Source organism: Ruditapes philippinarum, unplaced genomic scaffold, assembly GCF_026571515.1.
Source record: "Ruditapes philippinarum isolate M1 unplaced genomic scaffold, ASM2657151v2 ctg3164_1_1_1_1, whole genome shotgun sequence".
In the NCBI taxonomy this organism is placed as follows: Eukaryota; Metazoa; Mollusca; class Bivalvia; order Venerida; family Veneridae; genus Ruditapes; species Ruditapes philippinarum.
In genome coordinates this window covers 16,064-85,339 of record NW_026860755.1, presented here as the reverse complement: position 1 = coordinate 85,339, position 69,276 = coordinate 16,064, and the positions used below count along the sequence as shown (strand labels likewise).

Below are 69,276 nucleotides of genomic sequence, written 5' to 3'. Positions count from 1 at the left end.
TTATTTCCATTGTGGTCCTTTGTATTGGCGGCATGACAAAGAGAGGCAAACCTTAATATAATCATGTTTAAAAATACTAATAAATCATAAAAATGTATATCACAGTCAAATCTTGAGTTAATGATACTCCTGTTTACAGCTAGGATTTAAAACACATTACTAAAATTGTAATAAGATAAATGGCAGACAACTGTTCAGGAACAATAGATATTTTATTAAATAACAAGAATTTGTAACAGAAGTACCAACGCCCCCCGCCTCCTGGAAGTTTTATATGATGCATAAAATTGTGCTGTTTCAAAAGTTTGAGGTATGGGTCTTAGGTCTTTCAGTCCAAAATTATGATCAATGCTAGATCTGCGAATGCAACAATAAATTTATTAAAGAAATAAAATGAATGTTAAGCTTTGACCTCTAAGTGTGACCTTGACCTTGGAGTTAGGGATGCAGGTGTTGTGCATGACATATCGTCTTATTATTGTAACCATTTGTACCAAGTATTTTCAAAATCCCTTGAACTATGAAAAAGTTATAGATGGGACACAAAATGTACCCCTTACCAGACTATGCTAATCTTTGACCTCCAAGTGTGACCTTGGAGGTAGTGACCCATGTTTTGGGCCTGACATACCGTCTTATTATTGTGATTATTTGTGCAAAGTATTTTTAAAATCCCTTGATCTGTGAAAAAGTTATGGACTGGACACAAAATATACCCTAAAATAGACTATGTTAAAATTTGATCTCCAAGTGTGACCTTGACCTTGGAGGTAGGTGACCGGTTGTTACGCATGACACATCTTCTTATTATTGTGAGCAATTGTGGCAAGTATTTACAAAATCCCTTCAAAGATAAAAAAGTTATGGACCAGACACCTCAAATAGACAATGTTGACATTGAATGAGCAAGTGCGACCTTGACCCTGGAGGTAGGGGTCTGGTTGTTGCGCATGACACATCGTATTATGATAGCAAACATGTGTGTCAAGTTATTTCAGATTCATTTAATAAATGACAAAGTTATGGACCGGCCACGAAAGTGTGACAGACGGCGGTAAGACGAATGGAACCTATTTTTATATCCCCCTTTTTTTCTTCGAAAAAAGCGGGGGACAAAAATTATGTATCAATGTAATCATGTTCGCGGGATAATAATCCACCATGGTTTTTCAGTGCTCTGCCTGGATCTACTTAGGCTCTGCCTGGGTAAGTTGGTAATTACTGTAGTGCTGCCGTGATTAATGTGACCGCAAGAATAATTTCACCCCGTTTTTCCGTATCATCCCAATAACTTATTGCGGTGGTCCTGGGCTCTGCTGGGAGTAAGCGAGACTGCAGCTTAAAACTCACTGGTGAGGCGTTAATTAAAGGGCTTCTCCCCCTCATACAAAAAGGTCAAAGTAAGAAGTTGTATTGTTACAATGTCCTATCAAAAATAAATTTACATAGACAATAATTAAATATTTAACAATATTGACTTAAAACATTATAAATCATTAATATAATTCTGCAGGTAATATTTATTAATATCACAACTAGAATGAGGAAAAAATGCAGCCTAACTTAGACTCAATCCAGGGACCTTCAGAATTCATGTACCATACCTCAGCACTACCAAAAAACCCAGAACCCTTGGAATACCATACTGCAGGTCTACAGCTTAAACATTTTCTCTCATCTTTACATTGACATAACGCCCATTATGTTGAAATTTGTCTTTTTTCTTTGGAACACTTAAGTGACTAAGTGAATTGACCATCATAAGCTTGAAGCCATATTGGACCCTTAAGGTAACAGGGAGAAAAAGTGCAACCTGACTGGAGCTCAAACCCGTCATGCATTGAAAACCATTCCACAGCTCTACTAAATGAGATATAAGGTTTCTTAATTACATATCTTCTCCCCTTAATTATTATTGAACAGCTTAATATACTGTGACTTCTCTACCATATTGAAATTTTAGCACAATTCATTTCTTGAATAACAAAGTGTTCTTCTTATAAGATATACATGTATATCACATTTTGCTCCAAATATCACAGGGTAAGAAAAATGTGCCGTTTGACCGGGATCCTCAAACGGCAACAGTTCATGGCAATTTCTTTTGGTTTTCAGGTTTTTCTTCTTTTTAAGGGATGTAACTCATGTTTACTAATTTGTTTGTTCTTATCTGTCTATCTAAGTCATTATGTATATTTCATAACAAAAATATATCTTTTATATTTATAAAATAAATAGAATATGATGGAAAATTTACCAGTTTAAGAAGGTCATCAAATAGATGGAGGTCCAGGACTGATGAATATGCATAGAAATATTATTTTTAGACTGGTTTTATAAACCTTATAAACTTGTTTTTTCTATTTGTTGCAGCTAGTAATTTTATATTTATTCATTTAAACCTGGGTTATCAGTTAAGATTTCATCATAAAATTTTCAGGACTCAATAAAAAAAAATTTGTGGTTTCAGGGAAAATAAAATACTATTTATGCCAAATTAAAGCCATGATGCTGCCCATTGCTAAATGATTCAAAAATATAAATTGAATTAACCATTCATGGGACATTAAATCAGAAAAAAACTCAACGATGAATGAGTAAATGTATTTATTTAAATTTATTATTTGAAATTTTAACATAGCTTGGTAAATTTCAAAACAAAAATATGTTAAGAGAGAACTGTTTAAAATGATATTTTAATTCCAGTGTAATTATTAATTTTAATGACTTTGATTTGTTAAAAAATCTGAGTTTTGTTAATTAAATATATTTCATAACAGTCACAACTTTCTGGAAAAATATTTCGGTGTATGATAATAGAGTAAAACACATTATTTGGCACTTATATCATTATTCTAAGAAAAAAGATCTAGATTAAGTGTAAGAGTGACATATAGCATGAATACAGGGAACATTGATATACAGTAGTTGCCTAATTTCAGATGCAACCTTGGTCCTAGCAGTTTGTTCCCATCTGTAAGATTGTTGACAAATTTTATCATGGTGAAGATGTCTGATTTTAGCTGTCTCTCATGATCCAAGTAAATGGATCACAAAATAAAAATGTTACAACTCAACAACAGATCACCTCCCTAATGGATAAGATTTCCATTTACTTAATTTACATTTATTCATAATGATAACAAAACTTTTCTTGAAGGTTTTGAATACATAGTATTTGTATTTAATTGGTAGGATTATGTCATGGTTCATAACTGTTCACTGTTAAAGACAGAAAATGTGTAAGTGGCCATATAGCTCAGTCAGTCAAGTTATGGTATGGTACTTTGAGGGTCTCGGGTTCAAATCCCGGTCAGGCTTCAATTTTTTTCTCAGCCGGTTACAATTGGCGCCCACCTTGTTGCCTTGACTGCATAATAGCTAAGAGTTAATTCATATAGCTCTGTATTACCGACAAACTTCAATATAGCTGAGAAGTTATTATATTGATTCAAATATGTTCACTATAATTTAAAGAAGTTGATGTGTAAGCAGCTTAATAGCTCAGACGGTAGAGCTGTATTAAGGTATTCTGAGTGTCCCGGGTTTGAGTCCTGTTCAGGATGCAAATTTTTCTCACCGTGTTACAAAATTACCAATTGGTAGGACTTTAATTAAGAATCTTGTGATAATCCTAAATATAATATATTGAATCAAACTGGAATAAAATTATTAAGTTTCTATATGCATTAAACATTTTTAATTTTGTTGCATGTAATTATACAAATTGATTGACTTGTATGAGTGATATTGGTGGAGTGACAATGAAAATACCATATGTTCATGTATATATAGAAAACAACTGTTGAATCATAGAAATTAAAAGGTAAATTTATTTACAGAATGATGTTTTTCCTGCAGGATTTTCACCAGAAGTCCGGTTTGTAAAATTTCAACAAAGGGTAAAATACATATTTCAGGGGGCATCCGTGGCCGAGTGGTTAAGGTCGTTGGCTTCAAATCACTTGCCCCTACCCTGCGGGTTTGAATCCCGAAGGGGCTTTGGTTCGTTCTGTAAGGAAGTTTCCAGCTAGCTTACGGGAAAGTGGTGGTTCTATCAGGGGGCCCGTTCGTGCTTGAATTAGAAAGGAAAGGGCACCTAAAAGGTTTTAAATTTCCCCTTCCCCCATAGACCCTGGAACTTTCCCCCAAATACGCCCATACTGTTCGATGTACAAAAAAACCAAACAAATAAAAAACATATCTCTTTGTGAAACATTTTTTTTTTTTACGTTGGCCAAAGTGGTTAAAGGGGCCCTCCCTTTAGGTTGTGAGGTTTTTAAAGTTAAACCCCCGATTTGTACCATGGCCCCTATCGATTTTAGCTTCGGGGCCCCCCTTACACTCTTTCCCCGTTAAATAGTGAACGTTCTAAACCCCATAAACATATCCCCTGCTATATTTAAGTTTCACAGAGTTACAGAGAAATGTTAATTAAACTCTGAGCTATATTCAGTCACTATAAGTGTTACATGGTGCGAAAAATGTGCAGCCTGACCGGAACTAAAACCCGGAACCCCCGAAATACTGTACAGTATCTCTACCACCTGAGTTATCAAGCAGCTTACACATCATCTGCCCTAAATAGTGAACAGTTTTGAACAATGACAATAAAAAATCATTTTGTTGCCCAATATATAGCGTACAAACACCTTAAATTTGGCGTTTAATCATACTGTCACCTGTGCGTGACCCATCGACGACTTTCTATTTTTTTCATTATTTTGTTCTGTTGCAGTCAAGGGGGCGAAGAAAGTGAAGTGAAGAAAGCAACAAAACAAAAACAAAATTGTGCAGCCTGATCGGAACTCGAACCTAGGTCCCTCGAAAACAATACCACGGCTCTATCCGGCCTCTTAGACATAATTTCTCCCTAAAAGCTATTGAGATACTTTCCTCCTATATTTAAATTCATCCTCAAATTTCTCAGGTTACAAAGAAATGTGAATTTAACTCTTGGCTATATTCAATCACAGCTTCAAATTGGGGATCAAATGTCACAGGGTGAGAAGAATGTGCAGCCCGACCGGGACTCAACCCTTGGACCCTTGGAATACCGTACCAAGCTTTTGACAACTAAGCTATCCAGGGGCTTACACATTTTCTTCTCTGAACCGTGACACAATAAATATAGTATTACATCAAGGACTTGCCCTTTTTGTAAACAAGTTAAATACCAAATAAAAGGTAATGGGGAGAGGTCTTGTCTATTATAGTGTCACCATTACTGTAAGGGCCAGCCATTTTTGACTTATGAGACACCTATAAATTGCTTGCATACATGCACTTCCCAACCCCTATCACTATGCCAGGCGCAAGGCGGATAGAAATTGGTATCCATTCATTTTAACTACCTAGCAGCTGAAGAAGCGACTTTTTAGGAACGAGTCCCACGATAAACATTCATACTTCAATAACCTTCCCTGTCGGGGCTTGAACTTTCAACCTCACAAACTAAAGGCAGACGCATTAACCACTAGGCCAACGATACCAAATAAATGTACACAATGAAATGTGTTTGTTCATTTGTTTTGGGTTTTATGTCACATCGACACAGTATGGTTGTATCGCGACGTTCCAGCTTTACTGATGGAGGAATTAAACCTCAGGTGCCCTTCCGTGCATAATTCAGTCACAAACCGGCACCTGAGTAGAACCATCGACATTCCGTAAGCTAGCTGGATAGCTTTCTCACATGAAAGAATCCAAAGTCCCTGTCGGGATTCGAACCCACATCGCTGAGGGGCAAGTGATTTGAAGTCAACGACCTTAACCACTCGGCCACGGACGCCCCCTGATATATGTATTTTACCCTTTGTTGACATTTTACAAACCGGACCTCTGGTGAAAATCCCGCAGGAAAAACATCATTCTGTAAATAAATTTACCTTTTAATTTCTATAATATAACAGTTGTTTTCTATACATACATGAACATATGGTATTTTCATTGTGACTCCACCAATATCACTCATACAAGTCAATCAATTTGTATAATTACATTCAACAAAATTAAAAATGTTTAATGCATATAAAAACTTAATAATTTTAGCCCGATTTGATTCAATATATTATATTTAGGATTATCACAAGATTCTTAATTAAAGTCCTACCAATTGGTAATTTTGTAACACGGTGAGAAAAATGTGCAGCCTGAACAGGACTTAAACCCGGGACACTCAGGAAACCTTATTACAGCTCAACCGTGTAAGCTATTAAGCTGCTTACACATCAACTCCTCTAAATTATAGTGAACAGTTTTGAACCATTATAATTACTTCTCAGCTATGTTGAAGTGTGTCGGTAATATAGAGCTATGTGAATTAACTCTTAGCTATTATGGAGTCAAGGCAACAAGGTGGGCGCCAATTGTAACCGGCTGAGAAAAAATTTGAAGCCTGACCGGGATTTGAACCCGAGACCCTCAAAGTACCATACCATAACTTGACTGACTGAGCTATATGGCCACTTGCACATTTTCTGCCTTTAACAGTGAACAGTTATGAACCATGACATAATCCTACCAATTAAATACAAATACTATGTATTCAAAACCTTCAAGAAAAGTTTTGTTATCATTATGAATAAATGCAAATTAAGTAAATGGAAATCTTATCCATTAGGGAGGTGATCTGTTGTTGAGTTGTTACATCTTGATCTTGTGATCCAAGGATCATCAGAGATAGCAAAGATTAGACATCTTCACCATGATAAAATTTGTCAACAATCTTACAGATGGGACCAAACTGCTAGGACCAAGGTTGCATCTGAAACTAGGCAATCTAGGCAACTACTGTATATCAATGTTCCTGTATTCATGCTATATCTCACTCTTACACTTAATCTAGATCTTTTTTCTTAGAATAATGATATAAGTGCCAAATAATGTGTTTTACTATATTATCATACACCACAATATTTTCCCAGAAAGTTGTGACTGTTATGAAATATATTTAATTAACAAAACTCAGATTTTTTAACAAATCAAAGTCATTAAAATTAATAATTACACTGGAATTAAAATATCATTTTAAACAGTTCTCTCTTAACATATTTTTGTTGATTTACCAAATTTACCAAGTTATGTTAAAATTTCAAATGATAAAAATTTAAATAAATACATTTACTCATTCATCGTTGAGTTTTTTTCTGATGTAATGTCCCATGAATGGTTAATTCAATTTATATTTTTGAATCATTTAGCCATGGGCAGCATCATGGCTTTGACTTGGCATAAATAGTATTTTATTTTCCCCTGAAACCACAAAAAAAAAATGTTTATTGAGTCCTGAAAATTTTATGATGAAATCTTAACTGATAACCCAGGTTTAAATGAATAAATATAAAATTACTAGCTGCAACAAATAGAAAAACCAAAGTTATAAGGTTTCTAAAGCCAGTCTTAAAATAATATTTTTATGCATATTCATCATTCCTGGACCTCCATCTATTTGATGAACTTCTTAAACTGGTAAATTTTCCATCTTAATCTATTCTTTTTATAAATATAAAAGATATATTTTTGTTATTAAGTATACATAATGACTAAGATAGACAGATAAGAACAAAAAAATTAGTAAACATGAGTTACATCCCTTAGAAAGAAGAAAAACCTGAAACCCAAAAGAAATTGTTATGAACTATTGCCGTTTGAGGATCCCGGTCAAACGGCACATTTTTCTTACCCTGTGATATTTGGAGCAAAATGTGATATACATGTATAGCTTATAAGAAGTATACTTTGTTATTCAAGATTCTGAAGAGATGTCTCAGTATATAAAACTGTTCAATTATAATTAAGGGGAGAAGATATGTAATTAAGAAACCTTATATTTCAGTTGGTAGAGCTGTGGAATGGCTTTCAATGCATGACAGGTTTGAGCTCCAGTCAGGTTGCACTTTTTCTCCCTGTTACCTTAAGTGTCCAATATGGCTTCAAGCTTATGGTTGTCAATTCACTTAGTCACTTAAGTGTTCCAAAGAAAAAAGACAAATTTCAATATAATGGGCGTTATGTCAATGTAAAGATGAGAGAAAATGTTTAAGCTGTAGACCTGCAGTATGGTTTTCCAAGGGTTCTGGGTTTTTTGGTAGTGCTGAGGTATGGAACATGTATTCTGTGGGTCTCTGGATTGAGACTTAGTCTGGCTACATTTTTTCCTCATCCTAGTTGTGATATAAATAAATTCAATGTTAAATATATAATAATTGACTATGTAAATTTTATTTTTGATAAGACATTGTAACAATACAACTTCTTAATTTGACCTTTTTTGTATGAGGGGGGGGGGGGGCAGCCCTTAATTTATTCCTCACCAGTAAGTTTTAAGTCGCGGTCTCCCTTACTTCAAGCAGAGCCCAGGACCACCGCAATAAGTTATTGGGATGATACGGAAAAACGGGGTGAAATTATTCTTGCGAAAAAAAGGGGATATAGAAATAGTCTCCATTCGTCTTACCGTCCGTCTGTCACACTTTCGTGTCCGGTCCATAACTTTGTCATTTATTAAACGAATCTGAAATAACTTGACAAAAATGTGTGCTATCATAAGACGATGTGTCATGCGCAACAACCAGACCCCTACCTTTAGGGCCAAGGTTGCACTTGCTCATACAAGGTCAACATTGTCTATTTGAGGTGTCTGGTCCATAACTTTTTTTATCTTTGAAGGGATTTTGTAAATATTTGCCACAATTGCTCACATTAATGAGAAGATGTGTCATGCCTAACAACCAGTCACCTACCTCCAAGGTCAATGTCACACTTGGAGGTCAAATATTAACATAGTTTATTTCAGGGTTTATTTTGTGTCCAGTCCATAACTTTTTCACGGATCAAGGGATTTTAAAAATACTTTGCACAAATAATCACAATAATAAGACGGTATGTCAGGCCCAAAACATGGGTCATTACCTCCAAGGTCACACTTGGAGGTCAAAGATTAACATAGTCTGGTAGAGGGTTTATTTTGTGTCCCATCTATAATTTCTTCATAGAAATACTTGGTACAAATGTTACAATAATAAGAAGATGTGTCATGCACAACACATGCACCCCCAACTCCAAGGTCAAGGTCACACTTAGAGGTCAAAGCTTAACATTCATTTTATTTCTTTAATAAATTTATTGTTGCATTTGCAGATCTAGCATTGATCTAGCATACCTCAAACTTTTGAAACAGCACAATTTTATGCATCATATAAAACTTCCAGGAGGCGGGGGGGAGCGTTGGTACTTCTGTTACAAAATCTTGTTACATGTATTTAATAAAATATCTAATGGTCCTGAACAGTTATTTATGATGATTTTCTGAAAAATCCTTATGCAAGACTGGATGCCGTAATCATCGGTTATGTCAAGCAAATGTATACCTCAGTGCTTGCAGTGCTTTGATTTAGAATATAATCTTGATCACTTTATCAAACTGCACTAAATCAAATATCTTTTAACGTCTGGTGGCTTTTTTTATTTATAAACTATACACCAGAAAAAATAAAACACAATTATAGGTATTCACATGAAAATGACGACTCATATGAAGATTCCAGTAAAATGAGCTATTTTTAATACATTCCCGCGTTTTGGGCAAACATAGCATTCGTGCAAAAGTTATACCATTAGATGCGGAATTTTTTTTTTAATAAAATGGTTGAATAATATAAAATTGTTTCGTGTTATCTGGAGTGTATATAAGACCGTACGTGTGATTATCACGGCACTACTCCCAACCTTGTGATTATGACGAAGCGGGTTAATACAAATAGTAGAATTCTTAAAAAAAGAATAACCATTAAACGCAGACCTGGTTTTAGAATAAAATAATCATCATTTGTCATTCGGATAAAACTGATTATTATAAAGTCATATGTGTGATTATCACGGCACTACCCATAACCGTGCCCTTATTACACCGCCGCACAATAATCACACACTGGTCACAGAATCGAACCATTATATAAATTGTTAAAACTATTGAACACAGTTGAAAATTCAAATTGTAATATTTGTGTCAACGTTGCTTGAATAGTCGGTAGAACCCCGTGACCTTAAATATCTATTAATAACCTCATTGAACTCTCTTCCCTTTTACGTATGTATTAATATGTTCCAAGCACTAACAAGAAAAGCATTGATGCAAAGCATCAAAGGGCGTCCAAGCAAGAAATGCAGAAAGTGAAGATGAACTAGTAGACATATGATGACAAGATATTCTTATAAACTTTTCAATGGTTAATTGGTTTTTCCCAAAATGAACAGACGGAAAACATTGTTCATTATGAATTTTCATTGGCATGCTAGAGATTAGAATATTACTTGTTATTTCTTTATGATCGTGATTATTAATAGCAACGGATATACATGTATACAATCATTTATAATCCATATGTGTAACGCATGATCAACACCACACTTGTGGAATTGTCCCTTATTATGTAATCGCTATTAGCGAAGACCCCCTCTTAAGGTATCTGTCCACACTTAGTAAAAATATGACACTGGTTATATTACCATGTCATGTTGAGCATTTTGGTTTTTTATACAATAACTGTAATATCTATTTTAATAACAAAAATACAGATTTTATGAATATTGTTTTCCTCTCTTTTTTGTGTTTTTATGTGCTATTTTAATACTGAGTTTTTTACGTTTACTACTCTTTCAATTGTCATATTGACCGACGATTATAAGTCAAAACTTAACTGGAAAAAGTCAGTAAATCATGGTTAATCTTTCAATATAATTATAATATTTTTTATTCTTAAACCATGTACTTGTACATTTGTATTTTTCTTTATCATTTTTTAAATTATCAATCAATTTAATAATTAATAAAATCTAATTTGTATTTTTGAATAATTCCTCGGCATCTTTACTAAACACGAATGAAAAAATAAATAAAATGGTTCAATATTCAAAACCATAAAAATGCACCTTTTTTTACAATTGTTGTACATATTTATTGTTTTTTTATCTCATATAGATACAATGAAACATGCCATTCTTGTTGTTGTTGTTGTTGGGTTTTTTTACGAATTGTATGTTTATGTATAATAATAATCAATAAATTTGAGAGTTGATCTATGTTTATTAATTATTGTAACCAAACTAAGTGACAAACATTCATTTTGGAAAAAAGCTTATTTATCTGTAAAATATTTGTTCTGTTCTGTATTGATATCAAACATCTACTCCAAAACCGGGAGAGACCGGACAATAAACGTGTGATACTATTTGCCGGTCACTAGTATCCCGGTCAAAATAGACCGGGGGAGACCGGAATTACCGATAGGAGTAGATACCTCTATAAATAGATTTTCGGAAGAGTTAGGTCATCAACTCATCATTCTATTTTAACATACCATGATAACCCACTGTGTACTATAAAAAGATAAATAAAAAAAACCCGAAGAGACGCATTTGAAAATGTTTGCATTGCGAAATCCTCCAGTTCGCTATTCATTGTACATATCGCGACATTTCATTTTAAATAAATAATAATCAAGCACCCTCATACCGATCGGATTGATCGGCTTTTATTATGACCGACTAAAAGGCTCGAGAAGTTGCTGTCGCCCTTTCACAAATTCTGATTTCATTCCATAAAGGGGCGCCACGCTTCGGCGCGGACGCCAAATATATAAAAAAAAAAACTTAAATATGTATACAGTCTAAATAAAAAGTACACTCGTGAGCAGTTATTTAATAAGGTATTTTATAAAGGAGACGTAACTTTGTCAATAATCAATTATATTCAGTTTGAACCTCTGAAATTAAACAATTTCGGCTCATTTGTACATACTGTATATTTTTACCGTTGCCCATTTATCATCCCAATCACAACTGTGTTTTGTCTTATATTTAATTAACATGTTGGATGCGAATATGTGTATACAATGTTATCAAATGGAATACACGGATTGTTGTAAAAAAATAAAAACACAAAGTTTGCCTTTTCCAGTATCTATACACCCACAGAGCGCGACGCTATTATGCTAACAAAAGATTTGTCAGGTGGTAAAAGATTTAGGCGATAAATAATGTGCTTGTTTACAAGAATTATCTATACCCATATTTGTCAATAAACTGATATAAGGAATGGCAAACACTTCAAACAGTATGTTTCGTGTTTTAGTGCATAATGTTAACTTTCACGCCTAGCGATTTTAAGAGAATTGACACCTCCATGCATCAATACGTATTATGCATATTAGCAACCGGATAAGACACTGATAAGTTCAATCTAGGTAAAAAATACTTCTTTATCATAATATTTTTCGACAAAAATTATGAACAGACGCTTTTTTCCAATACCCTGTAATTATTTTTTTTCAAGATGCGCCTGTGTGTTGGATAACAAACATATATGTAAACAAGAAGGACAATTATTTGACACAAATATTTTAGTAAACAATATTTTTTAGTATGTCTGGTTAAAAACAAAACAATGCTGCGATTATTACGGCTTATCGCGGCTTTACTGTCGCAGGCGATTTATACATTTTTTTCAGAGATCAAGTTTGTTTAACATCAAAACATTATAAAAGTGTGCATAAACCTTTAGCTGAAGACACATGTAGACACGAAATTGATTTCGAAGAAAATAGTATTATACTTTACATAATTCAAAAATGTTTGATTAAATTTAATATAATTTCGTACGCATGACCGTTCTAACTTCGGCGCGATATAATCGAACACGTGCACTATTCTAATTAATAATACAAATTGTACATTTCGGCAATATAAGTACCTCTATCTGATTGCAGTTTTATTGATAACCATTATATAAATGTAATAACTCACGTTCAAACGCTTCGATTTGTTAAGATAATGTTATTCGTATTTAGAAAAATGACACGTCAATGATTGTCTATTCACATCCCTAGCAAAATATAACAAACACACATAGCTATAATCAATATTTAAAATCACAACTGTCTTGAACACTAAGTGAAAACACGATAAATATAACACATTCTAAAAGAAGAACTAAAACTGTTAACAAAATATTTATCAGAACATAATTAAAATTATTCATAACGAAAGTTGTCATAATTATTTAAAAATCGCTGCAATACATTCTTTTTAAAACACTCCTGTGTGTTAGAAAATTAATTAATTCCCACAAAAATTATACTATTAGATGCGGAATTCATTTTAAAATAAAATTGTGTATGATTTAACTATTTTGGAGTAAATCTAAGACCGTACGTGTGATTCTTACGGCACTACCGCTAACCGTGTGATTATTACGCCGCCGCGTAATTATCACACGCGCGGTAATATTAAAGCTGTAGCGTAATCACACTGGTGGAAATCACTAACACAATGATATAGGGTCATCATTACTATGTGGAGCTGCATGGCGACAACCAATTTCATCATTGCCATTGTCATTGAAAGATATTTCCTTTGTAATTAATTAAAAACTTTAAAATATTTATTACGATTGGACGTCTTGTTGTCATAAAAAAGAAATCCTTAAAATGCCGTAGTATTGAAAAGAAATTATATTGCGGAAAACCTTTTGGAAAAAAAGCGTATAACCAGTATGTCTGATTAAGTATTAGACCGTACGTGTGATCATCACGGTATTACCACACACCATTAGAGCGAAATACATCACCAACACAATGACTAGCTTTTGTTACTAAGAGGGCTATCGTTATATAGTAGCATTGAAACAACAATAGCCTTATTATATGGCTTACATGTTTTCCCCTTCATTTCGGACTATTTAGCCATCGTCAACCTGCACCAATTTATCTTACCTTAAGATTAGAAGATGTGTTATCAAATTCTTAAGGTACGCTGATGAATAATAAGAGCTAGTTTACATCTTCTACTTTAACAAATACTGAATTTAACTTACTTTTATATCATATTATAGTATGTTATTAGCGCGAATCCTGAATTGTGCCTTTTTTGCATTTCACGTGAAAACTGTTGTATTTGAGACAATTTCATATTCATTATATGAAATACGAAAGCAATCTTTTTTATTTTTCATAAACTACTGAAATAGTGTTGATGTCTTATTTGTTGAAATAATGATATATATGTAATGCATATTCCTGAAATAATTGACATTTTTTTCGCAAACATATCCTGACATATTTCTTAGTTACATTGCTATTCTATTCTTTATTCCACTCAGATCATGCAAACATGACAACACGAGGTATAAAAACATTTGCAGGAGCATAATAAACGAGGCTAAGAACCACATATAAATATCACACAATATATAAACTATAGCGGGAAAGTTCATAATCAACAAATATTACATTGAAGTTATACATATCAACACTTTTTCCAGGTTCATGAGTCAATTGACAGCATATACATTCTTTAGTTATCAAAACGGAACGAGGTGTTTATATAAGTTTAATATTATGAAAATGTCATGCCATTTAAGAATTCACACCTTCATGGACTACTGCTTTCCGTATTCACACCATTACCATAACAAGACCTTTGTCATTTCGAGTCTTCCTTTTATTTATTTATTTTCAATTTTTTAATTAATTTATTTCTTTGTTTTTTCATTCAATCATTTATTCATTTATCTATTTGTCTATTTATCTATTTATTTATTTATCTATCTATTTATTTATTCTTTTCATTTAATTGTGGATTTTACTATTATCTTGAATTGCATGCAAACACACAAAGTGCAACGAATCAGACTTAACATATTTCAGCTAAAAGGGGGACTAATATAAATTAAAAAAAAACGGAGGAAAATCCATGAAACAGACTTTTTTAAACTTTTTTGAGACAGAGAAACCTAAACTGAAAAAAAAATTCAATTATATCAGGCATTATTTATATTACTGTCTGTATCGAAAGATTACACGCTGATATTTAGGAAAGAACGTTTTCAGTCTTAAGTTTACTCTTTAAGATACCCCTATGCGGTATAGCTTTTTAATAAAATTTACACCATTAGACGCGGAAATCATTTAGGAAAAAAATGATAAATAATTCAAGAATATTAAGTGTAAATATAATACCGTCCGTGGGATTATCACGGCACTACCCCAAACCGTGTGATAATTACGACCCTGCGTGTGGTAATCACATGTTTTTTTCAATGTTAATACAGTTTAAGTACTTTTGAAATCTAAAATCTGCAAATAATACATACGTACGAGCTCTTGTTGAGTCATTTATTTCTGAAAACCAGTTTTGGACAAAAACATCATTTACTCTTTGTTTTACTTAACTAATAAATACATCTACATTGCCTAGAGCTTGAGATAATCATACATCATTAAAAGAAAGTGACTGTAATAAAACTCATTTCTAATTTATATTTCTAACCCATGTTATTTTGTTAGGTCTTACATGTTACTCTCTGTACAATGAATCACATGTATCTTATTACACTTACAGTTCTTTGTTTTTCTTAGTTCTCCATAAATAAAATTGTTCTAAGTTTAATCTGACTCCTAACAATCTTTTCAAAAATTCAAATGCACTTTTTCTAATTAACAACAATCATATTTACCGCTTACCTATGGAGCATAGTTCAAAGTTGATGAGATTATTTTACCAAATATATACCAAATACCTGCTATAAATAAACAAATGTAAAAGAAGCAGAATAAGTATAAAATTGGAAGTTCAGCACAGGCATATCATATAATATAGCAGTATTCTAATTTGAAAGATATTAAGATCTCAAACTACTAGTAACGAAATCAGATAACAAAAACATTTTGGGTATGTGACTAGTATTTTCACGTTAAAATAATCGCTTTAAATTCTAAATCATTCTTTTAATGATTTATCCCTATGTCAGAAATAACTTTATTTTAGTAAGTGAATATTTACAAACATAAATCAACATCAAACTTCATACAATTCAATAAGCTTCTCTTGTAGCAGCTTTACAGTCTAGAAGTCTAGAAACATAAGTAAAGAATTTTTGCATTTTAATTTGACTAAAATTGTGTTCCGTTTTGTTTCAAGCTTAAAATCTTGCAAAATAATTGAAGTTATTTACCGTTTAAAAACAGAAAAAAAGAGATTAAAAAGGAGGATATGAATGTAGAAAGTCTTATCATTTATTTCTTTGTTAGTCCATCTAAATAAACAAAATCTCTTGACACACTTTTAGATCTATCAAACAATTCAGCAGGTCGGTCATCGTATCCAAACAATAAACAGTCTTCTAGAACAAACTGCCTTAATCTTTCCATATCCTTTATTGATACCTGTCTGTACGCCTGAATCAGGGCCTCTTCCCTTTGAAGTTTTACTTCTTTGCTGTTGACTGGAATTTTTAGTGCAATCTTAATAGCTTCAATGTATTTATTTTTTGTTACTGTTTTAGCATCAGTTTCTTTAAATGGAAATGGAATATGTTTAGAAAGATAACCTCGTATCTGCAAATCTCTCCATGTCCTTAGCATAAGTTTAATAAATGGAAACTTGATTTCATCCAGAACTTTCTTTGTACTGAAGAGAAAATTTACATGCACTCTAGCAGTGTCAATGACTGTTTCTTTTTCGAAATCCTCAAAGCGTAGGTTTACATCATCAAAGTCATTTCTCCATTTAGTTATAAGGAAACGAGCATCATCGGAGAGTGTTTCTAATTTTATAAAATACTGAAAGTATATTGAGCATGGATCACATAAGCTAAGCATTGGCCGGAAATGTTTATTTATACCTAATCCGGATTCATGCAGGTAAAGAATATATTTTATGAATTCAGGAAATGTTACATCAAATCCATAATTGTATTCGTCGGTTTTGTCTTTTCTTTTTCTTTTTTTTCATTTATTTTAAATTTCAAAAACATATAAACACAATCATTCACATTTACATAGAAACTCCACAAAGAAAAAAAGTAAAAACAAAACTTTCAAAAAATAAAGAAAGAAAAAGAATGAATCTACTTAAAAAAATTATAATTCTTACAGTAAACACACACACACACGCACGCACGCACGCACGCACGCACGCACACACACACACACACAAGACAGGGGGGAAACAGACAAGTGAATCAGTTTCATTTAATTTTTTACGTTTTATGGTTTAATTTACATAATATTATTGTTTTAGTCATCAGTATTGTTTGTTAAAGTGTTAGATAATTTACTCCATTTTTGTTTGTACGATTCAATTTTATCATTTGACAGTGCAATTTCTTCTTCAATCTGTATCCTTAACAGCACAAAGTTTTTGAAAATATCAAAAGTGGGCTTTCTTCCTTGATATTTTTTACTTTTAAAATGTAATATTTCATTAGAATAATGATATAATTTACTACATTACTATTTATATTGGTTGTAAGCTCTCCAAAAAATACTGTTTCTTTACTGTATGAAAAATGAAGATTAATGGATAAGAGAAAGGAGTGCAAGTTTGACCATAAATTTTGAACAATATTACATTCCCAAAATAGATGATGAAGTGTTTCTAAACTACTGCAGCAAAAATCACACAAATTTGAATGCATAGATTATATTTGAAAAGCATAGTGTTTTTTGCAGTAAGTCTATGGATAAACTTATACTGAAAATTTCTTAATGTCACATCTATAGTACATTGTAGTGGTATAGTATATATCTTCTTCCAATTCAATTCTATATCTATTTCTTTTTCCCATTGCTTTTCATTTTTATTTTTTACCTTCTCATCATTTTCAAGTTGGATATTATATAAAAGTTTATTTATTGTTTTGGATTTTTGAATTTAATTGAGAAGCGTATCTTGTTCTTCCATATAATGTGTTATTTTTTAGTTTCTCAAGGTATTGTTTTGGTATATTGTTTATTAGCATAAAGTATCTTAAATAATCAGAATTTTCTAATCCGTAAATTTCTTTAAAATCATCATATTTATAAAAGGCTTTTCTCCTATAATCATAAAGATGTTCTATATAAAGTATGCCTTTATCATGCCATGTTTTATAATAAACCAGTTTGTTGTCAATTTTAATGCTAGAATTATTCCATACTATGTCTTTAACATTATTTTTGTTTTTATTGTGCTCATGCTGAATGTGAAACCAAGACGAAAGAACATTATTCATGAACGAATTATGTGGATATAGATTATTGATATCATTTTTTGAAAGATTACATTGGAAGATAAAATCATTTCCATATTGCTTTATCTTGCGTTTTACAAAAAGTTTTCATGAACTCTCATTATCTTTGTTTATATACCTTTTTACCCAGCTTGCTTTTACTGCATTAAGATAATATGTAATGTCTGTCATTTTTAGTCCACCATTTTTTATATTTAGTTTTAAAGTTTTGCGTTTTATTTTTTCTGGTTTTCCTGCCCATAGAAAATGAAACATCGCTTTAGTTATTTCTTTCATCTTATCATTGGATGGGTTTGCTAAAACTGAAAAAGGATATATTAATTTTGGCAATGCAAAAGTTTTTATCACAATTACTTTTCCCATTAACGTAAGCTTTCTGTGTTGCCACTGCTTTAAGCAATTGAAAAAATCTTGAAGTTTAGGTTCTAAATTTATGTTTGTATTTTTCTTGTAATCCGACGAAAATAAAAAGCCTAATGTTTTTGCTGAATCAGATGTCCACTTAAATTTTCTATTTCTACAATATTCTATGTAAGTATCTTTAAATGACCCGACTCGTAATATTGTTGATTTCTTTGAATTAAGGTTTAAACCGGAAATTTTACTAAATTCTGTTATCACATAGACAAGTTTTTCTAAAGACTTAACTGAACCATCGTTTACGAAAGTTGCATCATCTGCAAAGAAGGATTGTTTTATTTCTTTGTCCTCAACTTTTATTCCTTTTATTTCACTACCTTTTTCTATGTAATTGGATAAAATTTCTAAACAGACGATGAATAATGATGATGATAAAGGACATCCTTGTCGAACACCCCTTTCTATGGTAAAAGGTTCTGAGAAATGACCATTATTTACAATTATACTTGAAATATCAGTGTAAAAAAGTTTGACCCATTGTATAAAATCTTTACCAAAATTGAACTTTTGAAGAGTATTAAAGATAAACTGATGATTTAAACTATCAAATGCTTTTTCATAATCGGCAAAGAATAATAAACCTGGTTTGCTTTCTTTTTGAAGATATTCAATTATTTCAAAAATCATCCTTACGTTTTCACCAATGTAACGGGTTTTCATGAAACCTGTTTGATTGAAACTAATTATAGTTGGCAAAACATTTTTGATACGATTAGAAATAGTTTTTGTTGCTAATTTATAATCCACGTTAAGCAAACTTATTGGTCTCCAGTTTGATATATCTGTAAGATCTTTTTCTGGCTTTGGTATAAGGGATATAATTCCTTGTCTTTGAAGAGTTGTTAGTTTTGATATTTGAAAAGAGTTATTAATCGAATTAAGAAAATATTTTTTGATGCTATTCCAAAATGTCTTATAAAACTCGACGGTTAAGCCATCAGATCCTGGACTTTTGTTGTTTTTCATTTCTGATAAAGCTATTTTACATTCATATTCATTTAATATTCCTTCACATATGCACTTTTCTTCTTCATTTAATGATTTAATGTCTGTATTAAACAAATTTAGATTTGATTTTTGTGGGGCTCTGTATTTGTATAAATTTTCAAAAAATGATTTTTCTTCTTTTAATTTTTGTTTTGCGTCTGAAATTTCATTATTTTGTATTTTTAACTTGTGTACAATTTTTTTCTCCGCATGCTTCTTTTCTAAGTTTGAAAAGTATTTACTATTTGTTTCATTTTGTTCTATGTGAATAGCACGTGCTCTCAAAATCGAGCCATTTACACGGTATTCATAAATTTGTTCAAGTTCTTGCTTTTTAGATATCATTTCTTTATGTAATTTATTTTCATTGTTTTGTTCATTCGTCTTACTCAGTAGTCTCAGTCGATCATTTCTCTCTACATTCTTTACTATATTCTATCCATCAAATATTGAGAGATTCATTTTCTCATCTTCTTCTCCTTCGTGTTCTGCTAATTTGACTTGAAACATATATTCGTTTCATCTGTCTTACCTTGCTCCTCCCGTGCTGCTCATACTCTCAGCTTACCCCCTACGATCACACTGCATTGTCCGTATCGTCGTCCCATGCCCCTATGTATCCCTTCCAATTATCTTATGAGCTCCACGTCGTCCTTGTAGATTATAGTTGCTTTCATTTGACTTTGGGTACTTTTATCTAGTAATAAAAGAAATTGCTTCCAATTTTAAAATAGCCAAGACCCTTTTTGTCATTGCATTATCTTTATTGTTAAAGTTACTAAAGAGTGATTTGTTTTATATCCGTGTGAAATATTACTTCTTGAAATGACGTTACATAGCACGTCAGATACCAAAAAATAATCTAATCGGCAATAATGAACTGGTTTTCCATTTGAATGCCATGTAAATTGTCTCTTTTCAGGGTGTTTTATGCGCCAAATATCACATAAGCTACATGTTTCTAACATACTTTTTATTTTATGTCGACATTTTCTACTTGTTTGAGGTTTTCTATTTTTTTTATCGATATTTGTATTTATCACTGTATTAAAGTCGCCACCGATTATAAAATTATTTTCATCGTTTTCAAGAATAAAATCTTCTAGCATTTGAAAAATGCTCATGTTAGCATCATTTGGGCCATAAATGTTCAACATTGTAAAAGCTTTTTCATTTATTGTTACTTCAAGTACTATTAATCTTCCTATTATTAGTTCTTTTTTATTCAGAATTTTAACATTACAATTATTTTTTATAAGAAATGCAACACCTTCTTTGTCTGATTTATTTCCACTGAAGAAAGACATACCTTTCCATTCATTTTTCCATGATTCTGATTGATTTGTTGAATGGGTTTCTTGTAACATATAAACAGAATAAGGTTGTAAATCAAGCCATTCAAAGATTTGTTTTCGTTTCCTATTATTTCCTAACCCTCTAACATTTAATGTAGCTATTGTAGTTTCCATATTGAAGAAAAAGGTATTACAAGTATGAGTATACAACCATAAAACCTTAAAATTAAAACTGACTCACTTACGACATTCACATAAATAGAAAAGAAAAGAAAATGACAACTATGTTTCATTTAACAAGAGGAGTGTAGATTGATCCATGTATTTGTATATTTGTATAATTCCGTATGATTTACGTTTCCTGTAGACTTTATATAACAGATAACAAATTTTTATGTTAAGTATGATTAGATTTCAGAGTGATTTATGATGTTTGATCTTTTGCCTATTTTTTTCCTTTAATAATAAATTTCATATACATATGCATGCATGCACACACGTACGCACGCACACACGCACACACACACACTATAACAAAACTATAACTACATACACACATGCATGCATAATGCAAATATACATACATACATACAAATATTTATTACAAATCATATAAAAAAATGTGCTTAAGTATTTGACTTAAACCTCTTTAAAAATTTTATAAAAAATAACTTGTTTAATTATTTTGAATTCAGTATATGTTGTTTATCTTATTCAATTTTCAATGACAAATAAAATCAAGAATTCTTATACTTTAAAATCTTACGTAGATTTTTCTCTTTTATCTGTGTTATTTATATTTTATCAGTGATATGGGACTAAAAAGTAATAAGAAACAACACTTATTGGAAGTCTAATAATCCTTAGTTTTAAATAATCTGTAAGATTTAGATAAAAACCACAAACAGAAAAAGTATCAGTCTCCTTCTTAAGTGTGTCTTTTAAGGATAAAAAAGTTCGAAAACCTCAAAGACATACAAAAGGAAAAAATCATTTTGTCATAGACAAAACATATGGTATGTCTAAAACAAAAAAGGGAAAGAAAAACAACATAAAAAACAAATAAAAAAACAGTTACTGACATGCTAAACAACTTTTGAAAAAGTTTCTATTGATGGCAAAGACTTATCAACTTCCATATGTTTGGAAATAGGATGAAAAGGAAAATTAATCTACTTAATACACTAAGTAAGCATGATAACTTTGAGACAAAGTTTGTTCTCTTTGAAAAACATAACACCATTACTTTAATTCATACAAAGACAATACATATATATAAACTATTGAAACAAATTAAAATTTATATTTTTCTGAAAATTTTTCAACATTGTGAAAAAAGGTATCACAATACAGGATGTTTATCTTTCTAATATACTTTATAAGTGTACTATGTATATAGAATCAGTAGTTACTTGTAATAAACAAAACATGCCTAAACATACTAAACACAAATGACATTTAACTTTTCATTTATTGCAAACTGTGTATAAACAAAATTTGCAAACAAAACTATATTATTCTATACATATACATACATACACACATATACACAGATATATACATATATATTAACATATATATACATAAATATATATATATATATATATATATATATATATATATATATATATATATATATATATATATATACACACACATATATATAAACATACATATACACATACACATACATATAGAAGTTTAAAGATGGCAGTATAACAATTGGTTTAGTTCTTATATATTCGTATTCTTTTTATGATTCTAGCAAACATGTTTAATGACTTTTATTTAACAATCTATTTAACAGTATAACTCCAAAAACTATAGTAACTTAAAAAAGTTTCATGTATATGAGAAAAAAAAAATCTAAATAGTAGGCTAAAGATTATATAAAATCACGTAAAACATGTGAGAAAAGGTCCCAGTTTTAACTCATGTAATTCTTCTAACATAAAAAATGAAAAAACAAAAAAACAAAATACAAAATTAACAAAAACAATCAAAAAATGTACAAAATTCATGAAATTGTGTATTTACTATATTTAACTTACAATAAAAAGTGTCTTTATAAAAAGGATATTTCTCACACTTTTTTACACACCAAAAATCATGAAGTTGTGTATTAACTGTTAGAAGTGGCCTGTAAATGATTTTTCCACAGGGACTTGATTTTTCTGATAATGTATTATATATATATAATGAAACTTTATATGTTTCTCTTTTATTTATATTGTTTTCATCTATTAGACATTATTCCACAAAATATTAAGCCACTTATGATATTCTTGATAGGGCACAAAGATCACATTTCCACTGCTGCTTTTATAGAAAATCTTTCCATTTTTTGACCAGGCATTTATAACCTTTGTTGGATCAATCTTTTTGATTACCATCAAAACATGCATATTAACACGCGTTAAATCTTCACTTACAAATATATTGCTTCCTTTTAAATACTACCTATTTCTCAGTAGTTTATCTCTTTTCATTCTTGATACAAATCTCACAATAATTTGTCTATGACTAATAACTTCTTCATTTTCCGTTTTCTTCATTTTTTCGGCCATAGTTTCACTGCTTTCCTTTTTCTTTTTTGTTTCATCTTTTTTCATATCATTCATTTTGCTTCCAATGCCTTCATTTATACGTGTATGATTTTCATGTACAGTCCTTTCTATACTTTTCCCAGCATAATTTATTGATTGACTTTCATCATCTACTGAAATTATTCTATGCCTATTTTGATTGGTTGTTTTCCCAATTTTGTCTTTTCTTATAACATGCACTATATGTCTGCCAAACTCTTTCCAAAACATCGCATTAGAGTGATAAATTTTATTTTCATATGCAGAGAATAGTCGAGCGTACGGGTTTCTTGCGACTATAAACGACGTCCCTTTCGTGTTCAGACTATTCAACTTGCGCTTTGAGATATCATTTATTTTAGCCAAACTTACATCGTCTAAAGTAATATCAAATGGTGAATTGAGTTTACCCTTGCTAGCCATAACAGTAAGCACTCGTTTCCAAAACGTTGAACTAACTTTTGAATTGGACAATAATAGATGGAATGAATTTTGTCGATTATCAGTCCTGTAGTTCTACTTGATATTTCCGTCCTGTCCAGTTAAGTGCGGTTAATTTTCTTACATCCTTCATTTATCGCGTGTCGGCGTTCTTCATAAAGATGTTCTCTATCATTCTCTGAATCTTTTTGGGTGGTTAATGTAGAAGTGATGACAAATGCTTTATTGTTTTGATGATTTTCTAGTCCGTTGAACATTTGTAATGGAAGTATCTGGTTGTTTTTAATTTGATCTGGAAAGAAAAGTTGAAATTTGATATTCATATTTTATTTAACACCTTATAAAATATAATCAATGAACTTTCAGCGTTTGAACAACGTTTGTTCCAATAGAAATCATTGTCAGATACTATCTTATCAACTTAGCCTCGTTTCCACTTCTAGAGTTCAAAACATCCATATCAAGTGCATATCACACCCAATATAGCCTCGTTTTCAATTTTCAAGGTAAAAAACTTATATCAATTCGATGTTGTATTACCATAATGTCAAACATAAAATGTGAAAAAAAGATTTTAGTAAACATTGTTGAGAACAAAACTGATTCTTTGGACTCATAAAAGCTGCTAAACCTATATCAGGATAGGCCAGCACCTCGTCCATTATAGATATGGCTGTTGTGTACTCTTTCTATAGAATTCAGGGTTGAAATCAACAATGTATAACAACCTCATAATACTGCATGTTGACAATTCTGATGAGTTCTTTTCGTTTACTTTATCAGTATGAGTGTGCATTTCTAACTTGTAGATAAACAGTCATAGAATTTCAACGTGGCCCTTAATCAAAATTAATGTATTTATCTTTTAAAATCATTTTAATGTTAAAAGACATAACTCGTCGATCCATATTTTCATTTGCTATGAAAGAGTCAATAGAGCATTTTTTATCCTTTAAGAAATATAAATTTATAATTGAATTTGGAACCAAATGTGCTGTGCCCATGCCGATGAATATTACAATAAGATTACAACAGATTGGAATTACAAATACCATCATAATAATAATATAGTTTAATGACTTTTGCAAACTTGATCACTTTAAAACTACTGTATTCCTAGTAAATTTAAATTTGCGAATATTCTTGACAGTATGATTATAAACGTATATATGTATTATGTTATTTAGGTAATATACTATTTACCTATATACGAACGTTGATACTGTGTATCTGTTCTTAAATGAATTGCATTATTTTTCCAGCAACGTGATGTATTGATTTGCTGAAAATACGTAGAACTAGATTGCACATTTACGATTGAATTATAGGAGGCAGTAAATTTTACAGCCAGTTTCTAATGTTTTAATTTTATACTAAACTTTCAAGTATACACTACATTTTAGACACTACATACTATGAGTTCAAGTACAAGTTAACATGTTAAAATAGCCATGCGTTAAGATATTAACCGTCTTAATATCCAACAAAATGTATCAAACCACGTTCATATTTCCAAATATATTTAATACTTTAATGCATTTTTCATGTATTCAATATTATGAATGGAAATGTATTTATCTTTTATCTTGTCTATATATCTTGTAGAAATATAAATGACATTTGGAAATATATTTTTTCTCAGGGTATGTACATAGAGGATCAGTTGTAAACTTAGAATTAGCACTCCGATTTTTGAACACTTAGTACTCCGAATTCATATGTGTATATATTAAAATAAAACTTACAATTGTATAAGGTACACATAGTCAAATTACCTTTGTATTTATATATGAACCAATCATTCGTTAAAAACAACAAATCATTAAGCTTATGCGAACTTCACTTGTTACAATTTCCATATAAATTTTCAGTACAAATGTGTTTTTTATTATCTATTATCATCATCAGTATCATCGTCATTATTATTTATTTATTCATTTATCTACTTCAAAATCTTAAAATACACGATTATCAGTTTATTTAAAGTTACAAAATGACAATTAAATATTTGTAAGGAAATTAATATAAACAATCGGAATACTTAGCACTTTTGTTAGTATATATGTTTGGGTTTATTTCTGAAATAAATCATTTTCAGATTGAATTCCTCATCAAATAGATTTTACTACGTGCATGTATAACATAATTTGAAACTTGAAAGTAACTTAATTTCATTATTGAAATATATTTGAAGAATATATTCCAAACTCTTTTATTCAAAACATTCCAAATGATTAAAATAAGAAATACATGTATAATACTTTTTAAAACTATGATAGATATCACTATAATTACAACACAGACAAAACTCTTAACGCTTTTTATTACTTGGGGACCATACGCCGCTTTTCATGGAATGGCACGGAAGTGTCACATTGAAGGTTCCATGATAACCGCCGTATGAACACATCTGCCGATGTTTCTAAATTCGAAATTTTACTATTTCATGTTTAAATGTTGAATTCTGCTTAAGCCGGTGCTAGGGGGCGTGGACGGTAACTTGCACTTTCCATTACCGTCCATGAACAGGCTCAATCAAACCGAGCCTGCAACATTTACAGTTTTGTCGTATTGGACTTTCTTTAGGGATTCTGTATTTATCTATCTTAAAACGTTTGACCATTGTGAATGTTTTAACTGCACATTGTTATTTACTATGTTTTATCTTAAATGTGTTAGATAAATCATTCACTAATGCCAGTGACTGTAGAGAAACGACATTTCTGAACGCTTGTATCAGGTTTGTATGTCTACATTGGATTCATTTTCTTTATGTATGATCACCGTATATTTTCTAAATAAAAGAATTAAACTTTATTAAAATCATTATTTCAAATACATGTAATTCCATTGTAGCAGATTTATCCTGATTGATTATTATTAACAATCATATGTGTCGCCTCATTATAGCCAATGCATGTTGCAGCTATTGTGTAGCAGGAGACACACAACTCATTAACAAGGCAATACGCAATTTACATATAAGGGCCATAACTTAGCTAAACATCATTAAACTGGAATACCAGTGTCATATGTGCAAGTACTTAAGCTATTTATCAATCCTATAAAGTTTTATTAAAATTGCATTAGTGGTATGAGCGTAGTATTTCGGAAAATATTCAAAAATAAAAATTATTAAAGGGCCATTACTCAACAAAAACTCATGAACAAAATAAATGCTGATGATATGCAAAACTTTTCTTATTCAAGGGCCATATCTTGGCCAAAAATCATTCAAGCAGAAAAGATGTCTAATATCACAAGTACTTCAGCCACCAATCAATCCTTAAAGTTTCACTGAAATAGTATTAGTGGCATAAGAGATGCTAACAACACCGTGTTATTCAAGGGCCATCCATAGCTCAACCCTAATGATTCAATCGGAAAACACGTGTAACATGCGCAAAAACTTGAGCTACAGATCAATCCTGTAAAATTTCATTGAAATTGCTTTAGTATATAATAGTAGTCTGGATAAATTTTAAAAATAAAAACCATTGAAGGGCCATTTCTCTGACAAAAATCGTTGAACCGGAAAATGCAGATGATATGCACAGCTAGACTTGATGAAATGTTTGACTGAAACTACACTAGAAGTTTTTGTGGAGTAGTCTGGACAAGAAGTTTTCTGACGGACGGACAGATAGACAGACAGACGACAGAGAAGTGATCCGTTTAGGTCGCCATTACTTGAAAGAATAAAATTGGTTTACACTTCATTGGTTTTATGTCGCACCGACACTGTTAAGGACATATGGCGACTTTCAAGCTTTAATGGCGGAGTAGGGCCTTAGATTAAGCATGGAAATATATGTGTGGATGCAATGCTTTTCTCATCAACAATGGACAATGCTAACAATGGACAGCTTAAAAACGACATGTAAAGAAAATTGCAAAATTATGTAATTATTTATATATTATGCGTTTACTTAAATATGTCAAAACAATATGCAGCCACTGTAAAAAGTAAAGGCCTTGTTTAATATGGTGTCATTCCTACTGAAAGGGCCAGCAATTTCTGACTTATGAGACACCGTTTGCTTGCATAACATTAACCTCCCAACTCTTATCACTATGCCAGGCGCCAGTTGGATAAAAATCGGTAACTATTCATTTTAACTACCACGTTGCTCACGTAGCGCAATTTCGGAACGAGTCCCACGTGAAAAATTCATCCTTAAATTAACGCTCCATGTGAGGCTCGAACTTTCGACCTGTTGATCCGAAGGCGGACGTCTTCACCACTAGGCCAACGGTAACAATATTTATAATAAAATGGTGACTCAATTGTTTACCTTGACACAAATGTAAAAACTAAACTGGAAACAGCACAGATACAATACAAAACTTTATTGCATACAATTTTTTCCTGTAAATCTGATTGGTCTAGTCATTGTTAAATCTTTTTCCAAATAAATCTAATGTACAGTTAATAGAATATTACTGTAACAAATATATATTTGACGAGTATTTCACATGACGATCAATTGCCACGTATTTTGTATCAAGCACAATTTTAACTTAGGACAAAATATGTTGACCTATATACTTGATTTCATGACAATATATACAACAAAGGATAACCCTTAAAAGTTCAATATTAAATAGAGAACTTATTTCCAATGGGGTCCTTTGATGGAAACAAATATATTTTCTTGAGAACTGGCATTAAAGTCCATTCTTAAATATGATATACTGGACAGATTTTTTTTTCTGAGATCAAATAATATTAATTTCTATTTCACATTATGTTACGTACATTTATCACATATTATAAGAATAAAATTATGATCACAACAATTAATTATATATTATTTATTGTTGTGATAAATAGGCATATTCATACTATTATTTCTTTAGAGTATACCTATATTAATGTCATCTACACATGGGATTTCGTTGGCTACAATTGCGCAATGTATCCTCAACCGAATAACAGCCCAAGAAATAGTACATGAATTTGATCCTATGAAACTCCCATACTTCGTCGGGATATCTTAAAAACTTCCATATTTAGCCTTTTTAATTTCAAATTAAGTTATCCAAGCTAAAATATAAACGTATTTGATTGATAAAAACGCTGTAGCCCCGCAGTATTATTGCGCAATTATGCAAATAACTGCTGAAACGATTTACCGCTGTCGAAAAAGTAGGACAGCAAATTATGCTATAATTAAGGAGTAAGCTCAATAATTCATAGAAATTATAAGCAGGAAATAAATATATTCCCATTAAACAAAACATTTTTATTAACATCAAAAGTTTTTCGTGACTTTAGAATAACTCGCGCATTATTAAAATAAGAACTCTTTTAGTGACTCATACCGCGGGTTTAGCTTAATATCCAGCAGTTATTAATAAACTAGACTACAGTTCACTGGTTAGTATTATAAATATCTATTTTTGAAAATGCATTTAACAAGGGAGTTTTTCAACACTTTACCCCCATGTAGTCTTTCATGGTAATGTTTATTGAGGGAAGTCAGTTTTACTTCCGATTCTTGTGTTTTGTTTACATAGTTTTCTAGGTCACGATATGAGTTAACCTGCTATGAGATTGTAATAGCCTTCGACCAGAAGATAACATTATGCTAAAAATAGATTCTGCATCATCTGTGCTGACTTTCAGACCAGTACACATTATACATGTAATACCAGCGGATACATACTTTGTTTACATGCAATACTTTAAGAAATTCTATACAATTGTAAGAAGCAAACAAGTTGAAAATGGAATTTAGTGTGAAATTGAAAGAGACAACTAAACACTGTAGTGCTTACGTGACGTAAATGAAAAATGCATTTTCTTATTTGACAGGGTTAGTCAAATAAGATTTATATTTTGTCGGGAAGCCCTTCGATTATTTCCGTAAATGTTCGGATCTGAGTCACGTGATATGATTTACCAAACCAAAATAATGGCGGACAATGGGTTTGCCTAAAATACGAAAGTGAGATTTTTGACGAAAGTGAGCGAAAGTGAGCGAAAGTGACTTTTAAAATATTAATTGTAACCTTTTTATAGACTTTTACAATAAAATTGCAGTTTGTAGACGTATATTATTAGAAATTACTTATATTTATTATAAAAAATAATCATAATGATGATTTATTCGGTTTTTATTTGCATAATTTATATACACAAATTTTTATATCTTCCTTTCGCTTACATTGAAAAATACGAAAGTGACTTATAAAATATAAAATATACCGTTTAAATTGAAATTATTTTTACTCATATTGCACAAAGTGGATGTATAATATCAGAAAATGATAATATTTACTTTCAAAGATGATCATTATTATGATTTAATTGCCATTTATTTTGCATAATCTCTATACACAAGTTATATACAGAGATCTTCATTTCGCTCGCATTGAAAAATACGAAAGTGGCTTACAAAATATCAAATATACTGTTAAAATTGAATTTATTACTAAAATTGCAATTACTTTGTAGATGTACAATATCAGAAGTCAATTATATTTATTTTTAAAAATAATCATTATGATGATTTAACCGCCCTTTATTTGCATAAAATTGCAGTTTGTAGACGTATATTATTAGAAATTACTTATATTTATTATAAAAAATAATCATAATGATGATTTATTCGGTTTTTATTTGCATAATTTATATACACAAATTGTTATATCTTCCTTTGGTTTTCATCTAAAAATACGAAAGTGACTTATAAAATATACTGTTTAAATTGAAATTATTTTTACTAATATTGCACAAAGTGGACGTATAATATCAGAAAATGATAATATTTACATTATGATGATTAAATCGCCATTTATTTTGCATAATCTCTATACACAAGTTATATACAGAGATCTTTCTTTCGCTTGCATTGAAAAATACGAAAGTGGCTTACAAAATATCAAATATACTGTTTAAATTGAATTTATTACTAAAATTGCAATTAATTTGTAGATGTACAATATCAGAAGTCAATTATATTTATTTTTTAAAAATAATCATAATGATGATTTAACCACCCTTTATTTGCATTACACAAGTTAAAAGATCTTCCTTTCCCTCACATTGAAAAATACGAAAGTGACTTCAAAAATGTCAAATATAGCGCTGAAAGACGCATGTTTTCAGAAATGAATAAAATATATTAAACAAGAGCCCGGTTTGAGCCGGGTGATGCTCCCCGAATAGGTTTTGGACACAGGAAAGTACACCTCATGAAGTTTTAGAGTTATGTCCCTGGAAAAAGTTTAAAGTCCAAAATTAGGCAAGGCAGAGTTACTGTTCTTTGCACTGCACTTCTAATCAATGTGATTATGTGTGAATTTGTAATGTGAGCGAAAGGAAGATATAAGAACTTGTGTATAGAAATTATGCAAATTAGTAGCGATTAAATCATCATAATGATTATTTCTGTTAATAAATATAATTATTTTCTAATAATATACGTCTACAAACTGCAAGTTTGTTTAAAAAGTTTATTAAAATGTTATAATTACTATTTTAAAAGTCATTTTCGCTCACTTTCGCTCACTTTCGTCAAAAATCTCACTTTCGTATTTTAGGCATACCGGCGGACAATACGAAAGGTGTGTCACGTTAAGAGAAACAAATTTTGAGATTTGAAAAGGAAAAAGCGAAAAGTGGAAAGAAACTGTGATTTAATTCAATCAAGGATATACTCCGGTAGTGATTGAAAGCGATGAAAAGTTCTAAAAAGGGTAATTAAAACCAACAGCGACCGTGAAGTTGTTATCTGATTGACAGGTGAGGTGATGATGATCATAGTTTTTGTTTGCGTTTAATTTTTTCTTGGTCTTAGATCTACTTATAGAAAAAATTCACCTACGAATATATAAACACAGATATTGTGTTATAGTTTTTAGGATGGTTTTGACTTATGATAAAGAAATTAAGCTTGCAGATCCACGTCTGTGTATCAAGTTTTCGTTCACTGTAATTTTCGTACCAAAAAAATTGTTACGAGGTTAAATAAAAGATCGGCTGAGCCTAATCCTTTACAATTTTATGGCGTATGTTCATTGTAACCATTGTAATATCGTTTAAGATGGCCAATCACTATCTTTTAAGAATCATTTAAGACACAACAAAATTATATTTTGAATAACTTTTATTTTCCAATCACATTTATTATTGTTTAGTAACTACAATGCTGTGAAATAGATTAGCCACATGTGTCTCAAAAAGGGTTAGAACTATTGACTAGCAGAACAGGCATTTCTTCAAAGCATGTTCAACTATCAAGGGTAGTCTTATAAATGTGACATCCTTTGATTTTGAGATATTTTTGCTTTTGGGCAACCTTGACCGACATTTAAGCAATAACAAGCCCGTAAGTCTGATATATTGATCTACTATACAGGGTTGTCGAATCTTCAAAGAAATAAAGTAGAAAAACTAAAATGTTGTCTGGAAAATCGCACAAAAATCAATATTTTTGTCGCATTTGAATCATTTTTGCAGTAAAATTTCAGCATTTCACAATTTGAAAAATAATCATGGACAATAACCATAATTGTGCTCGTAAGATAATTCTTATTGACAACCCTTCTTTCTTAAAAGCAGTGCACCAATTCAAGTATTGTAATTGGTTTGAATAGTCAAGATTTTAGGCCATGGTACTAGTATGCTATATTTTCAATTACAGAAATAAATCAATTTCATCGTCATCATGTGTTGCAAAACCACTACCAGGGACATCAAAGATGACCTGGACTTCAGTGCATATGCAGAGGAGAGTAAGTACACCATTTTTGTTGAAAGTGACAGGTTATAATAATACCTTTCAAAATTGCTATATAACTATATACTTGCATAACTAATTTACTTAAATAATTCATATAAAAACTGATTAATCTTAAATACTGCTGAATTCATGTTTTTTTATTAGTTTATTGAACCAATTAATGGATATATACATGTCAACATGTGATCCATATATATCATGATCAGATATTCATATGATTTAAGTGGCATATAATACTGTATTAGAAGAAGAAAAATAAAAAAAAACATGCATTACATGGTTAATTTTGGTCCAATTGAAAGATTTTGGTGTCATCTTAAATGATGAGTTTGATATTTGTATGACTCCATAATATTATTATAGGTAATTGTTCACTGAGGTGAAAAAAAAATAGAGGGTCATTATAGGTCTTAAATCCACTTGTGAAAAAATAAATATGAGCCGCGTCATGACAAAACAAACATAATGGTTTTGCGACCAGCATGGATCCAGACCAGCCTGCGCATCCGTGCAGTCTGATCAGGATCCATGTTGTTCGCTTACAAACCCTATAACAAGTAGAGAAACTGATAGCGAACAGCATGGATCCTGATCAGACTTGGCGGATGCGCAGGCTGGTCTGGATCCATGCTGGTCGCAAACCCACTATGTTGGTTTTGTCGTGACGCGGCTCATATATGGTTTTTGGAAAGGATTCTGTTATGTAGTCAATTCTCAGACCATACAACAAAATAGTTACAGATTCCTCAAAAGTGGAGTATACTTTCTTAGTTACATGAATCAAACATCATGGATTTCTAATTTCTAGCTTCTTTTTTTTTCAAAGCTATTACATTCTATGTCAGATTTCTATGTCCGACGGCATACCATTGCATTATTTAAATATTTTGAAATGTATCAACATGAAACTTGAAAGACTTGCTTATCAGGACAAAGTGTAATTGTTAAACAGGGGAGCATACATGTTCTTATGAAAGCAGTCATTGAATTTAGCACTGGCCCGATGGCCCATGGCCAGTGAAAATTAGTTTGGGCCAGTGTAAATTTTAAGAAAATGTAGTTAAATATATAGTAGAATAAATTCAAAATTGGAATTGGGGCCAGTGAATTCAAAATCTTAAATTCAATGACTGTGAAAACAATATTTTTCTTAAGTTATATCCCTTTTAAACAAAGAATTTTTAATAGACTGGTGTTATCACTACATGCAATACTGCTGTATTTGTTGTTAATAACAAGGGAAGATTCATGTCCTATAGTAAATGTTGGTGAAGACTGAATATATACAATTCTTATGTAGAATATTTTTTTGCTAAAATGAAAAGGAATTCCACATTTGATTTTTTTTTCTAAATCTTAAGCAAGTTATGGTTTAATCTTCAGGTAGTACTAAAGAAAGCCAATAAAATCCTTTTGGAGTTGAATTGAGACACAACCATTCATTTCTGGTTTAGTTATAAAACTGCTACAGACTATAAATTATTCATGGTAAGTAAACAATTATTATATATTTGATTTTGTTTGAATGTTTGATATTTTATACGATTATTCTGTTGCTCAAGAAATATTTAGATAAAATTCTAGATAGCAATACATAATTGTCATTTGTTGCAAGAAAATTAATGCATGCAAGATGTTTTGATGCATAATGTGGAATGCTTCATAGGTTAATGGTGTAAACGGGGAACAGTCTTTCGGTTCGATATCACAGGACCGTTTGTGTAAATTAAACAAAAGAAATGAGAATAAAGGCAAATGTAAGTTTTATGAATTGTATTAAATATTTAAGTCATCATATTTCATAATTAACATATATATAAAATAAATAAGGTAGGGGAAATAAAAGAAAATCGGAAAACTTCCGAGAAATGAAAACAACGGCTTACCGCAATGGTGGTCAGAGCGCTTCTGGTCTTTTATGACGTCAAACCTTCACGTCCAGGTGTTCGTTCAAGTTTGACGTCATAAAGTAACGTCATAAACATGTTAATTAACAGGACACTTGTTAATAGCAATTAACATACAGAATGGGATAAATTTAAGTTGGCAAAAGTGCCAAATGATTCCAAATACTTATTGTTTAGCAGCGTAATAATATTGCCTAACTTTAAACAAGAAAAGTGATCGTATAGTGTTTCAAAAGTTATCGTATAGTGTTTCAAATCTGATTGTAAAGTATCAGTACTAGCATAATGGAAATTAAGAAATCAGAATTAAATAGAAGTATAGTACTTATATAAAGTAAATTTGGTCATCTATTACAATGGTAAGCATTTTATATGTAAAATAAATGTGAAATGCTTAGTTATGTTTCATAAAACTTGTTGAAGGCTGACTTCTTTGCCATTTTTTAATGCATGCTTATTTGTCTTGATATTTTATTTCAGGGAATAATATATTTTAGTGTCTGCATCAATCTTATAGTTATTGGGCATGAATGGATTCTGTTTTCAGATGATGGAATACACCAATGCCTAGTACAATCATGGCCCATTAGAAACCAGAACAAACCATGGCTGCAAAGGAAATAAGATGCACATAGTCTGAAAGATCTGGCTGGTGTTCTGAATAAGATGACATAATATCTCAACTGCAGGTATGTTCTCATCAGGTACAATAAAAGAAATTTATATTGACAGGGTTCCCCCTGGGGCAATTTTAGTTTGCACCACCAGATTGGCCAATCAAAAAAGTTGAAGCCAATGGCTCCAATGTTGGAACCATTAATTCTGCAAAGGAGATATTGTCTATCTTTGTTAAGATATGCTAGCAGTTTTGAGTGAAATTTTTAAAAGGATTTATTTTCGTAACTGGAAAGGAGTATATGTCCTGATTAATACAAAGCTCATATGTCTATTGATTATAGAATGTTTAATGTTTACAGCACCTTTATATGTTAACGCAAATGGACCTACAACCATTATGTATAAATTAATTGGCACCTTTATTGCACTTATCAATTGAAGGATAGAGCTGTGTACAATCTTTTCAAAGATAATTATTTACATGCAGAGATTATATCAAGCATATGAATATGTTAATGTAAAAGGATGTTTCCTTACTAAAATCATTTAAATGAAAATATCTTTTCATTCTTTGTATTCATTTTTAGAAGTACAGCTGGCATGTAGGGGTTTCAACAGCACATTTTGATGTATTGTACCAAAAGATTTGCTTACACACCACCTGTTTATAGGATGCACATCTTGCAGCCATAGATTATAATATACATGCAAATTGACCATACATCACCAACAAGGGGGATCTGTTAGGTATGCTACTTACAAAACTCCAACATGTAGTCATGTAATGTTTCACAATTTTACAGAATGAAAGAAAACAGTGTCCAGTTTGTGTTAATAAAGTGAATTGTTTGGAACTATAATAATGTTCAACATAGATGTACTCTGTACTGAGTCTAATATGGATGTAGCATGTTTCTTTGTTTATTTCAATAGAAAGATTTCAGTTCTTCAAACATATAAAGAGGCAAAACCTAAATAAAATGTTGTGCTTTATTTTCTATGGGCATATAGATTCTCAACATTTTTATGCCCCCGCCATGTAATGGCCAGGGCATATAGTGTTACCCTGTTCCGTCCTTCCGTCATTCTGTCATTCCGTCATCATCAGTTTCCATTCATTATCTTAGTAACGGTTGCACACATTCAACTCAAATTTGATATATGGATATGTCATGAAAAAATACAGGTCAAGTTTGAATTTGGTCATGGTTCAATGATTTTTGGCAGAGTTATGCCCCTTTTACTTTAAAATAATATGAAATTTTCAGTTTCCGTTCATTATCTCCCCAACGGTACAACACATTAAACCCAAACTTGACATATGGATATGTCATAATAAAATACAGGTCAAGTTAGAATTTGGTTATGGTTGGATGATTTTTGGCAGAGTTATGCCCCTTATACTTTGAAAATAATATGAAATTTTCAGTTTCCGTTCATTATCTCCCCAACAGTATAACACATTCAACTCAAACTTGACATATGGATATGTCATGAGAAAATACAGGTCAAGTAAGAACTTGGTTATGGTTAGATGATTTTTGGCAGAGTTATGCCCCTTTCAATTTGAAAATAATATGAAATTTTCAGTTTCCGTTCTTTATCTCCCCAACGGTACAACACATTCAACTCAAACTTGACATATGGATATGTCAAAGGAATGCGCAGGTCAAGTTCAAATTTGGTCATGGTTCAATGACTTTTGGCAGAGTTATGCCCCTTTCACTTTGAAAATGATATGAAATTTTCAGTTTCTGTGTATTATTTCCCCACCGGTACAACACATTCAACTCAAATTTGACATATGGATATGTTTTTGGAATGCCCAGGCCAAGTTTGAATTTGGTCATGGTTCAATTATTTTTGGCAGACTTTGAAAATAATATGAAATTAACAGTTTCTGTTCATATCTACCCAACAGTGTTACATATTTAACTCAAACTTGACATATGGATATGGAATGGGCAGGTCAAGTTGGAATTTGGTCATGGTTCGATGATTTTTTTTGCAGAGTTATGTCCCTTTCAATTTGAAAATAATATAGATACATCTTAGGAATAAGCAGTTTAAGTTTGAATTTGGTCATGGTTCAATGATTTTGGACAAACTTATCTTTCTTGAATGTTGGAAAAATTTTGAACTTTCAGTTTCAGAACCCATACTTTTGTGGAAATGTATGTAGCCACTATTTTGGCTACAAATATGAAATATGCTATTTTCAAAAGGTTAAGACTGAATAATTTCAGTGCCTTGAACATTGTATGGAAATGGTTTGTGTTAACATTGAAAAGTTTTAAGGGCTTTGAACTAAAAATGAAAAAAATTATTTGTGCAAACAAATTTGGAACTAAATATTATAACATCTGAAATTTTGGCTGCATGCGGGGGCATCCGTTGCATGATGACACACTTCTAGTTTTTTTTATATTAACATATAAGAATGGCTGGAGACCAGCTCCAAGAGAAGGAGGAAGAACATCTCCAGGAGGAATATACAATGGATTAAATAATTTTGAAGGTTTATTAAGTGACAGATGATAAGAAAGGGCATAACCAGAAAGAAAATGAACTCCCCTGAGATGTTTGACGAAACTATCCCTTCTCAGAAACTGAGGGGAACTCTCAACACATAAGTTACACTTAAACTGCGAGCATGTCGGCCTATGCCTCTCCTCATAGTGGCGCTTGTAACTTCTTATTCACCTTTGCTTAAAGTTGCATCCTTTGACCTCACAGGGTTCGTCTTTATAAAATCCCGCACGTGACATTATCTAAAAAAAAAACAAGATAAACAGCAGAAAAGTGTTCAAAAATTTGAAAACTTTAATTAGTATGCAACAGTGTTTGAACAATTTCCAAGGCTGTGAAACAACTGGAAAATGACATTCCAAGATACTCTGTGTTCAATATATCTTAAACTTAAAGTGCCTATCAAATTCTTAATTGTTTTATTCATTGTATAACTTTGCTTAATAACATACATATAACTTTATAACTTTATTTTAAATTACAACTTTTTTTTTATTTTTTTTTTAAGAGTAACAAGGATTACAGATTATAAAGTCATTAGCATAACATGCAAAATTTTATTAACATTTTTATTTAGTATACCATCTTATGTAAAGATGATGAGATAATGATTCATTTAATTAAATGCATGAACTAATTAGGTACATATTTCTCTACATAACAATTATTACATTTTATGCAATTATTTCTAAAAAAAAACAGCTCTTAGATTTCTTCCAATAAACGTATTGGTGGTTTTGTCACACGTCCAGTTTTGGTAAATTTAATGTTTTGATGATCTGTCATAACTTTTAAGGAGTTATCTGTTAGATCTTCATAATTTTCATTGAATCTGGGTGGACTTTCGGTTACATCGTAATCTAAATTTGATAACACAATTTGACTTGGTATGGTTACCAATTCCCTATTTGGGTCATCTTGTTGTATCCAAGATGTAAGTCTGGAAGTATCTCCAAGGTATGGTTTAAGGTGATTAACATGTACAGTAATCATTGGGGCATCCAGAGCCTTTTGTATTTTTACTGTCACATCACTTGGTTTACCTATAACCAAATATGGTCCAGTCCAGCCTAAACCTAATTTGACATTTGCATTAGGCGGATACCATCTCCATACCCATGAGTTTACCTCAATACTTTAAGTTTTCATATTTTGGTCATGATAATACTTTTGTCTCTTGAAAGAGCCAGTCAAGTTTTGTTGTGCAAATTCGAAAAAGCCTGCTCACTAGCGGTTTGAACCCACTGTACATATTCTATAGGACACATATCATTATGATTTGGATCTCCGACCAAAATATCAATTGGTACATTTATTTCTCTACCAAACATTAATAAAGATGGTGTCTACCAAACATTAATAAAGATGGTGTACATTTTGTGCTATCTTGCACTTTAGTTCTATATGCAAACATAACATAAGGAAGATGGTTATCCCAGTCATTTCGGTTTGAATTGGCAAACATTGCCAACATTTGTTGCAATGTACGATTAAAACGCTCAATCATTCCATCAGACTGAGGATGGTAGGGGGTAGTGCGGGTCTTGTCTATATCTAATAATTTGCATAAGGCTTTGAACAAATTTGATTCAAATTATCGACCTTAATCTGTATGTATACAATATGGGACACCATAACGACATATAAACTCGGTCACTAAAGTATCTGCAACAGTTTGTGCTGTGTGATCTGCAATAGCATAAGATTCTGTCCATTTTGTGAAATAGTCTCCTACAACCATTATATAAGAATGACCACGGTCAGAAGTTGGTAAAGGGCCAAGAATATCTATGGCAATACGTTCCAATGGGAAACCGGATTGCACATTTTTCATTGGGGCCTTTCCTCGACCTGGGCCAGGTTTTCGCCTAGAACATAGATCACATTCATTGCACCACCTAGAGACATCACCTATAGTAAGACCAGGCCAGTAAAACCTTGATTTAATGGCGTTCACAGTCTTGTCTCTACCAAAGTGTCCTGCAACTCTATTACTATGTAATTGGTCAAAAATATATCTGCGGATATTGCTAGGGATAACCAAAAGATTGACTTTACCTCCGATATCCTTATCAGAAATTTTATATAAAACCTCATTTACCAGGGTCAATTCATGCCATATATTGAATAAAACTTTAGTACCGTGGCTATATTTCGAAATAGATGGTAAGGATGGCTTTTCCTTGTCCGATTGCATTGCATGTATCAAGGGACATAATGTAGGGTCTTTTAATTGGAAATCTCTAAGCTGATCATTTGACCAAGTGTCAATCCATGTTCTTACAAATTTTTCTGGTGAAATAAAACTAATTTCAGTTTGATTGTCTTTATTTGCTTTTTCGTGCCCTTTACCTGATTTTGATTTAGAATTTATATCAGAAGTCACGGGTTCGAATTTCGCACTTGTATCAATTTCAGTTGATAATGTACTTTTCTTTGCTTGGTTCCTAGTAACAACAGAAATATTATTCTCTTTAATCGGGTAACAGTCCGTACAATTTTCGCGCTTGCATTTTGAGTGTGTAATTCTACTAAAGGAATCGGCATTCCAGTGCAAACTTCCTTTTCTGTGCTCAATTTCAAAATCATATGTGTCTAAAATAGCTAGCCAGCGCGCAACCATACCCTCGGGCTCTTTGAAATTCTTTAACCATTTAAGTGAACTATGAACTTCCGTACGCAATTACCCTTTCCTCCCCATTTTGAACTTGTGATAAGATGGCACCCATACAGAAATTAGAACAATCTGTATCCAGAATAAAGCGTCCTGCTGTTGTAGGATACGCTAAAATTGGCGCCTCAATTAACTTTGACTTCAATGTTGTAAATGAATTGTCACATGCCTCGGACCAATGAAAACGGCTATTCTTATGCGTAAGTTGTGTAAGGGGATATGCAATTGTGCTAAAATTTTCTACATATTTCTCGTTATAATTTGCAAGTCCAAGAAAACTTTTAACATCAGAAACAGACATCGGCTTTGGCCAATTTTTAACAGCATCTATTTTAGCTGGATCACAAGCCACCCCATCCCCAGATACTACATGGCCTAGATAAGCGACCTCTCTCTGAAATAATACACATTTCTTTGGTTTCAATTTTAAATTTGCACACTTTAATCTCTCGCAGACAAGCGTTAAGTTTTCTAATGCTTTTTCAAATGTGTCGCCATATACAATTATGTCGTCCAAATATACCAGACAGCGTTCGAATCTCAGGCCACTTAGTACAAGTTCCATTAGACGTTCGGATGTGGCTGGACTGTTTGCTAGCCCAAATGGCATAAAATTAAAATGAAACAAGCCTCTGTGCGTCGCAAATGCAGTTTTATGTTTATCATCAGTATCCATGGCAACTTGCCAAAATCCACTAGCTAGGTCAAGAGTACTAAACCATGAAGAACCCGCCAATTGGTCAAGGGAATCAGAAATATTAGGCAAAGGATAGGCATCTTTACGCGTAATATCATTCAACTTTCTATAATCTACACAGAATCTAACTGAATTATCTTTCTTTCGTACTAAGACAATAGGACTAGCAAAAGCAGAATTGCTTTCTGAAATTATACCATTTTCTAACATGTCATTTATTTCTTTATCGGCAACTTCACGTTGCGCAATAGGCAAACGTCTTGGAGGAAGCTTAATTGGACGGTTATCACCGGTGTCTATGGTATGTTTTACTACATCAGTACAACCAAGTTTCCCATCAGGCCCTACAAAAATATTTTGGTAATTTATCAGAAAATTTCGCAATCGTTCAGATTGTGATTTCGAAAGATTTTCGCAAGACTTTTCATACATGGGCATTAAATGCTCCGGAAGTACATCATTTTCCATAGAAACGTTGAAATTTGTACCGTGTGAAACTACTTGTGCCGACGACATTTGAGATAAATGTGCTATTTCATAACCTTGTTTCAGCTTTACAGGCTCTGAATTTAAATTTAAAATAGAGAATACAACTTCTTTGTTGTGGCTTTCTACAAGAGACCTGGCTACAAATAGATCTTTACGCTGCAAAATTTTATCATTAGGTTCTACGATACCAAAAGTACCATTTTCCCATGAATCAAGTAATTTACCCTTTAATAACAATTCACATTTTGCAGGAATGCTGATTGTTTCCGAAACTGAAACGCGAGTGCATACATTTGTATTTTCTCTTTTCAACTGCACTTTAAAATTTCTTATTTTAAGAATACCCTTGCCCCAACTAGTAGTAACATCAAATTTTTCTAGAAAGTCCTGGCCCAATAAACCACCATTTTTATCTAACTGGGCAACAACCAAATTGTGTTCAAACATACGACCGTTAATTTTAAGCTTGAGTTTACATTGTCCGAAAATATTCAATGGACTACCGTCAGCGCCTTTAAGCACAACATTTATTTTATTAAGCGTTGGCAAACTAGCCAAGGATTTATAACAGTCATAAGTCAAAATACTACAAGACGCACCAGAATTAATTAATAAATCCTTTTCACTACCATCAATAACACAGGGTAGAAACCAACAACCTTGTGAAATAGCTCTAACATTAACAGAAGGCCTTATGTTTGAATCACAATTAAAATTTTGCAAAAGGACTGGGCTTTCGGCCTCAAACTCAGCCCGTTCTAGTTTAACGAATTTTGATTTGTGGTATTTTTAACTTCATTAGGAAGCGTACATGTAGACTGCGCTGGCGCATTGCCAAGGTTGTAATTATCTTGATTGTATACTGATCTATTCTGTTTTAACGGACAGTAGGTACTAATGTGACCCTCTTCGTGACAATTATAACATACTCTTTGACGGCGAGCGGATCTATTGCCCTGTCTTTTATTATTACCTGATATTTTATTAACTGAAAGTAAATCAATTTTATCATTTAGAGAAGAGACAAGTTTCTCTAGCGATGTTTGCGTATTTACATCTTGATTTTGTACGGGACGGATATATTCTTCATTACTAGGCTTACAAGTCGTAAATGAGTCAAATGCCTCAAATTCTGTTGCAAGAGAAATGGCACTATCTAATGAAGAAGGGTGCCCGAATTGCACGTGGCGTCTGAGTTTTGACCTATTTAATCCCTCTATAAATTGATCTACAATTAAGGTTTCTAATGTTTTGTGCGGCCTGTCCGGGGGTAAGCTTTTATACCGAGACGCTTTAAATTATATAACCATATTCAGCAGGGGATTCTTGCTTATTTCGCCTCTTATTTCTAAATTCCAAACTTATAACTCGAGGTTCTTTCACTTGGGTTGAAACGTTTATTGAGAGCTTCTCTCAGACAAGAATAATGGCTCAACTCTGTTTGAGACAATTCTTCCAAAACACATTGCGCACGGCCTCTGAGGCAAATTGCCAAGTTTTGGGCTTTGTCAAGTTCAGACCACCTGTTGTAATTTGCGACCTGTTCAAAATGGCTAATAAACAAGCCAAAATCAGATTCGCCATTGAATTTATCGGGCTCTCTTTCTCTACGACGAGGCAAGTTCTCAAATTGGCGATAGCCAAGATTTAGTGGCGTTATACCTTCATTAAAATCTATCGATTGATTTTGGTTTATTACGTCACAATGATGACGTGTAGGCCTACTGTTTACATTAGTGTCGTAGCCATTTTGACAGCTAGATGTACTATTCATGGACATTGCTGTTTGTGGAATTGTAGAGGCATCGTGCCAAATGTCCGGCAAGGTTTGCTCTGTTTCATTAAAATCTAATTTTCTTTTTGGAGTTTGCATTACGGATTTACTGGAGTTACCTCTCCATGGCGTGAGAAAGTCAAGCAAACTTTTGAACATAATTATTGAAGTACAGACTAGATCTAGTAAAATAAATACGGTAAAATACTGATGGTAGATCTAAATTTATATGTACAGTACACTACTATATATGATAATAATATATAAATGCACAAACGATCCTGGTCACGGTGCACCAGTGTAAACGGGGAACAGTCTTTCGGTTCGATATCACAGGACCGTTTGTGTAAATTAAACAAAAGAAATGAGAATAAAGGCAAATGTAAGTTTTATGAATTGTATTAAATATTTAAGTCATCATATTTCATAATTAACATACATATAAAATAAATAAGGTAGGGGAAATAAAAGAAAATCGGAAAACTTCCGAGAAATGAAAACAACGGCTTACCGCAATGGTGGTCAGAGCGCTTCTGGTCTTTTATGACGTCAAACCTTCACGTCCAAGTGTTCGTTCAAGTTTGACGTCATAAAGTGACGTCATAAACATGTTAATTAACAGGACACTTGTTAATAGCAATTAACATACAGAATGGGATAAATTTAAGTTGGCAAAAGTGCCAAATGATTCCAAATACTTATTGTTTAGCAGCGTAATAATATTGCCTAACTTTAAACAAGAAAAGTGATCGTATAGTGTTTCAAAAGTGATCGTATAGTGTTTCAAAACTGATTGTAAAGTATCAGTACTAGCATAATGGAAATTAAGAAATCAGAATTAAATAGAAGTATAGTACTTATATAAAGTAAATTTGGTCATCTATTACAATGGTAAGCATTTTATATGTAAAATAAATGTGAAATGCTTAGTTATGTTTCATAAAACTTGTTGAAGGCTGACTTCTTTGCCATTTTTAATGCATGCTTATTTGTCTTGATATTTTATTTCAGGGAATAATATATTTTAGTGTCTGCATCAATCTTATAGTTATTGAGCATGAATGGATTCTGTTTTCAGATGATGGAATACACCAATGCCTAGTACAATCATGGCCCATTAGAAACCAGAACAAACCATGGCTGCAAAGGAAATAAGATGCACATAGTCTGAAAGATCTGGCTGGTGTTCTGAATAAGATGACATAATATCTCAACTGCAGGTATGTTCTCATCAGGTACAATAAAAGAAATTTTTTATTGACAGGGTTCCCCCTGGGGCAATTTTAGTTTGCACCACCAGATTGGCCCAATCAAAAAGTTGAAGCCAATGGCTCCAATGTTGGAACCATTAATTCTGCAAAGAGATATTGTCTATCTTTGTTAAGATATGCTAGCAGTTTTGAGTGAAATTTTTAAAAAAAGGATTTATTTTCGTAACTGGAAAGGAGTATATGTCCTGATTAATACAAAGCTCAATATGTCTATTGATTATAGAATGTTTAATGTTTACAGCACCTTTATATGTTAACGCAAATGGACGCTACAACCATTATGTATAAATTAATTGGCCACCTTTATTGCACTTATCAATTGAAGGATAGAGCTGTGTAAAATCTTTTCAAAGATAATTATTTACATACAGAGATTATATCAAGCATATGAATATGTTAATGTAAAAGGATGTTTTCCTTACTAAAAATCATTTAAAATGAAAATATCTTTTCATTCTTTGTATTCATTTTTAAAAGTACAGCTGGCATGTAGGGGTTTCAACAGCACATTTTGATGTATTGTACCAAAAGATTTGCTTACACACCACCTGTTTATAGGATGCACAATCTTCTTGCAGCCATAGATTATAATATACATGCAAATTGACCATACATCACCAACAAGGGGGATCTGTTAAGTATGCTACTTACAAAACTCCAACATGTAGTCATGTAATGTTTCACAATTTTACAGAATGAAAGAAAACAGTGTCCAGTTTGTGTTAATAAAGTGAATTGTTTGGAACTTTAATAATGTTCAACATAGATGTACTCTGTACTGAGTCTAATATGGATGTAGCATGTTTCTTTGTTTATTTCAATAGAAAAGATTTCAGTTCTTCAAACATATAAAGAGGCAAAACCTAAATAAAATGTTGTGCATTATTTTCTATGGGCATACAGATTCTCAACATTTTTATGCCCCGCCATGTAATGGCCAGGGCATATAGTGTTACCCTGTTTCCGTCCTTCCGTCATTCTGTCATTCCGTCATCATCAAATTCGTTTCCATTCATTCATTATCTTATCAAATTTTGATATAATGGAATAACGGGAAAAAACATTGCTTTGGTTAAATTCTTTTCTATGTGTCATCGTTCAATTGTATTTTTAATGGAATCTAGAGTGGATAACATTTTAACTAATGATATGTGGGCCCCTAGGTTCTTTTTGTAAAAAGATTAAGTGCAATTATTTACCCATGATTTTACCGACGTTCAGATATTATTCCCCACACGCTTTGTACTGTTGGTGACACATTAATAAGGGAACCATATGTCATTGCATGTATCTTATAAATCCTAATGAGGCCATTACAAGTGGAAGATTGTGACTGTCATAAATAAAATACAGGTCAACGCTTACTGATATATATGAGCAGGTTTGGATTGGTTGGATGTAAGCAAAATGTCTATTTTTGGGGTAGTTGATAAGACAGAGTTTAATTGCCCATTAATACTATATTGGATGACATGATAGTAAATGAAATATCTCTTCAGTCCTAACATTGCCTAGCTGTACTGCCCGTTTCTATTAAAAATATGAATACTCAATCTAGACTGCAAAACGAAATACATGTTATCAAAATATTAAATAATGATCACTTTAATTAAGGAACATCCTTTACAATAACATAACTTCCAAAAAAATGACTTTGAATATTAGTACTCTGCTAATGTAATAATTATCTTTGATAAAAGATTTACACAGCTGTGATATAATTGTTCCACTTGCAAGATTAGAATAACAGGTGCATCAAATGTAAAGTAGTCGAATTTGGATTTTATATATGCTGGATTTAATGAGTATTGATTCTCATTTTGGCAGAGTTATGCCCCTTTCAATTTGAAAATAATTATGAAATTTTCAGTGTTCCGTTAAATTTATCTTCACTCCAACGGTTACAACACATTCAACATCACAACTTGACAATATGGATAAATGTCAAAGGAATGCGCAGGGTCAAGTTTCAAATTTGGTCATGGTTTCAATGACTTTTGGCAGAGTTATGCCCCTTTCACTTTGAAAAATGATATGAAATTTTATCAAGTTTCTGTGTATTATTTCCCCACCGGTACAACACATTCAACTCAAATTTGACATATGGATATGTTTTTTGGAATGCCCAGGCCAAGTTTGAATTTGGTCATGGTTCAATTATTTTTTGACAGACTTTGAAAATAATATGAAATTAACAGTTTCTGTTCATATCTACCCAACAGTGTTACATATTTAACTCAAACTTGACATATGGATATGGAATGGGCAGGTCAAGTTGGAATTTGGTCATGGTTCGATGATTTTTTTTTTGCAGAGTTATGTCCCTTTCACTTTGAAAATAATATAGATACATCTTAGGAATAAGCAGTTTAAGTTTGAATTTGGTCATGGTTCAATGATTTTGGACAAACTTATCTTTCTTGAATGTTGGCAAAAATTTGAACTTTCAGTTTCAAGAACCCATAACTTTTGTGGAAATGTATGTAGCCACTATTTTGGCTACAAATATGAAATATGCTATTTTCAAAAGGTTAAGACTGAATAATTTCAGTGCCTTGAACATTGTATGGAAATGGTTTGTGTTAACATTGAAAAGTTTTAAGGGCTTTGAACTAAAAATGAAAAAAATTATTTGTGCAAACAAATTTGGAACTAAATATTATAACATCTGAAATTTTGGCTGCATGCGGGGGCATCCGTTGCATGATGACACATTTCTAGTTTTTTTCATTTTTGCATATGAATATAAATGCTGCATATCTTAGTATTAAATGTTCCTGCCTCTATGAATTATAAGAGACATTTATTGAAAGTGTGATAACTATGCATTTATATTGCCTATGTAATATTAATTTCAATCAAAAGAGATTTTGCAGTCTCTGACCTGACCTGACTAATAAATTTTGAGGACATAATTACATGTAATGCATTTTGAGAATTGTATACACTTATGATTTTTGTTATAACAGGCTTGTTAATTTCTCATTTCAGACGTCAGCAAGTCTGGATGAATTAAAGAAGAATAAAAAGTATCATTATACCATTTTTCATGATGCTATAACTCTGAGAATTAGTGACATGGAGGGGATATATAAAATAGAAAGTTAGAGGAAGATGACACCCACAGACTTTCAAAATATTTGGCCCAAGTTAGCCCGAAGCCTACCCGAGCCATTCATGGGAACATAAATCAAGATATGATTGACTTTTTATGGAAAAGAATGATAACTAGTGTGTTACACTGATTGCCCAACTATTCAAACATATTTAAGCTGACATTGAACACCTGGTATTCATGATTTTTTTATGAAATATCTTTTTACATATGGCACTGTATCTATCTTGTTTCCAAAAAATTCTCTTGATTCATTTGTCATGACTCAAGGTCTGTTTTTAATATTTTGTCAGAAAAATTACTACTTTTTTTACAAGTGCAAAATATTATCCAATCTATTAAACTATAAGTGATGCTATGAGCTTTAATGTAGTAACGAAGTTAAAAGTATTATTCAATTATATCTTTTCATATACATGTACTATGTCATTCACTTTAGCTCAGCTTTTCTTTGTTTTTTGAAAAAAGAAATAGATGTTGCTGCCGTTGCCTTCTGCAAACTTGAACCTAGTTCATAACTTTAAAAGTTCTTGGTGTATTGTCTAACCTTGGCCTTCATTCATAATTGACCTTGACCTTCAAGGTTCAATGTCTAAATTTTGGCTTTGCTTGTTATTTGCTATTAGTGGCTTTAACTTTATTGCCCTTTGTTAATTTTCATATTTCATTTTTGTCTTGGCCATTTCTACTAAACTCATCCGACTCGCGGAGATCTAGTTGTTACTAGTCCATGAATTGTAGTTACTCAAGAAGGATTTGACCTAGAGCAATGAAACTTTACAGGAATGTTGAACATTATGTGTAGTTGTGCACGTGGGTATTTTCGTCTGGATTTAATATTTGGAAAGTTATGGCCCTTGACATAGTAAAATTTTGCAATTTTCAACTTGTGTCGCATGTAACTCAAAAAGTATTTGACTTAGAGTAATGAAACTTTACAGGAATGTTGATCAGCATGTGTAGTTGCGCATCTGGGTATTTTCGTCTGGAATTATTTAGGATTTTTAGAGTTATTGTCCTTGACTTGGTAAAATTTTGCAGTTTTCAACTTGTGTCACATGTAACTCAAAAAGGATTTGACATAGAGTCATTAAACCTTACGGGAAGGTTGCTCAGCATATTTAGTTTTGCACCTGGGGGTTTGGCTTGTGGATTTATCCAGCATTGTAGAGTTATTTCCCTTGACTTAGTAAAAAACGTTTCATTATGTTGTTATTTGTTCCTTGAGTGCTTGAGTGAGAATCAACCAACTTTACAGGAATAATGATCAACATCACTAAATTACAGGAATAATGATTTACATCACTGTGAAGCTATGAACCTGGGACTTTCATGTGGATTTTTTCAGTTTTGTTAGAGTTATTGCCCTTGACTTACAGTAGTATAAATTAACAATTTTCATCTTGTTCATGCATAGCTCAAAAAGTATTTATGTTTTCTTTCATTTCATTCAGCCAAACATAAATGATTTATCATTTAACTCCATTATTAATATCCTACAGGGATAAAATATAAATAAGAAAGACAATATAGGAGTGGCTACTACAGGTTCACTTTAATTTATCGAATAATTTACAATTTTCAACTTGTTCATGCATAGCTCAGAAAGTATTTCATTTGTAGGCCTGAATGTTTAAAAGAATGTTGGTCAGCATACGTACTTATGCACCTTGGGATTTACTTGTGAATTTATTCAGTATTTGTAAAGTTCTTGCCCTTTACTTAGTAAAAGATTTTTAGTTTTCAAAAAATATTTGACCTAGAGTCATAAGATTGACAGAACAGTGGCGCGAAGGGGAGACCCGTGTCCTATGGACACATTCCTAGTTATTCAAAATGTTTGTCTTGTTTTATTTTTCATTAAAATTATATGTAGTTCAAACAAATTGTGAATGCATGAAAGCATCTGTTTTACTTGAAAATTTAGAACCATATTTTCAGTTTCAATCAACAAATATCCCAACATTTGTATATTTACAATTAAAAAATCACGAGACAGTTAAAAAGATGTCATTCTCATTGACACTCTGATTTCATTTTAGTAAACAAATCCTGGGCAATAAGATATTTTAGGTAGCTGTGCTATTTGTAGGTAGGTCGCGGGAGGGGGGAACAAACAATATTTTACATTCAGGGGTACGCCTAAGTTTTTAGGCTTGGTAGGAACATTGCCCTTCCCAAGATAATGGCACCAACTGATTTTGAGGTAATTAGATTTAAAGCTCAAGATGACATAAAGTTTAAGTACCTTTAAATATGTGTAACATTGTAAGGTATAGTTTATGTAACTCAGGAAAAATTCTGATTGCCATTAGTTTTAAGATTGGTCCATTTGATTATAAGTTCAAGGTCTCAGTGACATGTAAACTCATTGTCCCAAGGTTTTGAACATTTCCAGGGACATTGCTTAGATTAGTAATTAAGCATTAGTTTGGAGTTAATAAGGTCTAAGGTCACAATTACTTAAGCATAATATCCTTCATCACCAGAAACCCTTAAAGGGGTTAGCTCAAGTTCATACAATTTGGTTGGAATTAAGATATTAATTATTTCCTTCTACAATATTGGCCATCTTCACACTTTCTCTTCCTGTTAAGACAGCATGGATTGAATAAAAAATAAAACTATAACTGTAAAGAAGTCACTGTTGCACAATTTTAAGAGTAAGAAAAAGAAGATATGCTGTTCATTTGAAAATATTTTATTGTTGTTTTACTGCCAATGTTCAAATACATGTTTCAATTTATCTGTGTTTTTGTTATTTTAACAACATTCAAAAATGTGTCCTGAAACGTGCTAAGAGAAGTGGAGTGTAAATTAACATTGAAAGTTATTTGTTAAACATTGTTACAATCTGTGATCTTATTTGAATTTTAAAAAAGTACATTTGACATCAGAAAATAGAGAAATAAAGAATTCCTGCAGAAAGCCCAAAATGACAAAATTGAAACTGTTGCAGGCTCTATTTGGTGAGCCTGTTGGAAAGTGCAAGTTACCTTCCATGCCCCCCTAGCACCAGCTTTAGCAGAATTCAACATTTGAACATAAAGTGGTGAAATTTATGGTTTTATGCCATACCAGTGTACATAATCCAGAGATTAGGATTTAATTCTTGGCAATCTTATTTTCAGTGGAATGCAACTGTTCATTGTTAACAGAATAACATTTACACAGTTTGCACTGTGTTTGTATTGGAATGAAATTCTCATTAGTACATTATTTTCCAAAATGTGCACTTTTACAAAAGGCTAACATAAAAATCAGGTCTTGAGTGATCATTTTCAAAATTATAGGCATCAGAACTTTAACTTGGTTCTTTTTCTATTCTTGTTTGCTTATAAATTGAAGTATAATTATACATTATCATATATCAAACGGTTGAGTCTGTAGATGTTAAATATGTATCGGCTTTTGCATGCAGTTGACTGGTTATTTAATCTGGTAACACCTTATACAGGTTATTACACCAGATTGCCAAATTATATTTCTTTTCATTATAATTTCCTTACACAGACACTTTGGTTTGGAGCTCAAAACGCCTTTAAAATATAAAAAAAAACTTAATATAAGCCGTTTTGAAAAAAAAATCATATTTCAACATCTATAATATAATACAGATTGAGCACCAAAGCCCAAGTGTCTGTGTTTCATAATACACAACCATGTATTTACATGACGCACACTTCTGTATGCCATATTACTACGATGGAAGCTTGGCAATAGGTACGTATTATTTCTGGTACGAAGCGATCATAAAGAACGGCTAATTTACCGATTTCAAATGACCACAGCAACCGTACGACATAGACATGACCAACGCTCCATCTTCTTGTTTACTGTAGATCAGTCTCAGATTTTGTTCTTTTTCCGATTGTTTCGTAACGCGTTACGAGGATATAAGCTACATTCTTTAGCTAATAAATAGCTTTTCATATCGTTTATTAATTACAAAACATAAAATAAAATTGCATCCCTCATTTATATTATATCTCCTAATATCGGGGTCGCAAGTTTGTTGACGTTTCTAATTATAGCGTTTCCGAACTTGTTTCTAATTATAGCATTTCCGAACTTTTCCGTATGCAAATGAGTTAATTCCGAATGAAACCGATCGGGCCCGAGAGCTTTTACAATGGCGGGGATTTCAAAAACTGGCGATATCATATCCAGTTGCATCCGAGTGTTTCGGCGAAATAAGATTAAAATTGTATAGCAGTTCATCATTAATGAGGATATACTTATGATTTAGGTGATAATTTCTGAAAACTAAGTTGTAGGGTAAAATATCATCGTTGAACGGTATTATAACTTTAATGGTAAGAATGAATATGGGCGGGAAATTTGTATTTACTTTGATTTTTTTTTAATTAAGTTTTTAACACATTGAAGCTGAAAAAGTCTGAATGATAGACCGATCTTACCAATAAATGAATAAAATAATTAAAATTATCCGGGGCGTATACTCATACATTCTTAAATGCTCTTTATTTTATGATGGAAACTAAAAAAAAAATATTGCAAACATGCAATACTATAAATCTAAACACTGAAAAGCAATTCTATAATAACAATGTTTCATTTCTTACACAATATTGAAAAATGTAGATTGAAGTTTAAAAAGAATTAAATAAATGATTGAGAGACCTTTAAATTGATTGAAATTTTTAAATAGTTTAAATAACTGAATAATTCTTTCACAATCAATGAACGCATTCCAGAAACAAACTAGACGTGGACACCATGTCGAAGCACGGACAATAATGTAAAGATAAACTAGGCTTATATTTGATATTTGAAATCAGTGATAATAGCTACACAGTCTCTTTGTAAATGTAAAATAAACATGTTTTGAGTACACACAGACTACATATGTTATGTTTTGAACTCTACACGTTGTAGGTAAATACAGTATGAATACATAGTGTGGTTAAAAAGACTGGCAGTTTTTTGTTTTGTTTTTTTTAGAAACGATCAACTTTACTTGACCCGTTATACAGAATGTTACTTCCACACTTTTTGAGTGTTCTATTATTCAAATTAGACATATTCAGTATGAATTTTATGCATTTCAATTAATTTCAGCAACAAAAATATTTTACTCAAAGATGAGCCTAGTACATCTTTAATATTGGATGTCATTAAACTGACAAAGACATATAAAATAAATGATAAAAAGCCAAATGGTAAGATTTGGAAAAAAAAAAATTTAAAGGATAGGAAAATTTTAAGGCATCACCTTTAACAACTCATTATTGATATTAATTTCAATATACTGTAGATAAATAATTCAAAACACACGAAAAACAATATATCATACGAGATGTTAAGGAATTTTATAAACTTTCTGCATTTTTACAGTACCCTACATAATTTTCCTTTTAATAATTATATATGCACATGTAAATACATCGACTTAAATTGTCAAAAAAGGATACTCTTAAGAAAACTCAAAACGGGAAAAAAGTGAAAATGTCGCTGACTCGGTTTGATTGGGGGCAATTTTATAGACAATTAAATATAAGTTATTATAGAAACCGTCAAAGACATATACAAATCGACTTTGCATCTATTTAACATATAAAGCAAAATCTTTACTTTGAAAACCAGCACACATATGTTCATAAACGTTGTAATTATGTATTCATATTTCATGAAAAATATTCCAGGTGACAAATGATATGTTTTCGTATGTTTAAGTAGCATTTAGTGATTTAACTTATTAAAATCGTATATATGTCTTTTCTCTCTAAACAGATATAGATATTAAAACGGTTAGATGTATTAAGACGAAGAACATGATCAAATACCAGAACAAAGTGAATTTTCTTGGCAATCTTAATACACTTATATAAGATACGTAGAATAGCCGGTTAGATAGTTTACTTATAATGAAAGAGTAACATCTCTCTCCTTTCTAATTTTTATTTATCCCTTCTGTTACATAATTTGAAGAAAAGTCACTTCGTAAATGAATATCAATTTAACTTTGTAAGTTTATATACGTTTATTTAGATTTACTGACAATGCACACTTTGACCTATAGAAAAGGACAACAACATGTTGGCAAATGCTAAATACTTGCACATATGTTTTCTGAAAATGTCACAGAATTTACAAGCAATATGCTCCTATCTTTATCTTATAGTGACAGAAGTAAAACTGATCATTCCATATATTTTAAAAGTCGACTTAATGTCCATTTCTTTTTACGATTCTTTAATATATCAATCTTCACAAATTGATATTTTGACTTTAAGTCTATTTTTGTGCAATAAAATACCGGTATCCTAGAATACACATAAAAGAATAGTTTCAAGATATTAGCTTTTTTATTTCATAGGTTTTCAAAGTTTCAGAAAACCAGTTTTGTTACAATGCCATTTTCGAAGGGATTTTTTATAGTTGTTTTTGCGAAATGATAAAAAACTTCCAGTTTTTTGAAGGAAAAAGCATGTATGTTTACTCATTCAAACTCGGCAATCTGCCCGAACGGAAGAATTGTTCCAAACTTTACATAATATCAGGAAATGAAATGACAGAAAATAATATGACATTACTTTGCTTTTTCCAAATGTTTTTTATTTTTGCGCATTTTATTGGAAGTTTCTTATCTGAAGTTTGATGAGTTGTATACTTCAGTAGAATCCCTACTTAAGACCACCTCGGATTTCAGACCATCACGCTTTTTATCTTGTTATCTTTTGTATTTATTTTTAATTTTTTTTTTTTTTTTTTTTTTTTTTTTTTTTACTTATTTTTTGCTTTATTTGTTAGGTTATTTATCATTACAATGAGATAATGTTATGAAATATACAACATCACATCGCATTTGAAGTTTATTAAGTATATCTTTAAGAAACGATTCGCCCTTATGCTGTTTTTTTAGTTTGCTTTTTCCATTTTTTTGTTATTTGCGCATATTATTGGAAGTTTTTTTATCTGAAGTTTGATGAATTGTGTACTACTTTACAGTAATAACTTCAATATTTTATATAAACTTTTTTTATAAATTCTATAGCATACTTATTATCAGATTTAATATTATCAGTGCGTATAGGTCATAGTTAAAATCGCCTTTGAACGGGATTTTCTCTTATTCTGTCTCGTTATGTTCGTTCCTGTTTTCTTGTTATTTTTTATTGTTTTCCCTTCTGTTTGCTTCTTAAAAATGCTTATATTTCCATTAGTTTGTGCTAAATGAATATTTGTAACGTTTATATCATTCCTTTATGAGCGATTCATTAAATAAACAACAATAAACAGCATTTTAAGGTGTTTTTTGTTGGTGTTTTTTTAAGTATTTAAAAACATGCGCCCTTGTACAGTTTTCTTACTCTACTTTTTAAAGATTAATATATGTATTAATTCGGAAGTTAAGTTTTTTGTATTAGCTGATTAATTGTCTCATTCTTAACTGAAATAACCTCAACATTTTATGTGAATATTTTCATAATTTCTTCAATATACTTGTATCCACTTGTAATATTGCGTATTTCCCATAGTAAATATTCGCCGTTGTACGAGATAATTAGTTTGAAAAGATAAGTATCCATCTCTAGGGTACAGTTCGCCAAAGCTCTAATCCTTCACAGTGTGATGTCGATGATATGACTTTCATTTCACTGATAAAAGCCAGTGGTTAGCATTGAACAAATACTTTTATCGAACTCGTTCAAAAAAAAAATTCTGTATCAAATATTCATTTATTTGAGATTGTGTATTTAAGAAAATTAAATGTAGATATTAAGAAGAAGTATAACATTTAGTTTATGTTATCATAAAATGTTCGAAGTAATTTGGAAAAGTCAGATGGGTAATCTACGGTCAAAAACTAGGTCACCGGATCTAAATTAGAAAAAGCTTGTTAACACTCTACTGCCTGCAGTTTTGATTCAAATATTCTGGAAATTTGTCAGGAAGATTGTTTTGATGATTTCTAGATCAAGTTCGAAGATGGGTCATATTTGGTCAAAAACTAGGTCACAAGAGCTAAAAATAGAATAAGCTTGTTAACACTCTAGTGGCTGCAGTTTTGATACAAATATTCTGGAAATTTGTCAGGAAGGTTGTTTTGATGATTTCTAGGTCAAGTTCGAAGATGAATCATCTCCGGTCAAAAACTAGGTCACAGGAGCTAAAAATTAAAAAAGCTTGTTAACACTCTAGTTGCTGCAGTTTTGATCCAAATATTCTGGAAATTTGTCAGGAAGGTTGTTTTTGATGATTTCTAGGTCTTGTTCGAAGATGGGTCATTTCCGGTCAAAAACTAGGTCACAGGAGCTAGAAATAAATAAAAAGCTTGTTAACACTCTAGTGGCTGCAGTTTTGATCAAAATATTCTGGAAATTTGTCAGGAAAATTGTTTTGATGATTTCTAGGTCAAGTTCGAAGATGGGTCATTTCTGGTCAAAAACTAGTTGACAGGAGCTAAAAATAGAAAAATCTTTAAATATCCTGGAAATTTGTCAGAAAGGTTGTTTTGATGATTTCTAGGTCAAGTTTGAATATGGGTCTTCTCCAATCAAAAATTAGGTCACATTGCCAAAATATGGAAAACATTTTTAACACTCTAGAGGTCACATGTTGACTCCATTGTCATCAAACTTGGCCAGGATGCTTGTCTAAGAATGGATGCGATTGATGGGTCAGGGATGCGATACAGGGCCATCATGGCCCTCTTATTTATAAATTTATATACATTTCCAGGAATCTAAAATATTTATTATATTAGTCTAAAAGAACCTTATCCACTTCAGTGTTGTTATTTTAAAAATCAAACTTTTATAAAAAAAAAAAAGATTACAGAGCTGTTTGTGATTAAGAACTTGATGTAGGAGATTTAATTTTTAATTAGCAGGACATTAAGACTGGTATAATATCACAAATAAAATAAAATTTGGTAGAAATACCATACCAGATTTAATGTCAGCTAAGTTAAATTGTCTTTAAATTTGTACATATTTTCTGCAGAACATGATTATGAAGATTTTGAAACAGTAATGCACTTGTTTTTAAAAAATGTTGCAGTATTTTAAGCTTTTTTTAAGATTAAAACATTTCGGCATAGCTCTGTAGTGGATTTTTAAAGTTCAAACAAAACATTTTTATTTTTACTCAAGTGTAGCAAATTGTGCAACCTAGGACAATATTCATTGTTTTACAAGATGTTTTAGTAATTAATGAAATAATATGCCACAAACTTTGTACTACATCTTTATTTAAGCAGAAATGTATACATAGTTATTATATCATAGTTTATATGGTATAGCTGAATGCTTTATGTGATTCATATAAAGTAACTTGGTGCATTTCATGTTAGCTAACGAAAGTACCATTTAATTCTAAATGGCATTAATGTTTACCTCCATGAGGTAGTGTCAGACAAACCTCGGGTTCAAAAGATCAAGGTCTTACTTTGAATGTTATTTTAGAGCTTGTCTTTGCCATAACTTTAGCATCGAGCAATCTTACTTTAATTCAGCATAAATGTTTGTCTCAGTAAGACAGTGATGTTTCAATACTTTTAAGAGCAGTAGTTTTATTTTTTTCGTGTTACACAACTTGTCTTTTTAGCTCTCATAAGCCAAAGGCTTGAGCTTGGCTTTAATGACTGCTCAATATGCTTGTGTGTCAACAGTTTAAAAGAAATGATCTGCAAAACCACCAGGCAGATTTACATTAAACTTTACAGGAATGATTTTTGGGTGACCCACTTAAACCCACTCACAGGATCCCTTGTTTTATTAAGACTTATAAAGGGAAAAAAGTTTTAAAATGTTCTTGGCGAATTCTGCAATGCATAGGCTTTGATATTTGGTACATTGCAATGAATTGTAGTCTTCTACCAAATATTTGCCTTGCGTGAAAAGAGGCACTGCCCTGTTGTCATGTCAGCGATCACGGGTCATCATGACCCTCTTGTTGATTTATATGTTAAGTTGCTGTACTTGTTAATGTTTGTCCTGTATGTTTCATAACATTGTTAGCATTACTTGTTTTAGTTTAGTTTTAGCAAAATAGATGTTGTATATAAAGTTCTATCATCTCACAAATTTGCAACCCCCTGCCCATCACCAAACTTGCGACATATTTTTTATTTTTTAACTTTTTTTATTGGTTAAAAAATGATAGTTTTCACCAAACTTTTGCACAATGCTTTTGGTCATAATAGTTTTTTTTTCAAGATCAATGTCACACCATTGGGTGTAAATTGCCCCGCTTTGTGGAGCTCTTGTTATAATCATCACAACCTATAGGCAAAAGTACCTAAAACTGTCAAGACTTTTGTCTGAATATTCTTCTCTTTGTACTTGGAAATTAGTACATTTTTGGATCCGGTCCACATTTTATCAAAACTATTCAACGTAGGCTTTTGAAACTTTAAACACTTTTCATGATTTCAATCTATAGGCAAAAGTAAATAACTCTATTATTTCAACTGAATTTTAACTCTTTTTAAACTTGAAAACTGGTTTAGTTTTCGAACAAATCAATGTCTTGGAAGAACTTTATGACATGTAGCTTTGAAACACTTTTATAATGTCATGAATTCCATTTTTAAGCATTTGTCAATTATTTTGGCTGAATTGTTGCCCTTTTTTAATTGAAAATTGCCTGACCTGTTTGTCATATGTCTTTGACCTATGATCATGACTAAAAGTAAAGTAATTGCATTTTATAGTCTAAGTTTCATGCTTACGCACGTTTACCGACTTTACAACTATTACCCCTGGTCATCAGGCTACTAGTATCTATCTATCAATCTCCCTGGGAAGTCTTTTAACTCCGCTTAGTGCAGCCGACACTTTGGCGCAACGGATTTATACCACCCTAGCAGGTACCCATTTACACCTGGGTGAAGTGAAGCAATCGCAGGTAAATTTCTTGCTCAAGGAAATTAGAAGTGCCCCTAGTGGTGTTCGAACCCGGGACCTCTCGATCCCTAAGCGCGCGTCCTACCACTGGACTACTGCTCCTACTCCTACTCCTGCTCCTACATAAAAAGAATATGAATTTAGCTCAGTAATGGCCTTTTTTGACATAGAAATTGCTTTTGCATACCATTACATATTTTGTCTGGTAAATTGTTCGAATAATTATGGCTTTGAAACTTACTCAAATTAACATTTACAGTTACGTGTAATAGGTCTTACTTTTTCCATTTCATTGTCAAATTTGTTCTCAATTACAACATACAGCTGCTTTGATTTAAATATGATTTTTTTATACAATTTACAGATAGATATATGTCTTATGTTTACTTTTATTTTAAAAAGTTGATTTTGAAATTTGTTTTTTGTGTTTTACTAATTTTAAGTTGAAAGTTTTTTATAAATTCAATGTTTGTCAGAAGAAGTGACAACAAGTTCATTGAATAAAGTGTTTTTTAGAAAGTGCCTTAAAGTTTTCTTTTTGATAAGCCCACTATTTCACAGTAACTTGATTAACTCTGTGTCTAGCATCTGGTGTTCTAATACAAATGACTGGTACGCATCTAGGCAGCCTTTTCTTAAAGTATACAGTCCCAAATACTTAACAGGGCAAAAGACAATTACTTGTACTGTACATGTACGAGTGTATAATGATGTAAAGATCTGTCCGTGTTTGATAAGCAATGACCTTTAATTATGTGACAGTAGCCTGTTCTCGGATAATGTGGTAGTAATCTGTCTGGAGTAATATGGTTGCAATGTGAGGTAGTATAGTAAAGTGTCCTTGATAGAGTTTTAGTCCTTTTTAGCGCCAGTATTTTGCAGCCTTTTCCATGTGGTTGGGATCAGATTTTCTTATGTATGTAGCATGTTTTTAAAAAAAAACTACATGTACAAGGCAATATGCTCTCAAACTTGACAAATTTCTTCGTCATCATTGCATGTCGCAAGGCACTAGTAACATGATTAACTTATTAAATCATTAAAAAAAATCTTCTCTAAAATATTAAGGCCTACAGCTTAGATATTTGGTTTGCTGAATGTAGTGGAAGTTTACCACAGCTGTTCAAATAATGGCCCCAGTGTTAAAATGTATAGCTTATATTTATGCTTTACATTATTGCCAACTGAATGTTAATTATTTCATGTAAATAAAAGTAGAACTTCCAGTGCATTTAAGGTTTGGAGAGATTTTAATGTTCGGTTTTTATGTCAATTGATTTGTTTTGAAGAAAATGTCCACTGATCTATTTTTCTGCTAGAAATACTTGTTAAAACTTGGTTCATGTTTTTTATTGAAGTTTTTGTATGTCCCCAGTGCTTGTGTGTCCACAGTAGTGGATTGTATAAACTATAAAGGATGGTTAAAATATAAGTATTAATAATCGTGTTTAGGTTATGGCGTGGTTATTCCATTTGTATAAACAAATTAACAACATGGTTACCTAACCATGCAAAACTGGATGTTTAATGGTGGTAATATTACCTATCTATTAATGGATGTGGTCAAGGGATTAGAGTATATGACTTCTAATCCTGTTACCTCTCTGGCGTGGGTTAGATCCCCAGGAGATACTTTGGTAGTTAAGCGCGGAGGAAGGTAGTCTAGTACTGGTGTTACTCTCCAGGAACGATGGTAAGGAAACTACCCGCGTTGATGACTGAAATACTTTTGGGAAAAGGCGAAAAATGAGATAAAAAACAAAGGAAATACAGTTAAATTGAGATCACAAGTTTCTTGAACATTAATGTTATGTTGGTGTTGATTGTTAACATAATCTGGTTGTCCTGGTGATTGTATTTTACATATTTTAATGGAAAACCTCATACTTGTACTGTATAAAATCAACAATGTTCTAAAATTATTTTGCGGTATTGGTGCTTTGTTCCGTTGTGTTCGTCTTCAAAAAAGTGTGTCAATATTGTCTGCAGGAAATCTATATTGTTTTTGTAACTCAAACAACAAAATTAGTGCATTGGAGTGATTTATGCATGCATTTAAATGAAAGTGCAAAAATAACAGGTATATGACAGTGACAATACATGTACAACTATACAGTTTTTTAATAAAAGTGTACTAAATATCAAGAGCACCATTAACATGCACCATATTAGTATAATGTGACGGACCAGGAAAAACTCATAAACAATTATTTGAGTTTATCTGATATAATTACGCTTCAACATTTTAGCCTTTTCTTGTCCTGATCAAATTACAATTACTATAGTGATAAAGCTATACATATTAAGCATACTTGAGGCCCTGTGACGGTTATTTATTTACTAAACTGTACTGATACACAACGTTTTCGTGAACAATTAACTAACGATGAAATTGGCTTGTTTCCAGTGTCTGAAATTTGGTAATTAACTGTGGATAAATACTTGAGCTGTCAGTGAAGGACGAATTTAAAGATCATTAGTCTTTAGAGATCTTTTTAGGTATATATGTTGGCAAAATGAATTTTATGACTGTTAATTGAAATTTGTAGATCATAATGACCTACTTTTACATGCACATAACTTGGTGATATGAACAGATGAATACGGTGATAATAGAAATAATTATAAACTCCTTATTAAAAAAATAGACAAAAAGCATATTAATGAAAGTTTAACTTTCAGCTGTGGATGAACAGTCTTTTAAATAATTTAAAGAATATCATGGGGTTGAAACAACATTGATGCTTTATATACATGCATATATGAATTATTTCATAAAAGTGCTATGTTTTGAAAAGTAGTTTATTGTTTTGTCAATATTCGTAATATTCATTTATTGAATTAGCTTCCTACAAACTATTTCGCATATATTTGAACAATTGAAGTAAAAGTGAATTCGTTAAGTCTTTTAACAATGAAAAAGAGCTGTCCATGTCTTAAATAATAAATGTATTAAATTGATAAAGCGCATTTGAATGATTTCTAACTGAACTTCTGATTTTTGATATACCGTAGCAAAACATTGCTATTGATTAGATGGCTATGGTACATGGGTATATAAGAATGTTTGTATAAGCTAATCGCATTACTTGAAAAAAAAACGATAAATATTAACAAGAAGCATAGCTAGCTACAACTACATTATTTTTATATATTACATGTCATAGTGGAGGTTTGATTTACTAAAAAGACTACCATTGTATGAATTAATCTAAGTAGACCAAGAAATTTTAACATTTACTCAAACCGTTTAGTTAGTTAACTGGACAATCAAAATTGATCATGAAAGTACTTATCACAGGAGGTGCTGGATACATTGGTTCAGTATTGGTGCCGATGCTTTTAGACGAAGGACACGAGGTTACAGTATATGACAAACTGAACTGGGGAATACACTCATTACTGCATGTTGTTTACATGTCTAATCTAAGAATTATACAGGGTGACGTGACAAACCGAGATCATGTTGCTGAAGTTGTTTTAGGTAAAGACGCAATTATCCATCTCGCTGCAGTTGTTGGCGATCCTGCATGTGATTCAGACCCAGATGCTGCATTGTCAACAAACATTTTGGGAACACAAAACGTAGTTGATAGCATGACGAAAACACAAATTATGATATTTGCAAGTACAGGATCTTGCTATGGGTATATGGAAGGTGTCTGTACTGAGAAAAAAACACTACAACCTCTTTCTCTGTATGGAAAAAGTAAAGTTCGTGGCGAAGAAATAGTTCGGTCTGTTGGTGGCATATGTCTAAGATTCGCAACGTTATTTGGACTCTCCCCTAGGATGAGACTTGATCTTTCAATAAACAATTTAACTTTTACAGCTGTAATGGAAAATCATATCCGATTGTTAGAAGGTCAGTTCAGAAGGACATTCCTGCATGTTCGAGATGCTGCGGGTGCAATAATATTTGCTTTGGATAATGCAATAGTAATGTCGGGTAAAGCATTTAATATTGGAGATGACCAATTAAATATGACAAAGTTAGAAGTTGTACACATTATACAAGAGGTATTACCTGACTGCACTATTAGCACAATAAGTGATAAAACCGAAAATGACAAAAAGGATTATGAGGTGTCTTATGAGAAAATACATAAATTAGGTTTCCATCATAAAATTGAAGTTAAGGAAGGAATTCAAGAAATGCTTAAAGTGTTTCCTTTTCTATCATTAAAAGACAGCATCAAATATTCGAATATATAACGCTGTACATTAATGAAAATATAATATAAGAAAATAAAGAAATTAAAATATAAGAACCTTTTTGTTAAAAATATATATAATTTATCCTATGACTTTTTACAATTTTGTTGATTTTCTACTGATGTTTGAATGACCCAAAGGCGTAATAGGAAATGTACTTTATATTTCGGCACAATATAATCGCTGATTTTTAAGCTTATAAAGCTTATTTTTGGTCATCTGGAAACCAAAATTAGAACAGGGGTCGATATAAACCCCGTTTTATTTAACAAGTACACCTATTCCTTATTTTTTATGAAATTGATAAAATGCAGTTTTAGATAAAATGAAAAGAGTTCGGAAAACAAATTTTGTCATAGAAACCTTCAGAAGACAAGCTTTAAAGTTTTGAAATCTTCCTAAATGCGCATGTTGTATTTCTGAAAAGAAACAATTGCCAAATATTTGTAAGAATATAAGAATAAACGAATCTATAAAACTTTTCATATTAGCGATTGTTGTTCTGTTTTGTTTTTTTATTTAGTTCATGCTTGCATGTTGCAAAGTATTATATCATCTATACTGGTTACACTAACAGCTATTTGCAGGCAACATGTAAGCACTGCTTCAAAATCCAGGGTCACATGTTACTGTGTTGTCATGAAGCTTTAAATGGTAAAAGCCGTGTAAATCATGTTATAAAGAAATATAAGAAGCTTATTTATCATAGCGTATACTTAATAAGATGTAATTGGAATACATACTACTTTTATCCAGGTGCGAGCAAAAGAAATGACGTTTTCTATCAGAGATTCGAACCTTGAACTACAACCATTTACGGCCAGCATCAGCCCTTTTTACAACAGGTATAACAGAGTTGATTACAAATTTTACAGCGAGGCCACTTTCTCGGTTTTGTGAACGATTTTTGTGTTCGTTTAGCGGTAGTTTTATCGGGATTTTAGTTTTGATAAAGGCTACCAGTCTTTGATGTTTACACACATGTAGTTGCTGCTGCTAAATCCAAATCATCAAAATTGTCGAAACTAAATTTAATTTTTCATAGATTAGAAGTAGTTGTTTATTTTTTCAAATAAGTATTTTGTCGCATAATAATCGTATTAATATTGACATATTATTAATTGTAATTGTATTTTCTATTTTTTTTTGTGTGAAAACCCGTGTTTACAAAATGTTAACAAACGCCGCCATCTTGGAACGAAAAGTATGTTTTTCTTTATTTCTTTCTTTTATGGAAATGACTGAAAACCAGATATATGTATGAACACGCTCCACTTTTTTTACGTTCGTCCAGTATATGTTGCTTTCACAACTATTTTGTAAAACAAAAGTTAAAGCGAATTTGTAACTCGAAGCGGGTCAGAATTTTTATAAAGTTTTGTGGATATGACGCAGTTCATATTGCTTTATCCATCGATTTTGCCTTCAAAGCAATTATATACTCATTTCAGTTTTTACCATAAACTTCAAATATAATTTTGCATCACTTACTTAAATTTCATTAAAAAGGGTGTTTATTTTCCAAGAAAATAATGATTTGTACAAAATGATACGACACAGTTGAAAACAAAAAATGATACGACGCAGTTGTATTTTTATTGTAGGATGTATATTTGTTCAGCTATTAAATCCTGAGCTAAGAAAGCTAAATAAGCTATTTACGTCCAACAACATTTCTTGTTTGCGATTTTTTTATCATTAAAAATGCGCATAAGTTAACTTGTGTACAACATAGCAGAGGTCACGCAGAGGTCCCATGAAAAATGGAAAATATTACAAATATTATATTAAGGCTTCACTTTTGGTCGCATTTTAAGCACCTGTCATAAGCATGATTGTACAAATTCCGAAAACAGTGTATAAAATGCAAAATAAATTGAAACACGTGATCGCACACTCATATGACAACGTGCTCTAGTGATGCTTGAGCATGCTTGTAGATATGTTCTCGTGAGTTCAAAAATGGGGGTGGTTATCTTTTTCATTTGTAGTTTTGTGATACAAATTTTCAATATTCCAGGGTAACTTCTCCCAAGGCAACTTTTGTTTTAAGAAAAGAAAGAATTGCAAATTTTGCAAAAAGTCTCTTGCTATCGAAAGAGAAGTATGCACAAATAACATGCTTAACTTTGCTACTTTGAACAACAATCTCCGACAATTGACATTACATCGCCTGCAGGGGTCTTACAGATAAGCCAATCGGCGATCGTTATCAGTTTCACTCTCAGATGTCTGCGAAGTCTGCCATTTCCCTTAGACAAACTATTTGTATACGAAAATAGTGCAGCAGTATTAATATTGAAATTGTTTTAATTTTTGTAAAATTAAAGCTATTAAATCGGTATATCTATATTACCAAATATCATTACATATTGACAGATGGAGTCAGTAAGTTACTTTTACAAAAAAACTATCAGTTACTTTCTTTATATGAAGATAATAAGTTATATAGCAAGTAAGAAGGTACAACTGGCTATACCACAATGCATTAAAAAGGGCAAAACTTTTATATAAATACATGTACTCTATTCCTTCCTTCATTAAAATATTCTATTAACAATCATATTATGTATTATAAGATTCCAAAATGTCCAGTGTTTCGTTCGTTTATAACATAGTGTCATTAAGATGCTGCAGTAGAAAATAAGTGATTTTCGGAAGAATTAAATTACGTGAAAAGTGAAGACTCGGTTTGATTGAGTCTGTAAATGAGGGATGATGAAAATATGCAACATCCCTCACGCCCCTGGCTTTAACGGTACCTGCTTTTAACACTTATAAGTGCTGGAATCATTGATCCCGAAGGACCAGAAAAATATAACAACACTAAAGTGAAGTACGGGGCAATATTTTACAGCTGCCACACAGCACTTGACACCTTCTGTTGTGAAGTTAAAAAATTTGAAAAAAGTGAAATACCTCGGAAGCATTTATCACGACAAAATTACATGAAAATTGCAGACTTGAGTTTGCAGGATAATGAAAATGTGCAACAATCCACACGCCCTTTAACACCGGCTTGAGTGGTACTCAATTTCCAATACTTAAAAGTGCTTAAATCAATGATCCTGAAGGACAAGGAAAACATAACAACACTGAAGGAAAGTTCCTAATAATTTTCTTTTTCAAAAACATCATAAGTGTTGCTATTTCTAGCGATTTTCTATTGTCAAATTCAAAAACTATCCTTCTTACTTTTGGCTTGAATCTTATATGTTTATTTCATGTAACTTTTATCGTAAGTTCTCATATTTCACCTGTTTTTATTAAGTATTTCTGTTTTGTTTTATATTATTTATGACACTTAAACTCCGTCTTGTTCCTCATTTATTTTTGGCAGGAAATATTCACACGTTCACAAATGTTCAAGATTATCATGCTTTTCTTGTAATTATCAAGTTCTTTTGGCGCTAATTTTTGATTACTATATATTGATGTTATTGTGTTCTAGACAATTGTTGTTAAAAAGAGTTGTTAAAAGTTATTGCAAAAGTTGATGTTGGAGTTACTTAAATTGTGATTAAAAATTTGAAGGAAGGAGTTCTGTATTATAGGAAAAATTAAAAGTGAATATATGGATTTAAAGTGTTAGTATTTTTTTCAATATAGTTCAAAAGTGTTGAAATTTCGCTACAATAATATCCCTATGTATTTGTTCATTATTCGATTGTTTGCTTGAATAAATAATGATAGTATAACTTGCCGGGAGCGTGGGGGATGTTACTTTTTCACATACTCTTTTATACTTGTTATTAGTCTCAGTTAGACTGAGTATGGGTCAATGATTCTAACGCTTGGATGGTGAAGAAGACTGAATACTCCTTGACCCGGTGCAATGGACGTGAGAGATCTCTTACAAATAGACTCATCAACTGCGTTTGATATTTTCATTACACATTGTTGTCTTATTGCTTTTGGGGGTCACCCTTTTTCCAGATTTTCGTATTTATCGGCTTCATTTTATAAACAATCATACTTTCTTAGGGTATTCTTTCAGTTCATGAACGCTACAGACTGTTAAAATTGTAGGATATGTTAATCAAGTGAATGCAGTTATAATACAGTTATAAAAGAATTAAATTGTAATTCAATTGTACCTTCTCTAAAGCCAGAACAGCATCATTATACAAATAAAGTTAAGCAGGGATTTATATACGAATATTCGAAATACTACCGAGTATTCGAACATTGAAAAATAAATACGAATATCCGGGAGAAAAAAAAGAAGAAATGTTATGACTTTTATCACTTTCAAATTTCAACTAAGATCGTAAATTAAAACCCTTGCCCTCAACTTGAACAGGTGTTCATATGTTTGTAACACGCGTGTCAATAATGATCGCAAATTAACTGTGAAAAGTGTGTGCTATAGTTTATCAATTATTTTATTAATTATTTTGTCTTGGTCAAATTTTTAAGTAAGAATTGAATACATATATTCTAATGATTAAATATGTGGACAAATATTTGCAGTACATATTTTACATATTCTTCGATGTTTGTAAATTGTTTCAAAAGCATAATTATATACATACATAATAAGGCTGCATTTTAGTAAACTTTGTACAGTTTTTATTGCACTTTTAGCTAATTTTCCTTACCTTATTTGTAAAAGTTAATTTGATTGGTGCTTTCGGATTAATTCTATATTTTTCATTGGTCGACTTAATTGAAATCATTCGATTAGTTAAGAATTTGTTATGAGTTATTTTACAAATCAATTGTCACAATAGGGACTACGATGGGATACCAGGCCGACCACAATTGCTATCTAAAACAACCAACAACTCAGAACAGAAAATAAATACAAATTTATTTACAAGAAACGAATATTTATAAATGAAAAATGATTATATATGAAAAATCACTGCGCAAACAAACACTATCGACGTATTTCAGTCTATTTCTCCCGTAAAGTTTCTGTCATGATGTTTCAATAAAGTGGTGGCGTTGTTGAACGAAATTCGTCACAATGGCGGACGTCTTGTATAAAATCTTATCAAGCGTTACTGTACTTCCTACAGTGTAGGCACATTTTATGGGATCCTGAACAAGGGCATGCGTCACCCTTTAGCCATGGACATACGTGTGGAAGGCCCGTGTCATCTTCGGGTGTGTCCTCAAATAAGAAGCTACTAAGTATAAAACATGGTAAGTTCCATGATAATCAAAAATAAGGGTATAATAAAGTCCCTTGGAAAAGACTCGACCTGTTTCTGTTTTATTAGTTTGCTCACACGGGGAAGATTTAGTTCGTTCCCGTTTCTAAGATATTGATATAAATAAAAGGTGAAACGTGAAATCAGGTGTAACCAGGTGCAAACTTGTGAACGAGTTTACCAGTGTGTAATCACTGACGTATTGACGTCTTTACTAAAAGTTGGCTAAAAGTACGTCTATTGTTCAATAATGATCAAATACACTTCATGTCACTTATACAGTTTACTCTGTTACCATCTAAGCAGGATTTTGTCATTGTCATGACTACCAAATGTGTATAAATACCGGGTGAATTTCTATATTACTTGTCTTAGGAACTGATCTGGGGAACTAAAGAGTTTCATATATTATGATTGTTTTATGGCAATTTCATATTTTTGTAAGAGAAATCAGTTATGACAAAAAACTGTGCACTTCTCTCTCTTGTGCCTTTCACTTTTTTACATTTAACTCCCAGATAAAATGCTGCCAAAAGCTACCGTATAGCTTTTTAACATATTTAAAACTTAAAGACGTTCAATGTTAGAGACGGATTGTAAACTGATATCTTGTGGATTCAAGATGTAAGGGCTTTTTCAGTGGAAATAATAATAATCAGCGGATGCACGTTTTGATTTTTGAATTAGCAGCTGTATAATTATATGAGAATAAATTTCATTTCATTAATTTTCTTTCTTTTCTTTTCTTTTCTTTCATTTTCTTTACTACTGGTAATAGTCGTTACCGCTGCCACTTTGGAGCCACTGGGATAAAAAAATACTGATATATACAAGATGCGAAAGAAACTTAACCGTTATATATAAGTTAAGTTTTTTTCCTAAATTAATCAATGAAAAAAACTGTATTGTTATAAATAAAAACAGTTTTCAAATGCTCAATGAAAATGTACTGAGTATCATTGGTAGGTAAAAGAAAAGGTTCGATGCCATGCGATAAGAGGAGTACCAGCACAGTGATATCATGGATGGTCAAATAGTTTCATATCATTATTGCAACTACATGTTACTGTGATAAAATAAATGTAACTTTTCCGTTTTTGTTATGATGTTAAATGTCTGTTGAAAAAGAAAGCAGATATCTCAAAAAGATTAAATGTTAAATCAAATTGATACAGGCATTCAAAATACATACTGTAAAGTAATAGAAAAATATGAAAATCTATGGCATAATATACAAGGTATGAACAAAACGTTTTCGGCCCGATATACTTCTAGCCATTTTACTGACATTTACACATGATACGTCGATAGCGATATCTTATTGAAGAATACCGAAGTTACACGCTGTTTTTACACAGATTAAGTAACATAAAACGCACTGTGATCAGTAGAGGTGTGTGTGTCAT

The 69,276-nt window shown here is 31.7% G+C and overlaps 2 protein-coding genes and 1 long non-coding RNA gene across 3 annotated transcripts; 2 read left to right on the top strand and 1 right to left on the bottom strand.

Annotated features, from left to right (window-relative positions):
* Window positions 1–15,488: 15,488 nt before the first annotated feature.
* On the bottom strand, window positions 15,489–16,769 carry LOC132713287 (uncharacterized). Its single transcript, XM_060695802.1, has one exon. The coding sequence runs from the start codon at window positions 16,656–16,658 to the stop codon at window positions 16,074–16,076; it is 585 nt and encodes a 194-aa protein (XP_060551785.1). The 5' UTR covers window positions 16,659–16,769; the 3' UTR covers window positions 15,489–16,073.
* Window positions 16,770–32,424: 15,655 nt separating this feature from the next.
* LOC132713286 (uncharacterized) lies at window positions 32,425–35,752 on the top strand. The gene is made up of 4 exons (XR_009623429.1): window positions 32,425–32,540; window positions 33,932–34,036; window positions 35,003–35,144; window positions 35,661–35,752. It is a non-coding gene; the product is annotated as an uncharacterized LOC132713286 (long non-coding RNA).
* A 25,858-nt stretch (window positions 35,753–61,610) lies between these two features.
* On the top strand, window positions 61,611–63,134 carry LOC132713285 (GDP-D-glycero-alpha-D-manno-heptose dehydrogenase-like). The gene has a single exon (XM_060695801.1). It carries the CDS (start codon window positions 61,779–61,781, stop codon window positions 62,709–62,711), a length of 933 nt encoding a protein of 310 aa, XP_060551784.1. The 5' UTR covers window positions 61,611–61,778; the 3' UTR covers window positions 62,712–63,134.
* Window positions 63,135–69,276: the final 6,142 nt, after the last annotated feature.

What these genes read in the sequence shown, in the direction of transcription:
- LOC132713285 (XM_060695801.1), top strand. Translation starts at nt 61,779, where the DNA reads ATGAAAGTACTTATCACAGGAGGTGCTGGATACATTGGTTCAGTATTG.
- LOC132713287 (XM_060695802.1), bottom strand. Translation starts at nt 16,658, where the DNA reads ATGCTTAGCTTATGTGATCCATGCTCAATATACTTTCAGTATTTTATA.